Here is a 60,948-nt window from a genome sequence, read left to right as displayed (position 1 = left end):
ACTGAATAAATACAGTCAGGAAGACAAACTAAGGAACCTTTTGTTAGGGTTCAATGTTGAGAGAGGAATCCAAAAATAACCACAGATCCAGGCGTGTGCAATTTAGACGGCATTTTAATGAATACACACCTGCTTACATGTGATAAAAACTTAAATCTTAACTCTAAAGGATATAAGTAATAAAAGATAAAATCACTCCAGGCGTATGGCATGTAAGCAGGTGTGTTGCCATTCCTTTCAGAGCTCCTGTCCCCCCTCAGCTTGTATTGGCTGATCATTAACGCCCGCCAAGAGTTTCTGACCTTCACCTGACCAGGAGCCACAGCTCTTCAATAAGCTCAAATGCAATCATATATAAAAGATTAAAATCATTTTCATAACACAGGTTTTTTCCTTTTCAGATCTGCTAATATGTTTGCTCCTCCTAATATAGTCTAAAAGCCACCCCAAGCAAAACAATTTGAACTTTCCCCTATCAGTGATCCCTCTAACTAAGTGTGTGTGTTAATCAACGATACATGCATAATAACACCCTGCTCTTAACTTGCAGTTAAACTCTGGTTTCAGTTTCACTTCTGCAGAAGCCTGCAACTTCAAACACATGTAACTTCCTGTCCCTGCAGTCTACACAGAAACCTTTAAGATTATCGAAGCATTAGCAAAGCATTTAAAATTATATATTCAACTCAACAGTTTAAAGTGGTTCTTCTTGGACCTGTAATAAAGACTATAACCATATATTTGAACATCTGAATGCATCTGTGAAAGCAACATCACTATTAACATGAAACGGTAATGATGATTATAAAAATAGCAGCAAATAATAGCAGTAAAATATTTTCCCCCTTCACACTTTCCAAAGCAACTAATCAGCTGCTGATTGCACATGGAATCGAATTTTCAGGTATTATTGAAGTTACCTGTCCTAAATGTGAATGTTCAGTTAACTTACAGCTAAAATATTAACTATTCAGTCATATTCAGTTTTAAAACAGCTCAAAAACCTCAATATTTTCAACCTTTATTTGAAGTAATAAATGATTTGGTATTCCAAGAAACTGAATATGCATTCATTTTTTGGGGGGTTTTGTGTTCACAGAGGTTTTGTGTTTTGTGTTTGGCTTCTTTCCATCGCTGGCTGCAGTCTGGCTTGATATTGTTTCACTATCTCATTTTCATGCTCAAAGAACATCTGCAGCTATAAGAAGAAGGTAGGGAACAGGCTGTTATGTTGATCATTTCCTGCTGCTCTAGCTCTTTGTCAGTAACTGATCTGTGAGTTTACCTTGTTCAGCTGCGTCTCTGTGTCATTCATATCAACTCCTTCCTTCTCTCCTATGGCACCTGCTGTCATTTCATAGAGGTTTAGGATTGCCATCTTAATCTTTCCCAGTTCTAGTGTCTTCTTTGCAGCTGTTTCCTGAATGTGGTTCCACTTTTGTTCCTGTATGAAGACAGCAACACATAACACCATTCACAGTGTATATTTGACCTAGCCTTAGTTCTGCTGCAGGACTGTGATCCAGGATTGTGTCCGGTACCCATGTGAGAGCTTCGGCCTGAGTCTTCTCTAACTCGGTCTGGAGCTGAGACAGCAGACTGTTTTTCTGCATTACCACCAAGTTGTGCTGGTCCTGCAGGGTTAACAGTGCTTTCTTCTGCTGGTCGACCTCATCCTGCAACGTCATCTCCTTCTGGTAGAACTGACCTCGAAAATGGAGTAGACTCTCTGCGTAGTCTGCGAGAGCCTCAGCATCCTCAAACTGTAACACACAGACATGCACACAGCTTTTTCTTCAGTGTTTTTTGGTGGAGGAATCACTGTTTAACATCATCATTACTGATACAATACTTGTGGATGGTGCTCTGTGCTCTCTGTGCTGGAGTTTGACACACGTTTTCATACAAAAAGCAACCACATTTCCTTTGATTGGCTCCGTTTTATCCTCGTTTTATTTCGGTATTCCCTGTTCTGCATGGTTACTGTTCAGTTTTACTTTTCCCAGTCTCATTTTCCCCTTTGACTTTCAGCTGTTCCCCTGGTGTTTCCTTCACTCACCCTTCTGTCTTCCCCTTTGTTTTCATCTCATTGTCTGTGTTACAGGCCCCACTATGATGGGCGCGTAGCCAGATTACAATCCTGTAAAACAGGAGAGAAAGTGAACACAGGAGACACGCTGCCGTTCGCCTGGTCAGTCTTGCCAGAATTTATTCATACAACACGAGCATATCTGCTCCACTCTTTTGGTAACTCAATTGCACTATAACTGCTCATTCCCTCACATGGCTTGTTTTCCACCAGTACATTTCAATATTAATCCACACCACTGGCATAAAACAACAAAGGGTTTAAATGAATGAAACAAATGAAAACTACACCTCTTTTCCCATAAAACAGATAAACAAAATAATTCACATCATCATGGTAGTGTCTTATCATAGAAAGGAAACTCTACTTTCAACATTACTGCACTACTGTCCTTGCCAGCATTTTTGTTGGCCGTACTCTTATTAGCTCTCTCGCTTCATATGTCTTTTTTCAGACCAGTTAGATTCTAACACTGAAACAGCAAGTTTACACATGACTTCAGGCGGGCTCAGAACACTTTACACACACGTTATACAAAACATTTGTCATGAACACAAAGCTACAAGTTTATCAGGAACTGTAAACCCAACCGGGTTGGTGCTTCTTATTATTATATGGAGTATTATACGCATTTGCAACAGCTCGCTAGCGTTACCCAGGCATACAGCCTAGCTATAACATCCTACAGAGCTAAAGTAGCTCACATAGCGACAGTGTAATACATCACATATCACAGACCCGTCTTATGTCATGAAAGTCTAAGTATCACAGTGTCCAGCTGTGTATTTCTTTATGTTTTTGACCACATTACTGACCTGTAAAACAGGAGAGAAAGTGAACACAGGAGACACGCTGCCGTTCGCCTGGTCAGTCTTGCCAGAATGGAAAACTTACGGCAGCTATGCACCCGACTCTGTTCCCAAAGCACGCTGCTGCCCCCTACTGTCCAAAGTGTTATACACTCTCCTGGCAACAGGGAACTTACATGACATTGTGGATTTAGATTACACCAATACACCAGCAAAATAAAACATGCATAATAATCTCCATATATCACGACACTTAACTCACAATTGTGACCACATATCTGTGTGGATCACATCTGTTTTTGCTTCCTGTTCCTGTTCCTCGTTAGTTTCCAGTGTTCCCCTTTTTGTATTTTGTTTAGCTCTTGGGTTCTGCTATTAGACTGATAATAGTTCACCTGTGCTTGTCTCAACACAGCACTGGGACTACATTTTCCTGAAGACTCTAACTGCATGCTTTTTAATACTGTAAAGCTGGTATTTTAACATGGGAGTCACGAACGGATGGATGGATAAATAGTCAAATATTTAAGCTGAGATATTTCTGAAACAGTGTTTGGTACTGTAGTGATAACTGCTGTGTATATTCCACCAGATGCTGATGCTAACTTGGCTCTTGTTCATCTGCATCACACAGTCAGCGTATGTATCCTAAGGCTGTTCACATCATAGCAGGGACTTCAGCCATGCTGATTTAATAGCAGAGATTCCTAAATGTCATCAGCCACAAGGAGAGCAAATACACTGGACAACGTCTACCCCAGCATCAGGGCTAAACAACTACCACACCTGCTGATCCTCTGAAAGAACCAAGTCAACCAAAAAACAACTGGTGTCCTTCTCTTGCTGTTCCATAAAATGCAGATTGACGTATTTAATCTGTATAAGATTTGACAGCTGCACAGCATCAGAGAAGAAAGTGCTCTAAAGGGTCCTCTCTCCATATATATATATATATATAATATGCATGTGCACTAACAATAAAGACATTATTTAAATGAACTGATTACTGTTAGCATGGAATAAAAATGCTGTACCTTTGTTATTTTGAGCACACGCTCCATGAAGTGTTTGTACACTGAGTGCCTCTGAACTTGATGCTGTAGCTCCTCTCTCCTCTCCATCAGTTCAGCGTACTCCTTTAACGTGTCTAACTCTGCCTCCTTTTGACTGAACTCTTTGCTGTCTGCCTTTGCTTCCTCCAGAGCATCATCAGCATCTTCATCCTACACAGTTTCAGGTCCAATTTGAGTTTCGTTCCAACCATAAAACTGAAATTCAGCTTGTGTGAAATGGTCTTCTACAGTACCTCAACAAAAGCTTCATGAAAGCGCTCCTGTATTTTCATAATGTCCTCCTGCAGCTCCTTTGTGTGGTCCTTCAAACTTTTTAGCACCTACAGAAATGCACACAAAGTAGAAAAGGTTTACATTACTTGTGATGATATTCAGGACAGGTTGCCTCAAGGGTACTTATGGTGAAACCATGTGTTTGAAAAGAGCTTAAAACTGAGGACATAAAGCTATCAACAGAATCTCAAGAAACAACTGCTTCATATCCAAAACATCTGTGTTGAAGGGATATCAAGCGAAGCTGAACTAGGGCCAGGCCACACAGGCAGGTAAACAGTACAAGGCAACAACAAACAAATGCAAACAGAGGTTTAATTACACATTGGGGTAATTGGGGGAAATGAAAAACACTGGGGAAAACAGCTGAAACTAACCAGGAGAAAACAAGACGGAGAAAGACTAACAAAATAAAACAGGAAGTAACAAAACATGTGAAAACCAGACAAGAAGGCCCGGGGAACACAGGGGAAGCATGATAACTAAAATAAAGGAATTAAATACGAATAAACCACAACCAAGAACAGAACCCAGACAACTGGCCTAAGAATAGAAATATTAAACACAAACGACAAGAACAAAGGACTAAAGACAAAGACATTAAAACTGTAACGTGAAACCAGAGCATTAAAGATTAATGAAAACAGCAAAACTCAAATTGTAACCAATAATCTGAACTAATATCTCAGACACCTAAATACTGAGTAAACATGAGTTCAAAAATCCAATACACAAAACGCCACATTAGCTTCACTTTGCTATGTCTTTTATATAGTATCTATGAATGTACCATCAACACTGGCTACCTGATAAACCTTCAGCTGCCAGAAATGCCAGTGACAAATTCACACCTGTGTGCCTTCCTCATCCTTGGCTTTAAGCTCTGCCAGCTGTCTTTCTCCCTTCAATATTTCACACAGGACAACACTCTGATCATGGGTTTTCTTCTTTTCCCCCAAACCACACGTGTTCCTGCAAGAACAGTAAAAAGTAATTAGCATACATCACATTTACCGAATCAGGCTTCACATAGAAAAACAGTAGAAACACTCCACAGAAACTCACTGTGAAAACTGCTTCTGGCTTCTGGGCCTCGAAGACATGGCTGTCTGTTGAAGATTTTTCAAAAAGAGTTATTGGTTCACTCTTCTTATGTTATCTTTTTCCCCTGCTTATTATGTTTTCAAACTTTCTAAAAGTGTGCATCTCCAGGCTCTAACAACCTTGTTTCTATGGCAACCAGAACTTGTAAAGCCACAACTCACAGCATTTCAGTTTGAAGAAACACATCTCGACCAAATTTGAAAAGAGCATTTTTATTTTGAGTACATCTGTAAGACTGAAAAGATGAAATGATGAATGTTTGCAAAAAGGTCTTTCACAGCTGATATTCGAAAATAAATTCAGAGCAGCAAAAAACAGTTAACTGGCTTGTTCAGCTGTATCAGAAAACAACTGGAAATTTGCTTACAACACTGCCTCCATGTTAACTCCTGAAGTGATTTTAATAAAATCTGAATATCTCAAAGAAATCCTAACACCATATTATCCCAACGGAGGACTTCCCAGAGTCCTCCTACAGATAGAGACTCCTCAGCAATCAGAATTCCCTGCTACAGAAACATCTCCTATGTCTGTTTCAGTGTTCAGACACTAACTTTAAAATTAGGCCTAAAACTTTCTCTTTTAATGAACTTATAGTGGGAGAAGATTATTAAATGTTGTCACAACTGGCTTAAGAACGGTGCCACAAAACACCAGAAGAGTGTGGAAGTCAGAAAGATCACAGGAGGAGTTTTAAGTGATTCACATTTCTTTGAAGCTGGTGGTTGGTTGCTTGGACAATTTAGGCTCTGGTTGTTTAGTTAACCCTCTAAATTATTTACTGCCAGGTCATCAACAGAGTCTCTCATTAGCAGTCACTTCAATCACTCACCTGGAAGTAAAGTTTCTACTAGTAGTTGCTTGAAGTTGCTGAACGTCATTCACATTCTGTAGCCTCTGCCCACATAGAAAACAGGTCTGGCCCAGATCCGGCATCAAGCTGGCACTTCTGACTGACTGGTGTCATGGCAGGGTGTATGTCAACCAGATGTGGGCCAGGTCTGGCAATGATGGCGCTGTTTATGTTCCTATTTTCCTATTTTAGTTAGGAGACCCAAATGCCATGTTGCAATACTATACTGCTATGGTAGCCAACGTTTCAAATGCAGGTTTGACAGGTTTGTGAGTGTACACTTTATCAAAAACCTAGTGAGGGTTTACTCATCTTTGCCACTGGGTGGCTGTAGCTCAGGAGGTAGAGCAGGTCACCTACTGATCGGAAGGTTAGCGGTTCGATCCCTGGCTCCTCCAGTCTGCATGTCAAGAGAGTGAATGTGTATGAATGTAGTGAGGAAACACTCGGTTTAGAGAAAGTGTGTGAATGTGTCATGTTGTATAGAGCACTTTGAGTAATCTGTGAGAATAGAAAAGTGCCATATAAGAATCAGTCCATTCACTGTCTGAACAGAGTTTCGTCATGTTACTTTTGCACTATTATGTTCCGGCACATGTTGTTATTACATGGCTTGATTAAGGTACACATTAGGCTGACATCTGGGGCCAGAGCTGAAACTGTTCTGGGCCAGCAGTGTGTCTGCAACTGTCTTTGTGCTGGCCCATGTGTGGGCCTCCTCTGGCAAACCAGATCTGGGCCACCAAAGGGCCGTCATTCTTTGCGGTATGTGGACCATGTGTAAGCACATTGTGTGGGCCAGATCCGGGCCATACCAATTTTGCTAAGTGGGTAGTTGCCTTGCTGCAAATCACTTCCAGTGTGGACAATGATGGTAAATGGTAAATGGACTGGTTCTTATATAGCACTTTTCTACTCTTTCTGAGCACTCAAAGCGCTTTATACAACTAATAATGGTGCCCTATATTAAGCTGAAAACAAAAGGAGACCGAGGCCGCATGTTCTCCTTAAATTGCTGGCTGTCTGAGTGGTGTCCCAGAAACGATGTGGGCTTCATAGATAATTGGCAAACCTTCTGGAGGAAACCTGGTCTTGTTAGGAGAGACGGCATCCATCCCACTTTGGATGGAGCAGCTCTCATTTCTAGAAATATGGACCAATTTATTAAACCCCCAAAATATGACTATCCAGAGTTGGGACCAGGAAGCAGAGTTGCAGTCTTACACGCCTCTCTGCAGCTTCTCTCCTCCTACCCCCCCAAAACCCATCTCCATAGAGACTGTGTCAGCTCCCAAACAGACAAAAACAAACTAAAACCAGCAATAAACAACTTAAACATAAAAAATCACAAAGAAAGAACAATACAGTATCCACATCTGAACCAAAGAGTAAAACAGTGAAATGTGGATTATTAAATATTAGGTCTCTCTCCTCCAAGTCTCTGTTAGTACATGACTTAATAATTGATCAACAAATCGATTTACTCTGCCTTACAGAAACCTGGTTGCAGCAGGATGATTATGTTAGTTTAAATGAATCAACACCCCGAGTCATTCTAACTACCAGAAACCTCGAAGCACAGGCCGAGGGGCGGTGTGGCAGCAATTTTTCACACCAGCCTATTAATTAACGAAAGACCAAGACAGACTTTTAATTCATTTGAAAGCCTGATGCTTAGCCTCGTCCACCCCAGCTGTAAAACTCAGAAACCAGTCTTACTTGTTATCATCTATCGTCCACCTGGGCCTTACACAGAGTTTCTCTCTGATTTCTCAGACTTTTATCTGATTTAGTGCTCAGCTCAGATAAAATAATTATTGTGGGTGATTTTAACATCCATGTAGATGCTAAAAATGACAGCCTCAACATGGCATTTAATCTGTTATTAGACTCAATTGGCTTCTCTCAAAATGTAAAAGAACCCACCCACCACTTTAATCACACTCTAGATCTTGTTTTAACATATGGCATAGAAACTGAACATTTAACAGTGTTTCCTGAAAACCCTCTGCTGTCTGATCATTTCCTGATAACATTTACATTTACAATAATTGATTACACAGCAGTGGAGAGTAGACTTTATCAAAGTAGATGTCTTTCTGAAAATGCTGTAACTAAGTTTAAGAATATAATCCACCCACTTGTGTTATCATCTTCAATGCCCTGTACCAACATAGAGCAGAGCAGCTATCTGAACGCTACTCCAACAGAGGTCGATTATCTTGTTAATAATTTTACCTCCTCACTACGTACGACTCTGGATACTGTAGCTCCTGTGAAAACTAAGGCCTCAAATCCGAGTACCTGACTCCGTGGTATAATTCTCAAACACGTAGCCTAAAGCAGATAACTCGTAAGCTGGAGAGGAAATGGCGTGTCACAAATTTAGAGGATCATCATTTAGCCTGGAGAAATAGTTTGCTACTTTATAAGAAAGCCCTCCATAAAGCCAGAACATCTTACTATTCGTCACTGATTGAAGAAAATAAGAACAACCCCAGGTTTCTCTTCAGCACTGCAGCCAGGCTGACAAACAGTCAGAGCTCTACTGAGCCAACAATCCCTTTAACGTTAACTAGTAATGACTTCATGAACTTCTTCACAAATAAAATTTTTATCATTAGAGAAAAAATTACCAATAATCATCCCACAGATGTAATATTATCTACAGCTACTTTTAGTACCATCGATGTTAAGTTAGACTCTTTTTCTCCAATTGATCTTTCTGAGTTAACTTCAATAATTAATTCCTCCAAACCATCAACGTGTCTTTTAGACCCCATTCCTACAAAACTGCTCAAAGAAGTCCTGCCATTAATTAATTCTTCGATCTTAAATATGATCAACCTATCTCTAATAATCGGCTATGTACCACAGGCCTTCAAGCTGGCTGTAGTTAAACCTTTACTTAAAAAGCCATCTCTAGACCCAGCTGTCTTAGCTAATTATAGGCCAATCTCCAACCTTCCTTTCATATCAAACATCCTTGAAAGAGTAGTTGTCAAACAGCTAACTGATCATCTGCAGAGGAATGGCTTATTTGAAGCGTTTCAGTCAGGTTTCAGAGCTCATCACAGCACAGAAACAGCTTTAGTGAAGGTTACAAATGATCTTCTTATGGCCTCTGACAGTGGACTCATCTCTGTGCTTGTCCTGCTAGACCTCAGTGCTGCGTTCGATACTGTTGACCATAATATCCTATTAGAGCGATTAGAACATGCTGTAGGTATTACAGGTACTGCGCTGCAGTGGTTTGTGTCATATCTATCTAATAGACTCCAATTTGTACATGTAAATGGAGAGTCCTCTTCACACACTAAGGTCAATTATGGTGTTCCACAGGGTTCAGTGCTAGGACCAATTCTATTTACATTATACATGCTTCCTTAGGCAGCATCATTAGAAGACATAGCATAAATTTTCACTGCTATGCAGATGACACGCAGCTCTATCTATCCATGAAGCCAGGTAACACACACCAATTAGTTAAACTGCAGGAATGTCTTAAAGACATAAAGACCTGGATGGCCGCTAACTTTCTGCTTCTTAATTCAGATAAAACTGAGGTTATTGTACTCGGCCCTGAGAATCTTAGAAATATGGTATCTAAGCAGATTCTTACTCTGGATGGCATTACCTTGGCCTCCAGTAATGCTGTGAGGAACCTTGAGTCATTTTTGACCAGGACATGTCCTTCAATGCACATATTAAACAAATATGTAAGACTGCTTTCTTCCATTTGCGCAACATCTCTAAAATTAGAAATATCCTGTCTCAGAGTGATGCTGAAAAACTAGTTCATGCATTTATTACTTCCAGGCTGGACTACTGTAATTCTTTATTATCAGGATGTCCTAAAAACTCACTGAAAAGCCTTCAGTTAATCCAAAATGCTGCAGCAAGAGTCCTGACAGGGACTAGAAAGAGAGACAGATTTCTCCTGTTTTGGCTTCCTTCATTGGCTTCCTGTTAAATCCAGAATTGAATTCAAAATCCTGCTCCTCACATACAAGGTCTTAAATAATCAGGCCCCATCTTATCTTAATGACCTTGTAGTACCATATCACCCTATTAGAGCACTTCGCTCTCACACTGCAGGCCTACTTGTTGTTCCTAGAGTATTTAAAAGTAGAATGGGAGGCAGAGCCTTCAGTTTTCAGGCCCTCTTCTGTGGAACCAACTTCCAGTTTGGATTCGGGAGACAGACACTATCTCTACTTTCAAGATTAGGCTTAAAACTTTCCTTTTGCTAAAGCATATAGTTAGGGCTGGACCAGGTGACCCTGAATCCTCCCTTAGTTATGCTGCAATAGACGTGAGGCTGCGGGGATTCCCATGATGCATTGAGTTTTTCCTTTCCAGTCACCTTTCTCACTCACTATGTGTTAATAGACCTCTCTGCATCGAATCATATCTGTTATTAATCTCTGTCTCTCTTCCACAGCATGTCTTTATCCTGTTTTTCTTCTTTCACCCCAACCGGTCGCAGCAGATGGCCCGCCCTCCCTGAGCCTGGTTCTGCGGGAGGTTTCTTCCTGTTAAAGGGAGTTTTTCCTTCCCACTGTCGCCAAAGTGCTTGCTCATAGGGGTCATATGATTGTTGGGTTTTTCTCTGTATTTATTATTGTGCTATCTACTGTACAATATAAAGCACCTTGAGGCGACTTTTGTTGTGATTTGGCGCTATATAAATAAAATAGAATTGAATTGAATTGAATTGAGGCTACTGTTGAGTCTCCTCAGAATGGAACTCTCTTCCTTTGGACACACACACACACACACACACACACACACACACACACACACACATCGTTATAGTAATAACTTTATATTCATTTCTATTATGGTATAACTTTGACTTTACTTAGTCTTTACCATGGATGACCACTGTCTCTGCCTCACTTTCCTGAATAGCACAGTAGAATATAATACCACAAATATAATAACAATCAAGAACTTCCACTCTCAAGACTTTTTTGGGGGGGATTTTTTGGGAGCACTCACTCACCTACAGCCAGGATGTAAATTTCATATGGTCATCATATTTTAGATCGAGTACAGTTCTATATGTATATAAACCCAACTTTAATAAAGTTGGGAAACTGTGTTAAATGTAGGTAAAAATTCAATGACTTGCAAATCTTATTAACTTTTATTTTATTCACAACACAATACAGAAAAACATACAAAAATCAAAATGATTAACTGAAAAAGTGCCATTTTGAGACAAATATTAGCTCATTTTGAATTATATGGAAGGAACATGTTTAAAAAAATGGGACAGGACCTCTCTCCATGGAGAAGGAGGCTGGAAGCCAACATCAGAGAAGCACAGAATAGGCCAGTTCTCCAATTCCTGATGGAAGACACCACCAAAAGTGGTTGAGAAGAACAGGGCTAAGGTCCTGTGGGACTTTAAGTTCCAGTCAGACATACTGGCCAACCAGCCAGACATAATGGTGGTTGAGAAGAAGCAGAAGATTGCAGCTGTGATAGATATGGCAATCTCAGTGGACAATATCAGAGTTCTCTTTCCAGAAGAATGCAGTCCCAGGGATTGCTCAGATACTATCGCTCCTATAGCTCTTTGCTGATTCCAAAGGTCAGTCAGCTGACTTTTCATAGTGAATGATGGGTTTCAAGTTTTTCAGGCTTTTTTTTTTTTCAGGCACATTTATAGCTTTTCCTCACAGAGAGATAAGCCCACAATGGAAACCTCCGCAGATTGTTTCAGCAGTGCACAGAGCATGCACCTTTCATTTCTTAATATTTTTCTAGGGGAATGGAAATGAGATGCAGCACTTTACTGAAACATGGAAGCATGAATGGAAATACTAAATGAGATTTTTTGTATGGCTACATCCATTCTTCATTGCAGCCTGAACTCTCTTAGAACTCTGTTGCAATTTATTTAAGTAGTCTTCAGGAATAGTTCTGCAGGGTTCCTGAAGGACATTCAATGCTCTTCTTTGGACATTGGTTGCCTTTTGATCCATTCTCTGTCCAGATTATCCCACACTGCCTTAGTAATGTTCAGGTCTGGGCTTTGGAGAGAACAATCCGTGATTGATACTGTTCCAGTGTTTGTTTTTCTACCCAGGTATGCTTTGATTGCACTGGCAAAGTGTTTGGCATCATTATCATGCTGAAAAATGGGGTTGCTGCCAAGGAGGTAGAGCAGGTCATCTACTAATCGGTGGGTTTGATCCCTGGCTGCTCCAGTCTGCATGTCAAGTATCTTTGGGCAAGAGACTAACTCCAAGTTGCTCTGTGATGCATCTATTGGAGCAGGAATGTTAGATAGAAAGCACTCAGATAAAACACATAACGTGTTTTGAATGCTCAGGTAGAGTAGAAAAGCACTATATAGGAACCAATCCATTTACCACACAGCCATTCTTGAGCATTTTTGTTGGTGCAAAAATGTTATTTTATGCCTTTCAGACTTTTTTTTTTTATCTTTCATTTATTTTTACATAGATTCAACTGAAGATAGAAAAGTCTGAGGGGGAAACTATCCTGGGAAACCAATGAAATATGAACAAAATATCTGTTTTTGTGACAGACTGCCAGTAACAAAATAGTAAAGATACTATTTGAAATGGTTCTTCGCTGTTGTGTGTTATAAGTTCTGTGTAAACACAACACTGCTTTATTGAGTTGTCTCTTTTAGCTTCAAAGATGCATAGGTCAATGTTAAGTGGCTTAAAAGGTAACAATAAGAGGTTACTAACGGGACTGACATCTGAAGAGCAAATGAGTAATGTGCACAGTGAAAGTATCTTCCTTAACACTGCGGCGGGGTAGCAACCTGTCGGTAAGTAATGTGTTGTGTGAACCCCCACAATACTGTGGGACCTGATGGAGTTCCTCCCACAGTTTTGAAGGCCTGTGGGGAACAACTAGCTGTGTACACTGATATCTTCAACCTGTCACTAACCCAGGCAGTAGTCCCACATATTTTTAAATCCTCCATCATTATACCAGTTCCCAAAGACTGGACAGATCCACCCTGAATGACTTCAGGCCAGTGGCACTCACACCAGTCATTATGAAGTGTCTAGAAAAACTGGTTCTCACACACATCAACCACATGGTCCTGGACACTATAGACCCCCGTCCAGTTTGCATACCGTCCCAATCGATCAGTGGATGATGCAAAGGCAATAGCCACTCTGCAACACCTGGAGCAGCAGAACGTGTGTCAGGAGGCTCTTCCTGGACTACAGCTCTGCTTTCAACACCATCCACCCGGGCAAGCTGATGGAGATGCTGACAGACCTCGGCATCCCGACTCCCACCTGCAACTGGATTCTGGCCTTTTTGACAGACAGACCACAGGTGGTGAGAATGGGAGGACGCGTGTCTGCTGAGCTCACCATCAGCACTGGATCTGGGTACAGGACTTTGGTAGACAGTGTTCTTGCCTACGGAGAGGAAAATGACCTCATGGTCTGGTGGTGGTCAGAGGGCCCGGTGGCGCCAGTGTTCGGCAGCCTCGCCTCTGTCAGTGCGCCCCAGGGCGGCTGTGGCTACAATGTAGCTTGCCATCACCAGTGTGTGAATGTCTGTGTGAATGGGTGGATGTCTGGATATGTAAAGCGCTTTGGGGTCCTTAGGGACTAGTAAAAGCGCTATATAAATACAGGCCATTTACCATTCATCCTAAACACGGACAAGACTAAGGAAGTAATACTGGATTTCAGGAAGAACCCCCCCTCCCCTGCAGCCTCTTATCATCAAAGGGACAGAGGTGGAGAGGGCCAACGGCCACAGATTCCTGGGACTGCAGGTTACATCAGACCAGAGCTGAACTCTGAACACCACAGCAACAGTGAAAAATGGCCAGCAAAGGCTTTATTTCATTCGGCTGCTCAGGAAAGCCGGCATGAACCATCGCAGTCTCACCCAGGCCTACAGAGGACTGATAGAGAGCATCCTCACCGCAGGCATCACTGTCTGGTACGGGAACACAGGCAGAGAGGAAGGCTCTGCAAAGGGTCATAAAGTCTGCAGAGAGGATCACAGGCACAGAACTTCCTTCCATGGACTCTGTACACAACAACGCTGCTGAAAAAGAGCAGAGAGAATTATCAGGGACTCACACCATCCAGCTCAGCCTCTGCTCAGACACAACAGAGCAGACAGCATCATCACACACAGAACGACAACAGCTTCTTCACCGCAACTGTCAGATGGATGGCAAGCAAAAAACACTTAACACTTAAAATAACACAGCACTACTTTACCTCCTTTCAAATGTACAATGATTAATGTGCAATACTTTTTATGTGAAATGTGCAATATTATGTGTGAAATCCTATTACACTATTGATATATACTATTTGAACTCTCACCAGCATGTATCGTATCACCAGCCTGTACAGTGGGTTTTTTTTTCGTCTTTTATATTGTAAATACTACTAGAAGATTGCTCCACCCTTTGCTTGATCTGTACTTTCCTTTAATTGCTGTTTTTACTTTTTAAAAATGTGACTGGACCTACAGAGCTCTGCACAAGTCCAGTGTGCATGGACTGGAGGATTAATACAGGAAATTCATTAAACTGTACAACAAACAAACAAACAAACAAACAAACAAACAAAACTTTTACATCCTTTCAACCAAGAGAACGATACTAATTTTAGCTAAAAATCCTCAAGTTTAGCAGGTTAACAACAGTCAGCATGATGCAGTTTTATTGAACATACAAAAGTGAACATCAACACACGAACACACACAGCCAAATATAATCATCAAAGTACTGTTTGCAAACCATTACAGAAACACCATGCGAACCGATGGCAATGATTAGTGTCGTTTGATTAAAATGGAAATGTGGTACATCTTTACATACAATACATAAGGTCTGCTGATTGGATTCACATAACAATGCAACAAATGAGGAGCAAAAGAAAGCGAGCATTTAAAACCAATCAAAACAAATTAAATCAAATATACAAAGAACAAAACGTGTTCACATGTTCGCAGTGGCCAAGCTTGAAATCAGTGCAAACAGCAGAATGTGACAAAATTCAAAAACTAACGTCCTGTGACTCAACAGCACATTCACAGTTGACAATAACACGGACACATTTTTCTTGAAATTATAAAGCAAAAATCCTCCGATTTTTAAATTCCCTTCACACCTTAATATTTCCTCTGTGAATACAAACAAAGAGTCCGTGTGAAAATGACCTGGGTTTACTTACATACTTTTACTTTGTGTAGTTTATTTAAATGAAAGACTACAGAGACATTCCTCCTGCTTCATAAAGTTTAGTAAAGTCGCAATCCTCTAAAAGCCTTTTAGTCATCAAGACTGGATGTGTCCTGGCAAACCCCCGAAATTCCAGGCTGACAGAAGTGATAGTGAAATAAAAATCCATTTATTCTCCAATAAATTTAACAAGACTAGTCTAAAGACTTTGCACATCTTTAGAAAACAAATGATCTGAAGAACCCTCGCAGTTCTTTAAAAAAAAAATAGAAGCAGTTAAAGGCTTTAGCAGCAACAATCTGCAAAGATGAGAGACAGACTGAGCCTTCGTTAAGGTTAATATTGCTTTATATCAGCTGGAGAAGAAAAGTTCTGGCCTATGAAAAAGAAGAAGTCAAATGCGTCTCCTTGTACGCCTGACCTGCCTTCAGAGCAGCTGGTACTTTTTGAAAGATCCAGTCCCCACTTACACTTATTCATCTGCAGAGTGTACTGGATTCTCTTCAGTTTCTAAAAACCTTGAAAGACACTTCACTTTGATTTTCATTTTTGTGAGTGGATGAAGATGCAGGAAGGCAAATCTTTCAGTTAGCGCAGCTGATAAGAGGAGATTGTGTTGGCGTGGCCAAAGTGTGTTTCCTCTGTTTTCAATTTGGTCTCGCTTCATGTCCGTCTTGGCTGACATGGCTGCTCAGTTTCAGCTGCAGACCTGCTCTCATCCCAGTGATGACCATTCAAAGGTCAGTCTGAAACAGAAGCTGCGGCGCAGCGTGAGCGGTCAAACGAGGACTTCTGCTTAGAGATTCTAGGTTTAGAAATGTTTCATCATATTACATATAAAGAGGAGGAAAACAGCATTCCTGACTTTATCCAAATGTTTTACCTTTTCAAAGCTTAATTTGAGGAAAGAAAAACTTTCTTTTGTATATTTCCAAAACTGCTCCGAAGAGCCAGACTTGAAGAACTTTCCCTCAGTCGTGTGGATTGCATGAGCTTTTTGAAGACGTGCCAGGGTGCTAACTTGTTTTTGAGCTATAAAACTTTTCAGCGGATCAGCGAAGTTTAACTTTGTGTGTGTTTTAAACTGATGTAACATGACTGCACCCAGATAAAGGGTACTTCATATCATGTTTTAGACTGATTTGGCACAAACATGTTTTCTTTAAAACCCACAGCAAGTTCACTGCAGCTCCCCTTGGTTTGCTTAGTTAATGCCTAGTTTAATGTACAGTTACTTTATGCAGACCCAGTGTCTGTTAAGTTTTGATTCACCCAAGTTACAACACCAAAAGTCTTTCTCACCGCCCTCTAATGCAAACACGTTAAGCTTCCTTGAATATAAAGCTGTTAGCTTTAAAACGGTCCATAGCGACATGCGGATCCGCCAGAATTCCCTTCACCTCAAATTGAAATGTGGCTGAAAAAAAATGTACAAACTTAAACTAGGAATGAAGTGAGAAAGTGTGCATTATTTAAAACACAAATATGGCTCGTTGCTGGACTTAAAAATAATAGAATTAAGATTGAGTAATCAAATGCTGCCTCAAACAAACGTTTCATCTCTGTTGAGGATTCAAACTAACAGCGGCTGCTGCAGGATTTGAGCTGGATGAGAGACAAAGCAGAGGAACTACAAAGTGACTTCCAGCTGCCGTCTGTGCTCAGTTCATCCAGGCGTAGGCATACAGGCCGTTCTTCCTCCACAGATCACACTGAGGAGAGGTGTAGTTCCTGACCACCTTAAGGCTCTCGGACAAGAAAGCGATGGCTGATGGGTACTCGGGCCACTTTGTCTCCAGCTTACCTGCAAGAAGTAAAGAGAAACAGAGTGTAACTTTAAGGCACAACAGCATCAAGGCAACAGGAGGACGAGGTCAAATCCCCTCGTTTTCCACCACAGAGTCTAATGTACAGTATGTTTTCCTTTTTAAATCTTCATCTGGCCAGTTCCTTATCCTTTTTGGCTGCCTCTGAAAGTGATATCCAAAAAGGAAATCAGTGGAGTCAACATGTGTCCTGCTTCCTTTGTAGCCATCTGTCACCACTGTTGTATCAGCCACACCTGTGAGGGTGTGCTTGGTTCTGAGTAGTGGACATTATATCCATCAAAATTTCAGATGAACCCACATCTCTGTGTGTCCGACCATTTACTGTCCACCAGTGTGCTAAACTCTGAATTGCAAAGAAACTAAGTGTGCACACACTCGCACTCAACATGAGCTAGAAAAGAGCATCATTACAAAACTACAGTCTGCAGCAGGGGTGAGCGATATAACCTCAAAATCATATCAATATCTGGAGAAAACTTGTGATAACAACTGATGATATAGAAAAAGAAATTACTTAAAGCTCTCCTTTACCATCATATAACTGGATCCGTTATTTCAACCCAGCATTTGCTCTTCGTGTCATATGGAGTGCGACTAGTTTGAGTCATTTTTTAACTTTTCAGTCACCACCTGCTTGTATCTCCCACCTTTGGTGAGAACAGTTTTCATGCATATTTTTCAAAGCGTTGTGCTTGGCTGGAGGTTGTTGGGGTAGCTTCGTTTTTATTAAATAATCATTGGACACGTGGTATGACACGCCTGGGTTTTTCTTGTTGTAGTCCACACTGAAAAATATAAACACATGGTGTGCAATGATATGACAATATGACACCTTCATGTAAAATTGTGCACAATATGATACGGCACAGTCTGCAGCACAAGCACACAGCCGATGGGTAAAAGCCATCGGCTTTCGGCTGCAGCTTGTTGTGCAGGCAATCAGCCACAAACAGGCTTTAACCCTTCAAAGCAAGCAAGTGGATTAGCTGCACAAAATCTCACCCACCATACATTTGTTACAAAACGGCAAACTATCAACAGAGACCAAAATCTATTGGAGCCAGCCTCAAATTGCCATAATGCTGTTTCATTTTCAGCACTGGAGGCTGCTGCTTAATAAAGACACATAGTGATGACATGAATTTCAATGTACAAAGGCAAAGAAAAAAACCAAAAGATGTCACACTAACACACTGAGTCATCAAATGAAAAATCCAAGGTAGTTCCTCACGAGCCCTTGATAAGGCTAAAAGTCTTTTACATCACATTTTTCGATGGATCAGGATTGTTTCTGTTGAATTTGTTCAAAGTACCTCCTGAGCTATAAGTTAACTCACAGATACTCTGAACGAATGAACACCAGCAAGCTCTGAGCACTGCTTAACAAAAGGTGAAGCTTTGAAGAGAAAAGTGAAAGAAGGAAAAGAAACAAACTGAATCAGAATGAGCACAGAGGTCAGCTGATAGAGATGTGCAGAAGCAGAAACACAAGTTAGGAACCTGCTTTTATCTCGGATGCCAAGAGCAACCATATTCTCTTATTGTTCTCTTCTGCTCCTTAGAGGAATTTTAGGGGTCATTTTCTGGTCCTGAGTAGCAGCAGTGAGGTGGGCGAGCAGCACAAACACTGATGTGTAATACAAATACAAAAAGATGGGTTCTTACCATCATCACATGACACCTGATGGAAAGTAGGGTTTGCTCACTTTGATTTTTTTTTTTTTTTAAACACAAAGTGTAGCACCTCAGTTCATCCAGACTGTTTCCATTCCTCTTCCTTAAGCCTACTTTCCTCTGACTGGCTGCACCTCGCAAACAGAAGGTTTAGGCAGGTGGCATTTTGTTCATTCTCAAGCACAGAGATATCTGAACTTGTCTATTAGCCTGAAGTTTTGGCTCACAGGAATTACCTGCAAAGACGAGGGTCTTATTTGAAGCCCTGAATCCACTATTTTAACTCCACACACATAATAACTTCTCTTACCTATGATTTACAAACAGCCCTCACCTGTTTTGGCAAAGCTGACGAGATTGCGTGTGATGAGATCCTGAAAGCGCCGGTCTCCATCTGAGAGAGGTTTCCCTAAAATGAACTCCAGCCCTCCAAAGAACGCCACGGCATCCAGACAGTGGAAGGAGAAGCGGCTGGGGAATGGCAGCAGGTCGCTGGACGTGTTGACAGGTCCGGATGGCGTGTGCGTCACCACGTAGCGATACACAGGACTGTCGAGAGCAGCTGAGAAATGGTTACAAAAGAGCTTATTAGTCTGTCAAAAATGACAAAACCCCAAATGTATCCTGCTGGAAATGTTCCACTTTCTATCTTCATAAACATAAAAGAAAACAAATCCTGCAGTTGCAGCATCAATGCCTTTTTATTAATTGTTGTTATTAAAATTACTCTTCAGCAAATTGTCAAATGTGAAAAACACGTTTGACAATTTGTTTCAAACATTTACGACAAAAGACAATTTGAATTATGCAAACATTACTGACATTACACAGGTGGAAGCGTGTGACTTTACCTCTTTTTTATGATTTCTTTGCTTCTAAAGTGTCAGAAAACTGAAAATGTCTGCAATAGTTTCTTGAAGCCCAAGGCGAAGTCACCACATTCTTTTTACCATCATTCCTCAATATAATGAAAATAAATGTACCAACACACTAAAGCGAATACGAGTGGAATGTTTGAATCGTGGACTTTAAAAGTAACTTAAATGGAAAAATAGTTTTAGATTATCCATCCGTCCTCTGGCTTATTAATTAATCGGGCCTTTGTTGAAGCGACCCTAGTTTGGATTTATATTTTAATGCTTGACATTCACGAATACGATCAAACGTTTAGCGCACAAGTTTGGGAGGGAGTTTTCACTGGAGTGTTCAAATTACACATTTTTTTGGAGATTATTTTAGCAGCAAGTCGATGTGTCTGCAAAACCTCCGGTGCAAGTCAGCGAGGATGGAAGACCAGCTGGATAGAAGTTCCCTCCAGATATCTGAACTCTATGCAGAAAAAGGTGATCTTTGACATCCAGTGACATCACATTCTTTTTGTTCTTTCCCGACACTCATGACAGGATGAAATAAAAAGCTTAGCTACACTGTTGCTGATCCCTCACTTTCCTGAAAAGTAGCAAAGATTCAAAACAGCTGGAACTGTGAAATATTCATGTTTTTATAGCTTAAACTTCAAACTGCCTGCATGTGACACATTCAGGGGCTAAAGTTAAGTTCCTGTACTCCAGTTTCCTCCCTTAATCCAAAGACGTGCATGTTAGCTTAACTAGTGATTCCAACAAGGCTGTGAGAATGAACGGCCATCTGTGAAGGACCCAGCTTCTCACCCTGTGACATCATAGACAGAAGTGTCATTCATCACTTCAGAGATCATGTCTCCACTGCTCTACAGTCCAGTGGCGTTACATCTTGTGACGTAAGGCTTAGACGCAGTTGCTCAGCATAGGAACCCATTCCACGAACTGTTCTTGGGCTAATTTGAAGAGCACATGAAGTTTGGAGGTCTGTAGTGATTGGCTCTGCAGAAAGTTAGCAACCTCTGCACATCCGCTGATCCCACTCCATGATTTCATGTGGTCTTCCACTTTGTTATAATACCACTAAAAGTTAACTGGAAATGTCCTGACTGTTGTTGCACAGGTGGCGTCTTATCATGGTACCATGCAGGAGTGTACGCACCTGTGGCCATGGAGGTGATTGGAACACCTGAACCTTCAGGGATTTGGTTGGGCGAGTGAATACTTTTGGCAAATTACGGCGTGTGAAAATTGTTGGAAAGTATTTAGCAACATAAAATGTTAATATGCAATGAAAGTGTAATGTGAATACATACAGTCGGTATATTTCTGTTCTAAGAAACAGAAAACCTAGCTAACTGTGTTTTTTTGGTGTTACGTACATTTTTAGAGTCAAATGTTATTTGAAAAGCTTTTTTCTATTATTCAAGCCACAAGCAATATTTCATTTCTTGCTGAAACCAACATGTATGATCCTTTTGAATCTCCCATTTATCAGTCAGTTCGAGCCCAGATTGACTGGGACTCAGCGAGAGACGGAAAAAAAAAGACAGAAAAACAAACAAACAAATAAAAAACAAACAAGCTGCACAAGATAAAAAACCCAGTGAAGCATGTAGAAGAAAAATCACCCAGGATGCCCTGCAGTCGCCTCACACAACAGCTAAATGTCACTTTACTCAGAGTTTCACCGCTGACTGAGTTCAACAAGCCCCGAGGACACCAAACCTACACGAAGCACAATCGTGCCAGACTGCAAAGGAATGAAGGGGGCTTGATGACTTGTTACTCTGAAAAGAAAACAACTTGTAACATAAATTTATGTTCCATTATACTAATGTGTCGGAGGAGATCACTTCACTTTTGGTATCAGCAGAGAAAAACACTCAGCTTTTGTCGCTCTCACTTAGAACCAATAAATATATCAGAAAGTATTATAAAGTAAAATGAAAGAGGCGGCCATGAAAAAATGGTTAGAACATGAAGCAGAAAAGCAAGCAAAGAAACAAAGAAAGCAAGAAGTTTGTCTTTGTGTTAAAGAACTTCTGTTCTCAGATACTTTTACTGTAATATTTAGATTTTCTTCTTCTCAACTACATGTCGGAGTAGGGTTGCTCTGGATGATGGATCAATATTATCAATATGAGGTATATGTTACACTTAAAGTTTAATATAGCCACATCTTTGCTTCTAAATGAATGTGTGTGGGGATCCATCATCATCATCTCCAAACTAGAATAAATGAAAGGACAGTGTGCTGCAAGAGGGCAGCTACCAGGGCCATGGCCAAGACTAAAGCTGAGCACTGGAGCCAAGGAAAGGTAGACAGCTTTTACTTTCTCTGCCTCTTAGAATATGGGTATAAGCCAGTATGCTGACTAAGCGTGCTGACTCTGAATCTTGACTGATGTGGTGATTGGTTAGAGAGACTCAACTCTAATCCCCCACACATATTCGTTAGAGACTAAGTCAAGCCCAAGATGGAAATTGGGTGTAATGAAATAACAATTCAGTCAGAAATTGGTCAAACTTTATTCAACCAGTCGCCTATTTTTCACAGAGAGATACATCAGTAACTATGGTGAGGTATCCACTTCAAAACACTTAGATGGTCCACCCTGCTGGTTTTCCAGCTGCCACTTAATCATCACTGAGCACTGCACATCCCATCTTATTATGGGAGAACCTATTATCAATATTATTTTTATAATCATGATATTATTCAGTGATCCATGAGTTTACCTGCAGCCCTCTGGGCCAGGTCGTTGTTGGGACAGGTGACCCTGATGTCAGACACCATGGTGGTATAGGACCTCTCTGGGCAGCGGTCTTTGGTTGGACACGGGGCCGAAGATTGATACAGCTGCAACGCCTCCTTGACGAGACCGTCGCCGAATGACTTAAGTTTAGCTGAGAGGAAAACGACACAGACAGATACAGTCCACACATAATATTTAGTATAATAGAAATGTTATCATGTGAAGTGCTTACACAGATTTTCCTGTTTAAACTCAGTTTCAGTCCCTGGCGTCATACATCAGTGAGCGGGATGCAATCAAACAGAACAGTGGCCCGAACTATGAAACTGGATTTGGGCTTAGTGAGGTAAAGCCTAGTTTTCAGTGTCAAGAGCGTGGTTGACTTCTTAATGGGCTATACTGTCTACACTGTCATGGTACTTTATAGAGCACACCTAACCTTGATTTTTAAAAATCTTTTTCCTCCACGCTAATAATTTGACCTGATCAGGTAAAAAATATACAGTAAAAAAACCTTGAATGTTAAGCACTTGGCAACAGTAGGGAGGAAGAACTCCCTTTCAACAAGCAGAGACAGTAGAAAGCCAGGGTCTGCTTCAAGGCCCAATATCTTACCAATATTTTAGGAAATTTCTTTCAGTCTGTTTGTTCTTTGCCTATCCTGACAACCTTTCATGTGATCATGTGATTCACATCTGTTAGATGTGTTGCTAGGAAACCCAGAGTATAAGTGAGACTGACCTTGTTTGAATGAATGATTCTCATATTTAGGATAAAGGTTCTGTTACCAGCGTTTCCCTGAAGCCCCAGTCACACAGACCTAGAGAGGGGGCGTGGCTAATCACTACACAAAATTCTGTATTCCATGAGTAGCTGCTGGAGACGGCCAGCAGTTGCAAGGTGAAAAGGATTCCTGATAAGTATACGATGCTCAAAATTTCTTTGGTTGCATGTTGTAGCCATAGGGTACTCTATGGCAGCGGGCAACAACCTTTTTTGCACCGATTTAATGTCAGACAATATTTTCACAGACCGGCCATTAAGGTGCAGCAAAATACAACAAAATAAAATGATACGAACAAGACAAAAACTGTGGTATTTTGTAAATATAATAATAAACGCGAATTCACTGTGTAATTGTGTAACTTTATTAGCAGCGTCCTCCTGAAATGCGCCAACAACAATGAGAGTAACATGCTCCTCTCTGCACCTTAATGCTCTCTGGTTGCTATGGTAACGCGTAAATATTTCTTTCAAAATAAGACACACACACACACACACACACACACACACGCCCACACACACACACACAGGGAAAGACCCTGAAAACCATAAATTTCACACCCGAGCCTCAACTCTCACGGCCCAGTACCGAACGACTCACGGACTGGTGCAACCAATACACACACACAGGCATGTTTATTGGGCCATGTTTGTAAAGATATTGATTCATTAATGATTCAAATATTCTCAATCAAATTCCCAAGCCTCCTGTGACTACATTCAACCATCACTACAAAGCACTAACCCTGATCTCGGTCTAATTCCCTGAAGCTAAGTGGCTACAATCTTACAATGTTACGCAGCCATATTTTGAACAGACACAATCACATACACACACTGAGAGAATCCTTATAGCAGTCATTTCTTCCAGCACAGTGGCTCCATGGTTGCTTGCATGCGATGCATTTAGAAGACGTCTACAGAAAAAAAACTGGGTTACACCCTCTTTAAAGCCGTTACCTGTTACGAACCACGTGTAGTCCCCCCAGGTCCACTGGGAGATGTTTGTAGATGGAGGACTGTGGAGGAAACACAGCACTGAAGTGGAGACTCATCTCAGCACAAGCTGAATGTGGAGAAACTGAATCAGGTGAACTCACGCGAAGTCAGCCTCTTGCTCTGTTGTTCCAACAAGGAAAGGGACGTCACTGTGCTCTCCTTTCTTCTCCCACAGCTCAAAAGGGGGCGCTTTGAGGACGTAGCCGTCCACTACTGCAACCGGGCCGATGAATTGCCCTTTGGTGGGGAGGTCAGTCATCTCATCTGCTGCCCAGGAGGGGTACTCCTGCCATGGGATGGCCTAGGAACACATGCTTATTATTTTTAGCATAAGATTCAAGAAGAAGGAAACAAACTTATATTCATCTTAATGGTTCTTTTGGACAGGAGGGGAGCACAATGCATGTAAAGACGACCGGTCCACAGTGAGTTTAGGTTTCGCTTTCATAAAACACGACTATTTTTTAATTTGTATCTAACAGAATTACGGGATAAAATAAGATGGAAACTGCTCTTTTTCCAGGCTCCTGAGTGGCATCTTGAATCACTTACTTTGACATTTTAAAAACCTAATAACAGTGACCTGCAGTCTGATGACTGTCACAGTTTTAAAAGTTCAGCTGTCATCATCATTTCATGACATACATTATTCATAATTCCTCCCGGGGTCATCGTCATGTTGAAATGAAGCTCTTCATGTACCTACAGGTTCTCTTCTCATCAGAGGATCCTCAATTTAATAAACCTCAGTGGTGTTTCTATTTGAGGGAAAGCTGCCTGTAATCGTGGCTGCAAATTATATTTAGTGTCCCATTTATTCATCAGCTGCATAGTAAAATTAGAGATGTCCAGGTCTTTTGATACCTGGATGTGACATTATAAGCCATCAAAATGAAAAACTTAATTTTAATTTTGATCAAAATGTCAGAAGCGTTTGGAAAGATGAGCTACGAATGAGATATTTCCTGATATCTTTAGACATTAAGGAGAATATTACAGAAATTAACGTTTTTCTGTTATTAGATTTTTTATTACTGTCATAGCTTCGTTGCCTTTCACAGATTTTTTACAGCAAGGCTCTCCAGTTAGGATGGATTGTCTGCCTCCTCCTTCTCCTACCTGCAGGACCTGTCCGATAGAGAGGCGCCTCAGGCAGGCCAGATCTCTGCAGCCCGTCTTATTCAGGAATGCCAGGTTGTCCACCTCGGCTTTTTCCAGGGTCGTGTTGTAGACGTACGAGCCACTCATGTCCACTGCTGCATGAAAGAGACCCTTGGCTAATGGTGACATCATCAGGGTCCACACTGACGTTCCACCTTCAGGAGACCAAAGTATAAAAATGGGAGAAGCAGCTGGTTGCAGGTGATGGAGCGGTTCAACTGGTTTGCCTTATTATTAAATACATAGATAACATAGCAAGCACCTGCACATTCAAACTCTCCCAAAAGATGTGAAGTGTACACTTATGTTTTTAGGACTTTTAGGAGCAAGTAATTATCTTTCATGTGGTTGTGGAAGAATTTTGGCCCACTCTTCATTACAGATGGCTTCAGTTCATTAAGGTTTGTGGCATTCTGCAGTTCTTATTAGGTTCTGTGATAGAATTTCCATCAGGCTGCACTGCAAAAGGGATTTTGAAATTTCTGGTATGAACATAGTCATAAATTGCTGTTTTGTGCATCTGCACCATTTACACACAGATTGGTGCATATACCGTATTTTTCAGACCATAAGGTGCACCGGATTATAAATGGTAAATGGTAAATGGCCTGTATTTGTATAGCGCTTTACTAGTCCCTAAGGACCCCAAAAGCGCTTTACACAACCAGTCATCCACCCATTCACACACTGGTGATGGCAAGCTACATTGTAGCCACAGCCACCCTGGGGCGCACTGACAGAGGCGAGGCTGCCGGACACTGGCGCCACCGGGCCCTCTGACCACCACCAGTAGGCAACGGGTGAAGTGTCTTGCCCAAGGACACAACGACCGAGACTGTCCGAGCCGGGGCTCGAACCGGCAACCTTCCGATTACAATGATCAGTTAATCAAGGGCATTTCATTAGCAGCACCTAGCCTCTTCAATCAAATTAAGCAGTGACCATGTACTTCCACAGGACTGTAATGTCTACCACTGCAGAAGGTTTGCTTATCGCCCTGTTTAAATGATATGGTCATAAATTAGACAAAGTATTTTCTACCTTGCTACTGCCACTGATACAATATAATAATGTGGAAAACGCTGACACCACACCCATCTCTTTTTATCAGTTTATTTGTTTTTACTTCTAATGACAGTTTTCGTTATGTCAGTATATACTGTGTTCATTCGCAGTACAGTGCTGACCAAAATACTACCAGCACATCTGTGATAGCTTAACAAATATTCACACTAACACATGATTTCTCTTTTAAATAACTGTTATACAACTCTGGCAGTGTCTTTAATGCTTCTGTAGATTTGATCAAATCGCTATAACTGCTTTGGGCATTCACTATAAATAACCTTAATGTGCACATTCCCTACTAACAAGTGAGTTACTACTGTAACTTCAAAATATAAGTGAGTGTTAATTTGACTGCCTATAATCACAACACCACGACAGATCTAATCTGTGTTGCTGTTATTATTTTATCTCTTCTTTTAATTAGATCGAATCTTTTCTAGGACACAGAATTCGTCATAAAACATTCAATCCTTTAGGGTAAGTTTGAGACTGCATGTGTCACAGCATGTCCCGATGACACTTTTAATGATTATTTTTAATACGGTTTATACCTGAGCTCTGTCCAAATATGGTAACTTTGCCAGGATCTCCTCCAAACACACGGATGTTCTTCTGAACCCACTTCAGAGCTGCGATCTGATCCAGGAAGCCATAATTCCCTGCAGAGGAGGGAAGGGGAGAGTTGAGAAGAGATCGATTAGTCAGGTTTTGATGCAGCCTTTTTCTCAATCAGAAACCAGCTTTCTGTGGTGTTCTGGCAGCATTAACTAAATTTAACTCATCTCAAGCTGAGGGAGCGAGGAAATGGGGCAGGGGACTATTACAACTATTAAAAAAGAGCAGTGATAGTGAAGAGGATAGAGAGGAGGCTCTGGAATGCCGAAAAGGAGTGGTGTGCCCCGCCATCACACCATTGTGTCACGCGAGGCTCTGTCGCATCAAGGTCACAGTGGGCTTATTCGGGTTGCGTAACAGAAATGACCCACTTGACTCACAGCGCAAAAATGCAAACAAGCAGGAGGAAGCCTCGGAAAGAGCTCCATTTATAAAGATCGCATTAACATTCATTAAGTATACACGTCTTAATGGAAGGCTATGGACTTCTCAGCATTCCCTCTAACTGGGAGCACAATGTAAACACCATAATTATTAAAAGGGTCGGTTTAAGTGGTAAATGGCTTGTAAGAAAACAGGCACTACAGCCATTAGAACTTCTTTAACTCCACACGGTTCACTGCAGCGACCTAACAGAAGCCGTTAAAAGCTCCCTGCAAGTGTCACTACTTCTGAAACTCCACGACGGTAATTAGGGTCTTTAACTGAGCATGTAAAAAGGTTTGTTTGTTCAAACTCGGCTGCATTTTATTCCACTTTATTTGTTTAGTAAATGGCTCACGGTTCACCTCTGAGGGAACCAAACAATAATGAGAACGGGCCTGAAGACGGAGCTCAAGCTGTGTCTCGGTTCCACATCGCATGCCAGCTGCGTACGCTAACTGTGCGGTCGATGGTGACGGGGAAAGGCTTTGTAGTTTACAGGCTGTTAGCCAGACTGTGTGAGCGATGGAGTGGTTTTAAAACCTCATTAGTAAGCACAGACAGCGGAGTGAATGAGGTGAAACTACCACTCTGACCAAGTGGACAAACTCCGTCTCTTTGTGTTCTCATCAGTCTGCTGTCCGAAATGATCCGATCCAGCTTTCCAAGTCAGGATCGGGCAGATATCCGATTTAAATATGTTGATGCATGATTCATATAATCTATCACGCATCATATTTCAGTGTTACCTCAAAATTCTAATATTCAGGTTACAAATACATGTTACAAATACCCAACGTTTGGTCATCTCACTGCAGGCTTTTCAATTCAGTTTCATTTATATAGCGCCAAATCACAACAGTTGCTTCAAGGTGCTTTACATTGTGAGGTAAAGATAGTAGAATGACACAGGTTCCATTTTTAGTTTATAGTTTCAGATTATATTTAAACTAGATGAATAATTATCAGCTACACCTCTATATTCTACTCTTGGTGTCTCCTTAAGTTACTTTGACAGGTCAAATAATTCTTACTCATCTTAAACTGGAGATTTGTGCATTTTGAAAATACTGGAATAAGTTCGTATTTTCGGACTTTTCCTCAAATGGGCTCATTTATGGGCTCATTTATCAAATATGGAATTTTGGGGTGTGAAAAGAAAAAAACATGACCACTTATACCTAGAACCGCAGAGGATGTCATTTTTACCCCACAGAAATTATTGCAAAACCATTACTATGGCATGCTGGGTTGCCTAGCAACACGCCTGTTTACACAACAACACAAGGCGGCTATAACATGAGTCACAGCTACAGCTGATTGATAAATGAATTTAAAGCAGTGTAGTTAGGTAAAATATGAATAATTGATGCCGGGCTGAGGATGCTGAGCGGAGCGGGGCAGTGTGTGACCAACATTGTGGAGAACTGATATGATGCTTAAAAACGAAGTGAAATCCAGAACACGGTAGCCAAGGTTTCTGGACTGTGCAGAGCGCTGAGGCAGAGGTGGACAAGATAATGAACTTGGACTGATCAACTATTACAATATTTTTTTAAATGCATTTCTATGATTTTGTATCGAGCTGAAAGGTCGAGTTTAAAATTTAGGCAATAGCTGCTCAGTCTATTTCACAGCGCTCTGTTTTTATACAGTCTATATTTCAGTGCAAATAATGCCAAACTTAACTTTTAACTTTTCATAAAGTTCTTCTTCTGTAAGAATTACATTTTTTCAGAAGTGTTAGCTGTTGTGTTATTCGTTGTACCCTTTGTCACTTTATTCTAATGTCACTGTACTGGGCTGCAACCCGGTACTTGTATTTCTGACTTTATAGTTTGATATATTGTTCATAGTTTTGGTTTTCTTTAGTTCTTAGTGATTATAGTCCTTCCTCCCTTTGTGTTTATCTTAGCCTGTGTTAGTCTCTGTTCCCGTGTCCCACGGCTGCGTATCGTGTCGCGTTTCCTGTTTTACTTTGAAGGTCTGTGTCTTATGTCAGTGTATTCTGTTTTGCTTCCTCCCTGTCTCGTAATGTTTAAGGAGGTTCAGCTGTGTCTCCCTCCTGTACACCGTTTCTTCGTTTCTCTCTGTGTATATATAGTTTGTGTCATCCCTGGATTACCTCTGCTCTCCGTCCCGGTTCCAGGTTTCTTGTTTCAGGTATTATTTCATGCTTAGTTTTTCCCAGTTTAGGTTTTCTTAGCTTTCCCTGTTCCACCTGTTTGTAGTTTGGTAGCAGCTCAAATAAAAGCTCGCTTTTCGTTATTATCCGTTCTGGTCTCCGCTGGCCTGCACTTGGGGCCACGCTCCACTCATATCCCGACGATTTGCCTCGCAGATCGTGACATCTAATTTGTATTGTAGCTTCATTTTAGGTCATTGATATTATAGATCATTGACAAAACTAATAAAGGTATGAAGAGCCAGTGGGCGGGGCTTGTGCGCTGACATAACTGTGGTGCTGAGATCTCCTCTGTCACTGACAACATACAGAGGCAAACGTAGGAAAAGCTTGTTCAGTGTGAAGCATTTAGGCTCACAGGGGTGACTTGTATACACAGTGACCTCATTATTTGAAACATTAACCATGTTAAAATCCATTGCAACAGGTTATATAAGGATCAAAAAATTGGAAGAGTTGAACAGGTCTCCTTTAACCTTTCCTGATATCTAACAAAGTCTTACACAACATGTATTTTCATTAGCTTGTTTCAGCTAAGGCTTCAGGCTACAAATATCATGCAGCCAGTTGTTTGCTGGCTGCAATAAAACACTCCACATTCGTCCTGCTGTGCATCACCGACTAACCTGAGGTGTTTCTTGGAGAACCTTCTCTCAGAATCTGTAGAGCGAGAAAGCCAAAGGCATTGAGTCTATAGTTGAAGCTGACGTAAACCATTTTTGTGTCGGCGGCGAGCTTCTCCGTAGGCGAGTATCCCTTCTCTCCTCCGCTGAGCATGTGCAGGTATCCTCCGTGGATCCACACCATGACGGGAAGCTTGGCGTCAGGCTGCAGGGTGGGGGTCCACACGTTGATGAACAGGCAGTCCTCCTGGCCCATCACCTTCCCCGTGCTCGACAAGGGCCTCACCTGAGGGCAAATGCTGCGAAAGTGGCCCGCGTCGGTAACCCCGCTCTTGCATACCGGTTCAGCTGGAGGAGCCCAGCGCAGGCCACCAACAGGTGGAGCAGCGTAGGGCATGCCCTTAAAGGAGTAGGCTCCATTTTTCTACAAAGAAAAGATTACAAATGTCAGAGCATATTTGTTGTACTTTCCTGAAGATCTGAGTTTTGGAGGAGGCTCCCAGGACCCACTGCACCAGTGTAGGGTCTGAGACCCTGTTCTGGACTTCATCCCGATACTCAAAGCTGGTCCAGGTGCTGTTGTCTAGCATGTAGACCTCTGTGTGTCACTGACCCACCACCAAACAGTCAGGCTGGCGTTCCTTTACTGCTTTTGAGCAGTTTATTAACCAAACTTCTTCTTTTTTTTAAGAAACATGAAAAAAATACTCAGTGTGTGAAAATGATAATTAAAAATAAATGTGGTAAATAAACTGAGCTGAGCACTGACTGCATGAAACCCATCCTGCAGCAGCCAGCTCGTGTTCACAGAAAAAAAGTGTAGAGACAAATTCGATCACGAGCTCTACTTTATTATTTCTGCAGATGAAGCACAAATCTTGTGTGTTGCAGCATCCTGGGGAAGTGAAAGCAAGGCTAAGCGAGGTTAACGATTACATTTAGTACAGGATTACAGTTACAGACTTCAGGACATGAGGCCTAAATGAATTAAAAAGTAGCTTTTGAAAAAGTGGTTGCAATGCATCTTAGATCTGATATTATGAAGAGTACAAACTCACATATCTTCCTCTAAAGTCGCCACAGTCAGTCGACACCTGGGCGAGTCCCGGTGGCAGCGTCTGGGCTACGTAACCCAGGTAGGCTGCAAGAGCGAGCAGAGCGAGCACGCCGAGGCAGATGAGGAAGATGCAGCGTTTGGACAGGACCAGGAAGGGGCTGATGTAGTGTCTGTGACGCACATACTGCACCTCCTCCTCATCCTCCTCCTGTACCAAGTAGCGGTACTCAGTCCTCTCTGGAACCTCGAACGCATCCTCATTCATCTTCACTCTGGGTCAGGAAACGGAAAATTCAAACGACTCCACCTCAGACCAGATCAGATCTCGCCTGCATGAGGGGGACACGGGAATTATGGTCCGTCCAAAAATGCACGTTTACAGGTTAGACGGCACTGAAACACACTCCTTTCACACATCAGGAAGATTTCTATCTGATGCTTCCTGCACCACAGTCACTGGGATGATATCAGTCATGTAATGAGCAGTGCCTGCTGTATAACAAATATGTGCTTTGGTTCTCCACAAAAAATAAAAAATAAAGAGCTGCTTGCTCAGAGGCCTGTTCAATCCATTGCTGTCACATATCTTTTATATAAAGTAGCTCCTGTCCAGCTGACCCAACATCTCTGCAGAGAACTTCTGAAACACTCTTCCAGGCTTTTGTCAAGCTCTTGATTGAGAACCTGATTACCAAGTTAACCTATCGGGGTGGATGATATTCTTAGCTTTAAAAACCATTTCTAAACTTTTTGCTTATACCCTCACTCTCACTGCCTCATAAACAAGCTGAAGCCTCCATTTATGGCTCTAAAAATGAGACTCCCATGTAAAAATACCCGACTATAAAGCACTACAGAGAAAGTTTACAGCCTGCTACAAAAATAAAAACTGTTTATTCTGTTCACAGCAGCTGAAAACGAGGTCATTGAAGTGGAACTCGCTGTTTGTGCTGCTGGTGCCCGTTGGAGCATTTTAATGTAATTATCAGACTGATCTGCTGTGTGGTACAGACAACCCAAGACATCTGTACTTCGGTTGTGGTCAGTGTTTTATTAGTCTGTCACTTAGCACTTACAGTATTAAAGTACAGTTTATGGCTGACGCTTGCTAATCAGGGTAGTTAACATGAATCGATAACTTGGCAGTCCATGCCAAGTCCATGAAGGGTGAAGCTTAAAACGTGGAAGCCAGAAACAAATGAGTGATGTCACAGTGGCTACAACCTTCTTTTACGTACAGTCTATGCGTACATCAGGCTCAGCGGCTGTGTGTGCCGAGCTGATTTTACTGATATGCAGTGTGAACTGTGGCACCTTTTGTATTGTTTTTTGTGTCCCGCTACAAATTCTATCCAATCTGTTCAGTTTACCTGAGGACCAACGTTTCCTCGACATTCCCCATTTGTTCCCACCAGTTTACAAAAATAACAAGAAATATGTGAATCAGAAAGAAATGTGCCAATAAACAGAACTACTTCTAGACAAACTCCAAAATGTCGAACAGACAGAACAGACAGCAGCTGAAGTTGACTGAAATGCAGAATACAGACTGCTCAAATCAAGTCAAAAATAAGATTTTATATCCATCAAAACTTTGTTATCGCTGGTATTTTTCAGAACAACTTCTATTTTGTGACAGGCTTCTAGTAACATCAGTGTAGTAAGTGCCTAAAGACACAACTGAATGTGATAACAACTGGTTGTCAACACTGAAGTGAAAATGAGTGAAAAAGCAGCCAATGCCCAAAGAAACTCGTGAAAGCCTCGAGAACTATTGCTCAACACAAAAAACAAAGACGAAAATCTGCCTCCCTGGAAGAAGAATATGAAGACATGAGGAGCGGCTGTACAACACAGCACGCAGACGTGCACCTAAACTACAAACACACAAAGGGAAAACGGAAAAAACTGTGCGGGAACAATAACCGGACGAGCCAACAATAAATCAGAGGTGTCAACATGTTACAGCGACAACATGGTGGCTCCGTGTGTCACCTGCTCGGGTCACTGTGCCGCAGCTTTCTCTCACAATTAACCCCAAAAGAAGACGAGAAGCTAAAACAGCAAAATCCTGTTTTTACAGCTGACATTAGCGTTAATATGCTGTCAGCGCTTTTCGCCACAATGCACTTTCCCCCCGCTGCCAACAAGTTGTTCAAATGTTATAAACAACTTGTTGGGCTGAAATCTGTCAAACTTGTTTCTCAGGATTAAGCCTCAAAGAACATTCGTGTCACAGGTTAGAACCTGCAATCAGCTTTCAGCAGTGACTTTTATACATCATTTAAAAAATAAATAAATCCGGGTACAAACTGTCACAGTGACATAAATAACGCATAAAAACAAATCCCTTTATGGCAGTCGATGACTTTTTAACACCGTTCCTGCCCTCAATCTAAACTTCCTCTCGCTCGACAGGTTTATTACTTAAGCGTCAGATAACTGCAGAAGAAATTAACATTGCAGTGTCTAAACTTACCATGTGCTAAAAACTGCCAAAGAACGCAAGACAGCACAAACTCTCCAAAAACCTCAAACGTTGACGCATTTAGTTCTCCAGTGGGCGGAGCGCGCATATTCATGGACCTTCCTGTTTAGGACATTTAAAGGGACACGAAACTTAAAATATACGGGAAAACAAACAAACAAACAAATAAATAAAAGGATTTAAAAAATCGCTCCTGATTAGCTAACCACAATTGTTAAACAAAAATACTCCTTAAACTCCGTTTAAGGAGTTTGTTGTTTGTTAATAGGATCGTTTCTGATTACCAGTGCGGGCCAGCAATGCCATGTGTAACTATATTAAATGCAGTAATATATTACAGTAACATACCAGGTATAGAAGGAAAACAGTCAAACCAGGCTTTTTTCTTCTGCCTGACTCGTGCTACAACCAGCCCATTTCAGTTTCTGTGCAGGGAGGATGAAAATGGATATTACATTTATTTTTATTGCAAAATGGATCCAGTGCATCACAAAGATTAGTGTCTGAAAAAGAATAATTTATACAGTATCACGAGCCTCTGTGAGCTTTAAATAAAGTGGCAGAACTGTATGTGGTTATTAGCAGTTATATGATAATAAAAACGTCCAAGCAGAGAACAGCAGCTGTCTGTGCACAGCAGCCAGTGATACAAGGAAAGAATTTTCTTAACTTCCCACTGCAGGTGCTGAATGTGCAACAGTGCATGAATGCTTAGTTGAGCATGTGGAATATTACATTAAAAAAAATAAAATCATTAGAAATTAGAGCAGTCCCATTTTAAGGCAATTTGTTATCCACTGGATGGCAGCATATTTCACGTAAGGACAAACAAGAATACTCAACCAGAATTCCCTCAATGAATTTTTCCAGGTAAAGGCTCTTTCAGCTGTCTCAAGTGGTATAGCTGTATGTGGGAGCCATCGTTAGTATAATGTAGTTATACATAATGTAGTTACCCTGATGTAGCCCACTGGTCCCATTTATGAAATCTCATGATGAGGATTTCTGCTGTTGTTGTTTTGGTGTTTTAAAGCCAGATTTTAACCACAGAGGTGTGAATCTGATAAGATAAGATACAGTGGACAGTTTTCCCCACTGACTTCTATAAGACTGGAAGACAACCACAGGATTCGCCCCTTTATTAGAAAGAATGCACATTCAGAGCACTTTTCATACTTGATCCATGTCTCGTGCTCCTCCTGGTCCATTTTGGGAGCTTGGTTTGTTATTGGAATTCACTGATTTAACCACTAACCCTTCAAGATCCACCAGGTCACCAGTAAACCACTCGGGCAGGTTTAGGGTTAGGTTAAAGTAAAACAAGCATCGTTTCAGAAAATAGAAGATGTTACCCTTTAAACAAAATTAATTTGCATTTCAGTATCTGTGTGGAAAGAGGTTAATATCTGACTATACAGCTACTCTGTCCAATTAAGCATTTGTTAACTCTATTCTATTATAGCACTGTTGATACGCTGCTCAGTCCAAAGGGATCAGCTGTTTTCTTCAGGTGGTTTCAAGTCTAATTAGAAAGAAACAACAACCTTCCCCAGATCTTTGCTCAGCTTTCTGCCTTTGAGGTGGTTATTTACTACAGTCAGTATATATCACAGATACAAACACAGAGGCCTAAAGCTGGCTCTGCAACAACAAATAGAACAGAAGCCACATTAGTCAAATCAATATGGATCGATGCAGCGGACCGCCTACAAGCATTCGCTAATAGTTCAATCTGTGTTGGGATCAATAGGGAAGCAAAAGCAGGAAAACTGTGTAAAGATAAGAAATTTTGTTTGCTGGCAGGGAAGCAAAGTAAACCAAAAGTAGAGGCAAACTCCAAGAAAGTCCACACAAAAAAATAAATCCACAAAGGGCTTAAGGAAAACAAGTAAAGCAAAGAGCCAGGGAAGAATGGAACAGGATAGCCAGCATAACCAACAAGGAGAAGAAATGACATGTTTGAACATGTGATGACGGACTGGAAATGTACAAATGGGGACAGAATCATTAGTCCCCAAATGAAAATTTCAAATTTTTAAAGTATTTAAAATTTCCCAAAAGCTTTGTTTCACAGCACTGCCAGCTGCCAGTACTCCGGTTTTAATATAAAGCTGTAACAGGGACAAAGCAGAGAGAGTAACCATTAAAAAAGACACTCAAACTTCAAGAATTAAGAATTACAGCAACAAACAGTAACTATCAGGAAGGCCATGGCAAATACAGATGAGGACAAACGTATTAGCTACATTTACCAAATTTAAAGTTTTTTTTACTAAATCTTTCCAACTGTATTTTTTAAACAGAGCAGAAGATTTTCAATAGTTTTCTTAAAAAAATAAAAATATTTTCTATTTGCAAACGATAACAGAACCATTTTAGAAAAAACAAAGATTACCAGGGTCAATATTTCAAGCCCTCAGAAACTCAGTTTTGCATTTATAGTTTGTATAGTTTTATATATTTTATATCTGTATTTTATAAAGTGCCTATCTAATTAAACCTTTCTGTTTTTTTCTACAAAGAGAGCAAAGTGAACCTGAGCCAAATTCCTTGTTTGTGTGCAAATATTGGCCAAATGAAAACGATTGTGATCCTGGCCTCTGTATTGAGCCACAAAATCACTGCTGTGCAATGCTGTGGTTTAACTCTGTAATGCTCAAAGTTTGTAAAATCACTGGTGGCCTGCAGGCCAAGTAAATACAGGATCTGTTTTTGTGTGTCTTTATACACATTTGCATGTATAAAGAGTGGCAGCTTTAAGTTTTGTGAGAAATATTAATGTAAAATCTGCAGGGCATCAAATGTGAGATGTAGTGCTTAACATTTAAGTGCTATATCTAAAAGTGTATATTTTATAAGGTTATAAACACCAACATTTAACTGAATAGTCCAGTTTCAGCCACAGTGGATAAAATGTGTAACATAACCAAAACAGAGCTGATTCAAATGGTAAAATAAGTGAATCTGTGTTTAGTCAGCAGAACATCAGCTTAATGAATGAAGATGCAACATAGCCAACGTCCATCCCAGGAGTACAAACACTCAACAGTGTGTCCTTTACTTTATTAAACTCTTGAGTTCTGACAGGGAATCATAATCAGAAGATTTTATTGTTATTTTGTAAACCAGGGACTTGGAAGAAACCAAACACCAGCACAGGGATGAAAATAATCCATTGTAGTAGGAAATTATGGGAGCTTGATGACTGCACCATTCTTGTATAAATGTTGTCTCCAAGGATCCATCATTAGATACAGCATATAAAATGGTACACACCCAGTGTAATATCACTTTGAAATGCATTTTTAGCAGAACAACTACAAAGACACCAGTGAGTGACTTAATCAAGACATCGTAGTCTCCAAGAAGACAGTCGGTGCTTGCAGAGGCTAAGCCTACGCTTGAAGCCACTGAGGTGTTCGATGGGTTGATGCGATGCCACTGTTATGAATGAAACCTATAGTAGCTATTGATGAATTCCAATAACTCCAGCTGTACTTATCTTGTCCAATTTGCATCCAGTAAACAAAAGAAAAAAAGGCTCCTACAGTGTTTCTGGATCTTTGGATTTCATCGAGGTGGAAAGAATCACGACGAAAGAAGAATACGTGAAAATTCTGAAAGAAAACCTCGAGCAGGTTTCAGTCTGTCAGTCTGAGTCACTGCATGAAGGAACAAAACATACATCATTCCTGCTGAAGAACTATGTCCAGAAGACCAGAGTGAATTTACTGACTTGAATAACACTGAAAATCTGTGGGGTGAACTGAAGACCATCAAATCTGGAGGACCTTGAGCGATTCACCAAAGAAGAATATGCTGGGACTGCACATGGGGAGGTGTTGTTGTTGTTGTTGTTGATGTTGTTGTTGTTGTTGTTGAAAACTGCAACAATGACTGCAGGGTATTATCTAGCAAAAAACCCACAACTGACTATTAGCATCAGGGGGAGTAATCATTTTGCAGCACTTCCAGCTGCCAGTGCGGATAAACAGAACAAGTTATTTTTTTAACACAGCAAACATCGTGGTTTTATTTTTTTTTAATTGTTGTTACTATTTTATTCTATAAAATATGTAAAAATAATCATTATTAATAATAACTATCTTTTACAACATCCATCCATCCATCCATCCTCATCCGCTTTATCCGAAGTCGGGTCGCGGGGGCAGCAGCCTAAGCAGAGAAGCCCAGACCTCCCTCTCCCCAGCCACCTCCTCCAGCTCATCCGGGGGAACACCAAGGCGTTCCCAGGCCAGCCGAGAGATATAATCTCTCCAGCGCGCCCTGGGTCTGCCCTGGGCCTCCTCCCGGTGGGACATGCCCGGAACACCTCACCCAGGAGGCGCCCAGGAGGCATCCTTGTCAGATGCCCGAACCACCTCAACTGGCTCCTTTCGATGTGGAGGAGCCCAGTTCCAGAGCCCAAGCCATGCGTAGAGGTGAGCCCGACTATATCTAGCCGGTACTTCTCAACCTCACGCACTAACTCAGGCTCCTTCCCCACCAGAGAGGTGACATTCCATGTCCCTATTGCCAGTCTTGGCAGCCGGGGATCGGTCCGCCAGGGCCTCCGCTCCTGGCCGCCGCCCGACACACATTGCACCCGACCCCTATGGCGCCTCCTGCGGGTGGTGGGCCTGCGGGAGGATGGGCCCATGTCTCCTCTTCGGGCTGTGCCCGGCCGGGCCCCATGGACTAAGGCCCGGCCACCAGACGTCCACATCGAACATTATTTTGCAAAAGCTACCAGCTTCTTTGTATACTGTGAGTGTGTTTGACGTCTCCCTGGCCAACAGAAACTTCAAATATCTACAGTAGCATTCAGATAAACCTCAGTGTCACTGTTCCTATGACAAATGATTTCAGCTTCTCCATTCATGTGTATGGGGTTCATTCAGTTGCAGGTGATCTTACTGTGATTTACAGATATCTGCAACTAAAATTCTAACTGGAAACACTTCCAGCTGGTGCAGTTTGACCTCTTGGTGACTTTTGTTTGTTCCTCTGCTTCAGTTTCATGTCTATCACCTGACAAAGCTCAGCTCACCCTCCAGCCTCCAACAGACCAGCTCTACCATTTCCCAGCCACAATTCAGTCCCTGCCAGCTGCTCCTCTACATCTGTGTACAATAGATCAGATACAGTATGTACAGTCCCTGACAAAGATACTTTATAATGGGATGAACATAAATATAAGATATACAATAAATAATAGTTCTAGAAATAATTAGCTTGAAGTTGAACATGATTGTTTAATTCTTCAAAAGTCTTGATCCAGTGTGTTCAATTCTAAAAAGATTAGAATTCAATATTTGGTACGACTACCTTTATTCTTAAACACAGCCCGAACTCTTAGTCAAGCTTTCTTATAATTCATCTAAGCAGTCTTCAGTAAGTCTCGGGCTGGATCTGTGACCCAGCATTTTGTGTTCATTTTGTATTGTTGACTTCTTATATTATTTAATATTTAATATTATTAAAGATATGTTTAGTTCTTGTTGTTGCTATTATTAGTTAGGATTTGAGTTTCCTTGTATTTTGACATGTATTTGTTGTATTTGTATTTTAAAGCTCCTAAGTTGCTCAGTCTTTACTCCTTTGTTCATTAGGTCCTTTGTGTTTTAGTCTCCCTTGTTGGTTAATGTTGTCAAGTTGGTGTCATGTGTGCGTCCCGTCATGTTTCCTGTTTATTTTGAAAATCTTGTTTCCATGTTCTGTGTGCTTACACTTCCCCTGTGTTGTTACTGGTCTATTGTGTCAGCTGTTTCCTCTTCCCCTAATCTCCCCTGTGTGTATTTAGTCTGTGTGTTCTTTCAGTCAGTTATCATAGTATGATAGTTGTTGTCTTAGTCAAGTCATAGTTTCTCAGTTTACTCTTAGTTTAGTTTTCCTAGTATATGTTTTGGTTTTCCCATCAGCCCCAAAATAAATGCTCGTCTTTGGTTCAAGTTTAATTCTGCCGCCTTGTCTGCCTCAAACTATGACGGAGCCACCAGCTGTAGACAACCTCTCCAATGACCTCCTCAGTAAATACTGATTTAAATAACAATCTGAACAAAAAGATTTTCTCAAATTTGAATTTCCTCACTCCATAAGACCTGTTGCCACTGATTCTTTAGTCCAGTTCTTGTGAAATTTTGAGCTGTTTTTCCTTCCTTAAGAACGGCCTTTTGACAGTCACGTCAGTATTGAGACCATTTCTGGTAGGGCTGCAGTGAAGAGCAGATGGATCGTGTCAGAGGCCATATGTTTCTTAAAGACATGACTTTAAGATAATATTTGCCATGATCTCTGGTGGTGGAAATGTGAACTCAAACGCAGATGAGGAGAGTGGATAAAACAAAAACTGACTGTTATTTGATGTTTCATAAGAGTTTAACAGACGACAACGTCCACAAATCAAAACTGAAGGTGGTACAGGGACAAGCTCGGGCAGACAAACAGAGGACACAAGAAACAACACATGCAAACTAATGCTTTCAATACAAAAGGGATTCATTGTTGGAACACAATATAGCTGAAGAAAAACAGAATTCCCAGAAAATCCAAGTAATCAGAGCGGAGAAGCCAAACACAAGACAAGCTGCTAGCAAAATAAAACAGGAAGCAGCTAAACACCCAACATGTTCTCACTCCCAAAGCGTAACATTTTACGCTAGGTGACAAATCGTCGGTATATTACTGGTTAGGGTTAGGGCGGGAATACAGGAGCCTCATTCTACTGGATTTTATCCATAACCCGGTGCGTAGCATAAGAACGCGGAAGGTCACCTTTTGCGTTCCTCAGGAACGCCTTGGGACTTAAAGTCGTCACTATATCACGCCTCTGGACGGAGACTTGGCAAGACACAGACCAGGCAGGAGAAACAACAACCAATTAGATATAAACTATAACCAAGAGCAGAATTCAGCTAACTATAAATAAGCCTGAGAAAATAAATATTAAACACAAACAGAAAACCAAATATAAGGCATCAAGGCATTTGGAGCTGAGTGAGCAATGAAAACAACAAAACTCAAACCGTAACCAAAACCTGGAACTAGTCACTCAGACACCAAAATATTAAACAACATGAATTCAAAGCACAAAATGCTGGGACAGCAGCATGTTGTTTTTAGGCCTGACACTTTCTTCTTTTGTCCTCAATTTGTCCAGTTTACTCAGATGTTTTTAAGCACTCACTGCACACCACGCCAAGATGTACCAAATTTCTACCCAGTTTTCACCTAATAGCTCTTTGTTGGTGCAAGAAAGCCATTTTATTTCATGTGAAACACACACAGGGAGTGTGATATTAGGAAGCTAAAACGAACGCAGGCACACACACTAATCTCAGAAGTGCACTATCCCAGACTTGACAGAAATGTCATCCCGAAACATTCCAAAAGTGCACCAGAAGGGACTAAAAATAGTGCCGAGTCAGACTGCACAGGGGCGATTAGTGCTGGGTGTGTATCTCAGTTAGCAAGGTGCATGCATAATTCACTGTGACATAAAATATGATGCTAAAATTGGGTTCTGTATATGGTTTCACCTAGCATTAGAAACCAAACCCACTGTTTATAGCAAGCTGTAATCATGTTTGTTTCTGATGTAACTTTGGTGAGTTTGGAGTCTGTAGACTTTGTTATGAATCCAAGCCGTAAGCGCCCATTACAGGAATCGTTTGTTTTGGGTAGTTCTGTTTCATTTTGCTGCCCTCGAGGCTGCTGCTTTTCTGTATATTTCATTTTTTGGTGTTTAATAAACACGAGTGCTACTGCATCTATGCAGATATTTGGCCTCGTTTGCCTTCTATTCCTCAAATACTATTTACTGGTAGTATTGTTTCCCTTGACAGTGTGGTGGCACAGGAAGGCTGCAGACTGGGAGAAAGAGGGATGATTGGTTTCAGTTTCACTCAGCTGGGTAATATTAACATGGTTTCAGAATCTTGTTTGCTTTCTGGGTAGAAACATTCATCTAAAGCAGCGAGCCAGGAGGCCAGAATTACACTGTGACTTATGAATGGCAGTGAACCATTTCTGTGTGTGTGTAGTGACTTGGTTGGTTGATGTGTGCCTCGCTGGCAGGAGCTTCAAGTCCACGTAAATAAAGCCCAACCAAATTAGATGTTTTTGCCTTTTTCCTTCGGTCTGGGGTAATCTTAGAATAACGGAGCCTTTTTCCTCTTCTAAACATTTTTTCCTGCTTAAGGACATAATTAGGCGGCATGAAAAGGTGAGGATGGTGTGGTGAGCGAGGCTTTCTTTTGTGTAGTGTCAGCTTCAATACAGGTCACAAAAAAATAATACAACCTAAATATTTACTATTGATTTACAGCTTCTCAGATTTTCAAAAAATATTGATTTTATAAGTGTGTAAAAATGTGTTTTTTTTAATCTTTACCACTTTATCATAGGGCCACACTTGTACACAGACAATAAGGTGATCAGTAACCGCTCTTCAAGGTAATAAAATAGAGTTGGTTCACACGTATAAATATCTGGGTATCTTGATTGAGGACTCGCTGAAGTTAAAACTGAGGTTTTATTTTCAAAATAAGTTTTTCTTTTAAAACAAAGAAGCAGTTTGTTGCTGCAACATTTTTCCCTGTGCTGGATTATGGAGATATTTTATATATCAACGCTTCTGCTCAACGTCTTCGAACGGTCGATTCTGTGTGTCGTGCTTCTCTCATCACTAACCGTAAATCTCAGACTCACCACTGTGAGTTATACTCTCAGGTAGGACGGCCTGCTTTGGCCAGTCGGACGAACTCTCATTTATACAGTTTTACATATAAGGCAATAGTCGGATTGCTGCCTTCTTATGTTCCCTGCTTGCAATGAAACATGCTGGTTGTTATTCTCTTCGTCTGCATGGTTACTTGTTGCTTTCTGTTTCATTGGCCTGAACCTGAGCTTTTGTCCATTTAGCTCCCTCGGCTTAACAAACTGCAGAACGACTGGAAAACGACTGAACTCATTTCATTAAGTACTTTTAAATCTAAACTAAGAATCCTTGAGGCCAAGTCCATAACATGCAACTGTTTCAATTAAATTGACTGACATTTTGATTTAACTTTTGAATTTTGATTTGAATTTTATTGAACTTTATCTGTATTTTTTATTTTATTTATTTATTTTTTGCATGTGTGTTGTTGCTGCCTGTGTTTAATTGAGTAACTTCTGTAACTGCGACACACCTGCTGCTGCCTATCTTGGCCAGGTCTCCCTTGAAAAAGAGGTTTTTAATCTCAATGGGCTCTTCCTGGTTAAATAAAGGTTAAATAAATAAATAAAAAGGTGTCATTGATACCTGCAATTCATTTTGGAATCACCAGTTAACCGCACATACATGTCTGTGGACTGTGGAAGGAGGCTGGAGCACGCAGACTCCAGGGAGGGCCAGCAAATTTGAATCAGTTAGCACTGTGCCTCACAGCTAACCACTGCATCAGCCTGCTGCTCGTCTTTTCCGTAGAGGACTGGTGGTCAGACGCCCTGAAAGTTCAAAATGTGAGCAAAATGTCAACATGTCTGCTTTAACTTGTCCACGCCTGAGTCTGTTCCTGACTTGGCAAGTGCTTCTCTTGTTCTTACTCACTGATGAACACCACCTCTGCTCGGGGGAGGCCATTACAAGTCATTTACAGAGCGTAAACCAATTTTTTTCCCCTTGATGTTTCACAGCAATCTCTCACAAGCCACTCACTACATTACTGACTTATGAAGCTGATCAATGCAAGTGCCTGCAGAGTAAACAAGTCACACCACCATGTGTAGAACACCAGAGATCAGACCCACATAAAGATTTTTTGAATAAACTCTTTTAAAACAGAACTTTCAAACCTCTGATGCAAACTGCTGAAATTGCTCCCAAATCAAATGAGAAAAGAAACCCAGCACAGTGCCGACATTAAAGTCTTTCTTTTCTTTGGTGGACTTAAAGTGAAACTCTCACAGTACCATCAGAATCATTACACTGATTTAAGAGCCAAATATTACGCACAGCTGCTTCAGGTGCATACAGTGTGTCACCTGGGAGGAAAGGAAAGACAAGACAGCATTAAGTGACTAAGAGGTCTGTGATTTGCCAAAGGACACATCATTGTCCAAAACTGGATAAAAATGTAATTCTCAGTTTAATTATTCAAAAACATCCATGTTAAAATGCCCAGTGTGCACAGTTAGAAAGCATTTTTACAACAGTTTTGGCCTCTGTGGATTGTTTTCTTTATCAACTCCAAGTGGGGCTGATTTATGTTAACCTTGATGCTGGAGTTAGGGGCGTGGCTGCTTTTATTGACGGGTGTCCTGTCGATACCTGGAGTCTTTGAACTCCATGCTACCATGTTTGTGCTGTTGTTGACTTTAATGGAATTATTTGAATGTTATTATGGCTTGTTGTGCAGTACAGCCAGTCCAGTAAGGATGTGCTTCAGTTTTGGTGAGTGAAAATCTGGTATTGTATTAGTTTTATGACTTTACTGAAGCTTCAGATCTGGACCTCAAAGACCGATGAGTGCTATCACAGTAGTTACATCCATCTTTTTTCTGCGTGTTTATAAGCTGATGGCAATGGCCGAGATGGCTGATACCAAGTTTTGGAATCAAATGCAGCCACAGATTATTTAGAGCGAAGACTTTGTTAAACAGAGGAGACTTGGTCAAGAGAGTGGATTTACCGAAAGCGAGGATAACGGGGTTAATCCGCTAGCTCTGTATTGATAAGTTTGGAGGAAGAGGTTGAATATCTTACTTGGGAAGTAGTCTAACGTTTTAAATCTGGAGAATGGCGGTGAGTAGGAGAGCAAGCGGTGAGTGTCCGATATGAACCGTGAAGCAGAAAAGGCCAGCACTGAGGAACCAGGTGAGTAAACAGGTAATTTGCAGATACCCAGGGAATGGATAAGTGAAGACACAGAGTTTACAAGTTTAACTTGAGGAGATGCTAAATAACATGGTAGCAACATGAGAGCAGATTTATCACAGAGAGGTAGCAGACGGTCTGAATGAGGGCTCAAGCTGGTCCTTAATGCTGGCTCGTGATTGGAGATGATGACTTGCAGGTGAGATGGACTGAGAGCTGGAAACCAGAACTTGTCTCAGGAGGGAGGAAGCTGGATTCAGGAGCAGACATGCAGATTAGGGGAGCCAGGGATTGAACTGCCAACCTTCCTACAGATATATGACCCACTTTAGCTTCTGAGTAACAGGACTGTAGCTGACTGAGGATGTAGTTAGGTGGTGGAAGAACTATTTGAATGATTTCCTCAGTCCCACTGACACGACTTCCTTAGAGGAATAAAGTAAACTAGGAAGGATGTCACATGGGTAGTTAAACAACTCTTGTGCAGCAGATCCCAGAGCTGGATGAGATTTACCCGGCGTTCCTAAAGACTCTGGATGTTGTGAAGCTGTCTTGGTAACACCACTGCTGTTACAGAGACATTCTTGAAAGTGGACTGGCAGACTGGGGTACTGATTTCACTTTTAAGAAGAGCAGCTGGAGGGTTGGTCCCAATCACAGGGGGATCACACTCCTCAGACTCATTGGGGAAAGTCTGTGCCAAGATACTGAAGAGTAGTGTCTTGGTGTAGCCAAGTGGAGGAAGGTTTCCACTTTGGTGGCCTCAGAGTCTCACCTCTCACTTGCAGTGAGGGTGTTTCCAACTGATTGTGAAGTACTGGAAATGAAAATGAGCAGCTTCAATTTTAAGGCCATGGCTCTCTGCTGGAAAATCAGTGGAGTGCCCACTCTGGGTCATGAGGGGCTCAGAACAGAGCCACGACTCTTTAACATAATCCTAGGTTGTAGGTGGTGATGCCTCTTGGGAACCTCGTAGGTGAAGAGTTCTGGGCATATGCTCCCAGGAAGGGGACTCGAGTAGCAGAAGGTGGATGCGGAGAGGGAAGTCTGGTCTTTTCTGCTTAATCTACACTTTAACACTTTAAGTCAACTGAATCAGCTTTGGACTTAGTCTTATATTTAGTCAACTAACAATAGAATAAAACTAAATGAAGTTTTAGTCAAAAGACTATGAATAAAACACAATCTATATTTTCTGCCAAAATTAACACCAGCAGTTTGTTGCATTTCTCTTAAACCTGATATAAGAACAAAGGGCTGCGGTGGTTTTTGCACATTTTTCTGCCAGAAATGTTGTTCGTCAACAGGGAGAGGGGTATGCTCCAAAAGGAGTAAGACTGAAATCTAAATCCCACCGTAGGTAGAAAGATTCAACAACACTCTAGAAACAGTATTGCTCAACAGTTATGCTGCAGTGTTATGAAAACTCTTCAGTCTAGAGATGATAACAGAGCCGAGATTCTGAATGAGGGCTCAGTTTGTGTCGGGTTGTGTGAGGATTACAAGGAAGGGGAGCACAGCTGCTGCCCTGTTTGTCTGTAGCAGCTGATTGCTAAAAGATACAAAACTACAAAAGTGTATCTTCGGTTGCCCGGGGGTGCACAGCCATGGTTTGTTCCATGCAGAGGTCAGCCTGGGTTCTGACTGTCAGCAGGGCGGTGAAAACGACAACAGGATCAGCCGACTCTGAAGAGGACACGCAGACGTTCTGTCGTGTTGATTCATTTCTCGAAGCAGACACATGCACAGCTGGAGCCCCACGTAGTATCTGGATTTTTATTCTTATCCTTGTTTCTGTGTCACTATATACAAACAGAAGCTGACCACAGAACACATTTGGATAATAAGATGTTAGTAAGATTATTTCTAAGATCCTAAAACTCAAAATAACTACATACCAAACATTCTTACACAGAAAAGAAGTAAAAATCCTACTTGGATATTGTCTAAGTGCTGAGGTTAGTTATATGCTACCACTGGATACAAACAGTTCCCCTGTTTTCAGTCTTTGAGTTAAGGTACCCGATGCCTGTACCCTGGATAATTCTCCACTGTGACACTTTAAATAAGCAAATATGAAATGGATTTTGTGCCTTATGTCATATGAGCTGAAATAAATGACTGAGGCCATGTCCACACTAATACGTTTTCATTTCATTTGGCCTCCCGTCCACACTGAGACGGCGTTTTCAGTCAAGCAAAACGCAGCGTTTTGAAAACGCTCTCCAAAGCGGATACATTTGAAAACGCCATTTCTGTGTCGCGGTGTGGCAGAGGGCATTACACAGCAGTTGTTTTGTTTGCTCTCAGGTTTGACAGCCTATTAAAGATTAATATCAGTCTGTACAGGCTCCAGATAGCTTTTCTTCAAATTCTTTAATTCTGACTCGCTTTGGCAACTTTGTACTTTTGTGTTACTCGCAGCAGCAACTCCACCTCATTGTTAGTCCATTTAAAAAACTCGGTGCTTTTCCTCCACATTTTGCCGCGACGTTTCAAAGAGCCGGAAAGTAAATAAGCGGCAGACAGAAATGAGGCAGGTCGAATCGTCTTGCGTTTCACGCATGCGCAGGACTGGAAGCGTTTTCGGCCGTTTCAATGTGGACGCACAACTCTGTGAAAACGACTGAAAACAATAGTGTGGACGCGGAGCGTTTTCACACGTATACACCGTTTTCACATTTATCCACGCTAGTGTGGACAAAGCCTGAGCCCATAAATTCATCAGAAAGTGTTTAGTGACCTCAGGGCTGAAGGTTGTTCGACCGTAGAAAAACAAAAGTCTTTTTGCCATCACTAGTGTCGCCCTTAAAGGCACTAAAATTCATCAGACCTGGATGCAACAGCCTTTTTTATTTTTTCAGTATCTTGCTTCCACTGTTTGTATTTGCGTCTCCATTTTTCATCTTTTAAATTTTCTTTCTGTCAGACTAGGATAACAGTATCTCCAACTTTGGGTTTTTATGCTGTTAGACAGCAGTCATGATGTAAGTTTCCTTCTGTTTCTAGTTTTTCACACAGGTATGAGACAAACTTTCTAAGATAAGGATTGTTTAAATAACAGTAACAACTCATTGTTTTAACCTAACTCCTACACAGACACAGGGAGATGGTGATGGTGGAGAATACACTCACTGAACCTCCCGAGTCTGCGTTTTGAGTCTGTTTGCATCGGTTATGACAAAAAGTTGTCAGTGAGGAAACACCAGCTCACCACTTTTGTGATTACTTCTCCGCTTTAGGTCAGTGTTTATTGCTAAGATGAGTTGCAGAAAAGATTGTATATTAATTATTAATACTAACAATTTGTTTTTATTTTGGGTTAATCGGTAAGTAAGTGATCAAACAAAACGCAAAACAGTGAGAAATCCTTTAACAAACCAGTGTGCCATGGGTCCTGCTAGTAGTGACAAACCAACATATAATGCCAGGGATACTTTTCTATAAATGAACATCATAGAAAACAAACACATATATATGTTTTGAGTGAATATGCTTTGGCTTTCAAGCTATACTAATTTCAAGGTGCTGGCCTTTTTTGGGGCTTGCTGTCAACCTGCAGAATGAATGTAACTCATTAGATGTATCCCCGATGGTGCTGTGTGATGGATGAGAACCTAAAGGTGTTTCACAGGACTGTATATACCTTTGGTTGTCCATTTTTCAGAGGATGCATGCGTCTTATAGATTAGGGTTTGTGTACGATGTCTTTCTGGCCTCACCCAGGCCTCTGACTTTATTACTGAAGATAAAAAAGACATCAGTGCTTCTAAAGTGGTTGAAGCGAGAAGGAGGAGACAGATTTATCCCTCATAAGAAAACAATAAAGGCCTATCTCTCACAGCAGAAGGAGCAGCAAAGACAGCTACTGGCAGATTTGGTCAATTATAGAAGAAAGAGAGGGGGGCGCGAGGAGGCCTGGCACTGCTTTTCAGCACAACAACATAAACATGTTTGTGTGCACTGAGCCCTCCCGTACAGTTCAGGGGGAGAAAGACAGGGGCATCAGGCATACAGTACAGACATGAGCTCCCCAGAGTCTCCTCCTGTCTGTTTCTGGGTTTCCAGGCTCAACTCAAGTGGAAGAATGTGGTTCAGGTTCATGCTGCATCGTTTCAGGTCTGATAAACAGACTGAGAGCATGCTGGATTCACACACTTTCCTTCAAATCCCCCACCGTGGAGACAGATGTGGTGATGGTGCAATGCTTCACTGCCATCTTTCATTTAGTCTGCGGGTTTTTGCACAGTCCACCACCCGGGACAGAAACTTTCAGGAAATGCTCTTGTCCAATCGCAGTGGCCGTATTTATTTTTACAGGTGGGTGTCATAAGAGGATTTCATTTAAAGACAGGGTGGGCGTAATCCCAGTGTTAACTGTAAAGAGTTTGTATTGGAAGCAATTTCACCCTTAATCTTTCTAAATCTTTCAGATTAAACTAGAAGTGGGATTTAGAGGTCATCAGGTCACACCTGTCTGTGACTGACTAAATCTTAAACAGTTCAATGAACAGAAGGAAGATTTACAACTTGATTAATAATGTTTGAGTTAAACGTACAGAAGCCAATCACCACACACTGGTAAGAGATTTTTTTGTTAATTGTGGAGCAATTATTTTTCAGTTTCTTATTTTAAATGCTGCCTTGAGTGCTTACCTTCAATCTCTCATTCATCATTTCTTTCATTAAACTTGGAAAACTAAAGTATGCCCCTGGGTGCTCTCTGTATTTTTAGGATCCATACACACTGGATGCTACGCTCTAACTCCCTCTGGCTTTTTATCAGCACTGTTTATGAGCAGCATGTCTCTAAGCTAAGTTTTGGAAAACTCCTGGTTGTTATTTAATTCGATTATGCTGATGCCAAGTGACTCAAAAATGCAATACTTTAACTCCTCAGAGACACTGATATTTGGTGAGTACAAGCTAAAGACCTGCATGGTGCTAAATTGCAAAGCTGTGTGTGTGTGTGTGTGTGTGTGTGTGTGTGTGTGTGTGTGTGTGTGTGTGTGTGTGTGTGTGGCACTGCTGTTGGTGCAAACAGTATATGTTCACATGTGTAATACAAATCTACATGCTAATATTTAATGAGAGCCACAGTGCCACCTACTGACATAAATGACATGACATGAAATGACAATACTTTGATATATTGCTCCCAGCTGACTGACCTGTGCCAACCTCGTTAGGAAAGTCTGAACGCGAGAACTGTGAGCTTTTGTCAAATGGCAACAACCTGATAGCACGGTGAATCACCACAAAGAGGAAGTTGTTGTTATGAAAATGGATAAAACTTGGTGAATACATCAGTAATGGTTAAACTGTTCATATTTTGGGAGTAACACATGTAGGTGAAGTAAAATGGCTCTGCATCACCACCTGCAATAAATCAATTCAATTTTATTTACACAGCGCCAAATCACAACAACAGTCGCCTCAAGCGACTTTATACTGTAAGGTAGACCCTACAGTAATACATACAGAGAAAAACCCAACAATCATATGACCCCCTATGAGCAAGCACTTTGGCGACTGTGGGAAGGAAAAACTCCCTTTTAACAGGAAGAAACCTCCGGCAGAACCAGGCTCAGGGAGGGGCGGGGCCATCTGCTGCGACCGGTTGGGGTGAGAGAAGGAAGACAGGATAAAGACATTCAGCATTCAACAAAGTAGTCCCGACACTAAACAACATTTTACCCATGAAAGTGTGAAACTTTCTATTTTTCTATTTATTTATTTTTTAAGGCCGTGGCATGGCAATCTCTGTGTTTCACCATTAAATCTGAAGTTGGTGTAATTCACATATAAAGCACGATGGCAGTTTGCAATTGGAATATGTGTATAAACTAACTTGGGACTTGAGTTGGGTGACTAGTAAGTCGTGGTTGTTATTCTTATTTGAACTGTGGATCTGAAGGAGGTTAGGAATCTGGAGACCTGGTGCCAGAGGAACAACCTCCTTCTAAACGTCAGTAAAACAAAGGAGTTGATAGTGGACTTCAGTACTAAGCAGGAGAGGAACTACCAGACCCCCGTCATCAACGAGTGCCCAGTGGAGAGAGTGGACAGCTTCAAATACCTCGGAGTTCACATCACGCAGGACCTGTCATGGTCCTGTCACATCAACACCATAGTGAAAAAGGCCCGACAGCGTCTCTACCACCTCAGACGCTTGAGAGACTTCCGACTGCCCTCCAAGGTGCTCAGGAACTTCTACACGTGCACCATAGAGAGCATCCTGACGGGAAACATCTTAACCTGGTTCGGGAACAGCACCATGCAGGACAGACGAGCTCTACAGAGGGTTGTGCGATCAGCTGAGTGCACCATCCGCTCCGAGCTCCCTGACCTGCACTCAATCTACAGCAGGCGGTGCTGGACCAAGGCCAGGAAGATCGTGAAGGACCTCAGCCATCCCAACAACGGACTGTTCTCTCTGTTGAGGTCAGGAAAGCGATTCCGCTCCCTGAAGACCAACACAGAGAGACTGAGGAGGAGCTTCTTCCCGCAGGCGATACGGTCTCTCAATCATCACACCACCACATAGAACGGACCCACATATATGGTTCTTACACACACACACTGGACAGTCTGGACTTTGTTTACACTTAATCACTTTAAGCATATTTGCACTGCACAAGACACCTACAATGTGGTTTGCACAACACTGGACATTATATTTCTCCATTTCCATTTAATACTTGTAAAATGCTGCTGTTATTGTATATATATTTATATTTCTTCATACATTCTTATATAATTCTATACTGTGTATTGTGTATTTTGCTGTACAGTTATTTTATTTTAAACTTTAATTCATATATATTTTATCTTATTCCTTCCCAGCTAAATTTACCCTTCATTCTAATTTGTGTTGTACAGTTATTTTATTTTCAACAAATTCATATATATATTTTATTTTATTCCTTCCTAGTTAAATTTACCCTTTTTAATTTTTATTTCCTATCTTATTCATAGCCTTTTCTTTTTTCCTTAGGTCACGAGCAGTTGTGTAAGCATTTCACTGCATATCGTACTGTGTATGACTGTGTATGTGACAAATAAAAATTTGAATTTGATTTGAATTTGTGGAAAAGTCTGAACGTGACTTTTAAATTTGCCTTTTCAGTGTGTCTGCTTTGAGTCTCTGAGAAATTCATACATGACAGCTGAGAGTTAGGTGCATAATTCTGTTTAGAAAAGCAATAAAACAAAAAAAAAGAGGAGATGTTCTTCTGGGACTGAAAAAACTAAGAGAGTTATAAGGAGACCAGAGGACAACTGTTAACTTTAAAGCTGAATAACTAAATGGTGCTACTCCAGCCTTAAATGTCGGGGTGATACACCTGAATGATGAAACTTCCACCAGGATCGCATCATTTCCTTTGTTTACTTTGATGTCAAACAGTGGAAAGGATGCAGGAGAGCAGGGGCAAGATTTGCAGTAAATGCCCTCGGGGTGGGTTTAAATCCAAGCCTCACTTTGATGTTTAAACCATTTCTAGGATAATGTTTCACCTCTTTTAAAGGACTGTAGATGGTGGTGTCAGATTATTTAAAACATAATATTAATGTCATAATGAGCACTGGTCTTAGGGGGTCTCCTGTAAGGTTTTGCTCAGGGCCCCAACAGTACTCTAGGATCACCAGTGAAACTGCCATAACTGAGCAGGTAGTTTATTATATTACACTGACGGGATGTGTTCCACTGGTGTGTTACTTATTTTTATTATTTTAACTGCTTCTAATTTAAATGCAAAGAACAAACCAGAAACTGTTTTTCTTTTAAGAAAAAGTCTAACTGTCCCTCTAACTTCCTTGATAACAGGAGTACAAACTGAAAGAGACGTACAGTGTTGAGAAAACATCAGTGGGAGTCTGTTGTTTTCAGAGCAGCTCCCAGGTTTTTCTCAGCAGGCTGACTTTGGATCTGAGGGTTTTCTGTGAATGTGCCTGTTTGGCTCCTCCATCAGATATCAGCTCTGCTGTGTTTCTGTGTGGATCAGTGCCCAGACACCTGATCTCTTTTATTTATTCTACCCATTTCTCACACTATTACACAGCACAAAATGGTTGAACCGTCCAGAATAACTCACGTATGTGTCTGCCTGTGTGTCAAAAAGCAGCTTTTAACTAATTGTGTGAATTTCAGATTTACGATGGAGGCAATTGGCGTAGTTTTGAAAATGCTCATTTTATTGGTCATCATTCTGTTGGTGTCTTTTTGCTGAGCAATAAAATATTGACTTATTTTGAAGAGGCTGAATATGTTTTCTGCAGGTAAACAAAGAACTCATAAAGCTTACATTATAATTTGGTGTCTGTTACCCAGCTGTGACATAATGTTTTAGTATTTTTTCCACAGTAAGTGAGCTCGTTAATGACTCGTGTCAAATGAATTGTTTTCCCGCAAAAACACTTCAGCTCTGCTAAACGCGTTGAGTAATGTAATAATGATTACTGTGTGTGTGTGTGTGTGTGTGTGTGTGTGTGTGTGTGTGCGGAGGGGGAGGGGGTGGAATGATTTATCATAACTGCAGGTTATGATTCAGAGTGAGAGTCACTTTCAGTCAGCTGATAAAAGTTTTAAAGGCATTAATTATTTTATTTTATTTTTTTAATTTCGCAGCCCTACATCACTTCCACTATGGTTGACATCAGTCAGTCATGTAACTGTAGTGATTTAACCCTTTAAACACAGAACTGTGAAATAAATGCCAGAAAATTAAAATATTTTGAAAATGGAGTGTTTGGTGAACCTTGTGAAAGAAGACAGTTGATGGTAGTATCTTCTGTCTTTGCATTTTGAACCATGGTAGGATTCATATTAGAGCAGAGACAGACTGCCAATAAGGAGCAAAATGACCTCAGGTTGCATAGAATCATTTTCTGATGAGTGCACTGGCTTATTCGCTGGCTGGATGGATATATGCATTTGTTGATGAGCCATCACAGTTTGTTCAGCAGGTTCAAACACCACTGCTAGAACATGCAGTAGCTTCTCAGCTGAGTAGGTGCTGGTATGGACTCAAGTCATAGATTCAAGTTAAGTTTCTAACTAGTTAGTAAAATACATTGTTGCAGATTTAATAAAAATTACCCCAATATCATATTTGTCAGTGAGCGCAACATAAACCACACTGTCTCTCTGTCTGTGAGAGGCTGACATTTTTAGCCAGTTTATTTTTTCTTTCTTGCAGTTTGAACCAATTCATCTTGGCCAGCTAAGCCGTCCTTTTCCACCAAACTTCAACTGTAGCTCAAACTGTAACTTCAAGGTGTGCGCCTGACCTGAACCTAAATCGTGTTTTGACGACCTCTGTGCTGCGCACAGTTTGTTCATAACTAACATTATGTTAGAACATAAGGAACATAAGTGACTGTGGCACCAGGACAGCCTGACCATGATCCATGTTTGATGTGGTAACTGTATCGTGAGATCTGAGGCATCTGACCTGCAGAGCTTAAAGGACGTTCCAAGGGAGGCTGGGGACATTGAACCTGATCATGTTCCTTATTTCCTGTGCAGAGCTGGGGCAGCATGATGGTTGGAGCTTCTTTTGGCAGAAATCCCCAAACTAGATGGTGGACAATGGAGGTGAAGAGAACTGGAGGCAGCTGATGTCTATATAGACTAATGGTGTTCTATAAGTTTTAGTCTATGAGGGTGTGATGGTAAGCTCCTCACCTCAACACTTGCTTCACTTTAGTTTAAATGGCCTGTCCTGTATTTGTATAGCGCTTTACTTAATCCCTATGCACCCCCTTGTCTGTCATTTGGTTTAGCTAAGCCAGTATTTAAGTTCCCTCATGTTGAGTTTAGTTTATTGAGCTGACCTCTTTTATTGGTCTGTGTGTTTGAGTTTTAGCCTTTGTTAATTATCTTTCATATTTTTGGGTCAATAAAAACCCCATTTTTTAATTAAACACCTGTGTCCTCTATGCCTTACTGCTTGGTCCCTGACAGAGCGCAATGTTGTCTCATTTATTGTTTAATTTTCCAGTATATGCAGAGCTAAACAAATTTATCAGACCACCGAGAAACAAGACAACACAAATATTTCAGAAATCTTAAAAAACTGAACTCAGGCACTTTTGCGTCTGATCAGAAAATAACATATGCTTTGCCATTTTTTCTTCTGTTTTTAAAAAAGTACATTTTACCAGTAACAACAAAAATTATATATTAGCATTAAAAATATAATTTTGGTTAAAGAGCTTGAGCACAGTGGTGGATGACTTAGAGAAATAAGGAAGGATTTTCTAATTACCAATATTGTTATTTTAGATCAGCTGTGGCTGTCTGTAGACCCCAGTCTGTGTTTGCATGCTTCAGTGTGTGTGTGTGTGTGTGTGTCTACACATGGCTGTATTAAATCATGACACAGTATTAGAGTCTGTGTCGTCTTGAATGATGTTTCAGCTGCTTTGATATCTCGATCCTACAGGAAACAATCTTCATGCTGCAGCTTTGTTCTGCTTCCATATGCTTCATTTGTACAGACATCCCCTCTTTTAACAAGAGCCATGAAACAAGTTAATGCCTCCTGTACTCATGGATCCTCTTTTCAAATCTCTTCTCTGTGGTCAGTGAGCAGATTTACCATGACGCCTGGGTCCCACGTTGCTCCACTGATTGGCAGGGTCCTTAATTGGGACCACCTCTATGTGAATAATATATCCTCGCCTAGCTAAGTGGAGTGTTTAAATATTAAGAGGCCAAGAACATGCCATGCAAGTCGAATCTGAAAGAGAATGAATCCAGGAAAAAAACTGGATGAGCAGGAAAATCAGAGAACCTCCCCTTTCAGTCGGGGTCTTGTGCTGTTCACACTTTGCTCCAGGCTGTCAGATTAATATGCTTTTCCCATGCAAGAAATCCCTACTTGGCAACATCTTGGTAAAATGTGGCGGCCTTCTCACCTATTTCCAGACCTGAAGGGACACTTTTACCACTTTTTAGGGAAGCATTCACACAAACTGCAAGTACACATCCATTGAGATGAGCCATCCAGTTAACCTGTGACAATATTAATCACTGTTTGATAAATCACCCAGTAATGAGAAAGCATCAGTGCTATCATGTCCACACGATTAACTCAAACATGAGTTCCATTAGGACCAGGACACTGCAGTAATTTAGTTTAGTATAACTCTGTTGTAGGGGCTCCGTGCATATAACAAACAGAACAGGCTTCAGTGACATTTTTAATGGCAGACACATAATGAAAGTGAGACCTGGAGTAGAAAAAGATTGAAAAGTGGATTACAGATGTGCCGTGGAAATCAGCTAAAATGCAAGAGTACCGTGCCATGCAGTCTGCCTTTAAAAACATCTGTGACCGAGCTCACTAACGGTAAATGGACTGGTTCATATATATATATTTCTGCTCTATCCGAGCACTCAAACCGCTTTATACAACTTGTGTTTTCTATCTGACATTCGCACACATTCATACCTCGATGGATGTATTTTCCAAGGATATTTGGCATGCAGATTTTTCTTCTGATTCTGAGACTTTTTAATTGGATGCCACCATTACAACAAGCCAGTTTGTAAACTTCTAGATATTTCATGATCAACCGTGTATGCATTATTGTAAAGTTAGGATCTACAGCTGGAGTTCATAACCTCCTCTGGTATTAACAACAGCACAACAATTGTTCACCTGGAGTTTCATGGTAAGGACTGTTGTGTCTGAGCAGTTCCACAGGTGTATGCGTAGGTGTCACGGTAGTTTTGTTGACATACTGTAACATGTCCTGTATGAGATTTGTCAGGTGGATCTGTAGAAGGGTATCAGCTGTTATTAGTTAATGTAGGCTGGCACTGCGATCAGCTGATGAGCCATGACTGAGGCTGACTTCCTGGGTTGCCTGAACTGCGTGTGGAGGTGTGAAGTAATGAAGTACAAATACTTTCTTACTGTACTTAAGTACAATTTTCAGGTATCTGTACTTTACTTGAGTAGTTTTTTTCTGACTAATTTTTACTTTCACTTCCTACATTTAAAAAAAAAATATCTGTACTTTCTTCTTCTTACATTTTCAAAACAGGCTCGTTACTTTTGATTTTAGCGTTTGGGTCGAGTTATTACTTCGTGACTGGGAAGCTCCAAACATCAAACAGATGAAAGGCAGTCCTTTTTGTTTATTCATCGATGTCGCAAAAAAAGACACGACGTGTGCCAAATAAAAGGGTTAAAGTGGACCGGTGAGTTTTGGTTTTTTTGCCACAACACCGGAACGACTGCAGATCACCATAAGTTACGCTTCAGCATCTAGCTAACCCTGCTGAAGAGGAGTGAACATAAAGGGCGTGACTTAAAAAAAAAAGTTTCTATCAGCTCAACAAACATCAGCAAACACACAAAAGTTTGTCTCACAGTGTGTTGCAGCTAAAGGTCCAGCTGCTGTATTTCACAGGGAGAGAAAAGAAAGAGAGCTAACGTCACCCAGAGATGGAGAAAGATAAGAAAGGTTAGGGTAGATGTAGCAGAGATTCAAATGAATTTTAGTTGATGATGCTGATGATCCACTGACTGAATTCCACCTTCATAGCAACTTTATACCATCTAGAAAACAGACAGCATAAACAGGGTACTGTCAGTAGAGGATGGAAATCAGCCAGGACAACTCATGAAACATCTGCCCACATCTGCTTTAATTAAGTTATGTACATCCACAGAGAGCAGCAGGTCAGCTGATCACAGCCTGCACACTAAGATGATCTACTGGAGCTCACATTAGAGATGATTGTGAGTTATGAGTTATTTTCCTCACACTGAGCCATTACGAACAATTTCAGGCTTCGTCCACCTGCTGAATCCACTTTAACCTCTGACTGTACTGATTTAACTGTTTGGAGGCAAAGTCACCCTCTACAATGTAGGCAACAGGAAATATATTTTTATTTTCCTTCTTTTCTTCAGATTCAAGCTGAGTACGATTACAATTTAAAAACATTAGACTACAGTTTGTATTCCTATCTAGTGAATTTTATCATTATGTTTATATAGCAAACGGTTCAGTCAGCTTTGCACAAAAATAGAAACTTCCTCCAAAAAGCTACTTTTTACTTTCTTACTTTGAGCAAAGAAGTTGAATCAGTACTTCAACTTTTACTGGAGCAGTTTTTAACAGCAGTATTGGTACTACTACTTAAGTACAGAATGTCTGTACTTTTGCCAACTCTGCTTAACTGCCTGTTATTTCTAATCCAGGCTCCACTGTTGCCAGAGGAAAGAGAAGCGCGATGCTTATTAACCTTCTGAGATCTAAGTCATCGTAGATGCCAAACCAACCTTTCATCAAGAAGAAAGGAAAAACAGACTCACAGAGATAATGTAACTACTTTTGGTGGGTGTCTGATAGCCAAGACTTGGGAGAAAAAATAAATAATTCTGATTACCTAGCATTAGACTTAGAGGTATAGTGATAGGGCATCACTTAGACCTATGAGGGTTAAGCCTTAAATCCTGCATTCAGATCTGAAAAGGTTTCCTGCAAAGAGTCATAGGGCAAAGACTCTTGCCTCCTCTTAGAGCTCAAGAACTATTCCACTGAAATACAAACTTTTTAATATTTTTTGGTATTTTTTCATTATCATGTTAAAAGGCTGATGGGTTATTGCCGTCACCATGCTGGGAGGGCATATGGCGTGGACACCCAATTATCGAATGCACCATAACTCGACAAGAAAGTAACGTCAGTGCATCTACTTAAAACCTCAGAAGAGTTAGACTCTCAGTGAGCTCAACCTCAAGGTCAGAAGTCAGGCTTTTAAAAAGTCTTGCAAATGTCTTACCTGACGAATGCTGCCACCTTGGATTTTCAAATTCATACCATATGTGCATCTACTGAAAATCTAGGTTGAGTTCAAATCTCCCGCTCGATAAGTGGAGGATGGATGGATGGAGTTCAAATCTCTGTGATTTTGAACTCAAGGTCAGAGGTCAACTTTTCTGAAAATCACCTCGTACTGGAGGCTGCAGGTATTTTTTCAAACCTATGTTTGCTTAAATGGGGCTACAATTAAATTTAACCCTGAGTTGGTTTTCAACAACTTGGTGGTTGTCAAGAAATTAACAAGTCTCATAGAAACTGTAGAAACTGAAAGAATAATTAAACTTTTTAGATGTCAAGAATAGCTACATTGTAACCCAAGCATAAAGAACTAAATATGTGTGCTTGGGTAATAAAAAAGCACTGCTGGCAGGCAGAGAACACATTAACAAATTAATTAACAAATGAAATGTGAAAGTCTTGAGGTTATAACGTGCTCGGAATCAGAAAGTATGTCCTTAAGCCCATGTGGGATTACTTGCATGTATGGATGCATGCATGTATGATTAGCCATTTCAGGATAATGAAAGCGAGGAGATTGTTCTCAGCTCCCACACACCTGGTACAGGACAGAAATAGAGGCCATAGCGACAACTACACTGAGTACATGTGACAGCTGTGTTCAGACTAGCTGCACTGTGTGTGTGTGTGTGTGTGTGTGTGTGTGTGTAGTACAGAGTGTTGTAGACCGGTAGTGAGTATGTAGGCCACTGTAGCTCTGCCTAATTCACTGCAAACTAAATTGGCTCTGGGAGTGGATGTGATAGTTTTAGCTGGACCTGTCAGCAGAGCTTAAGAAAGAAAAACAGCAGCTTGTAATGAAATTATTCCTCAGATTGGTAATTTTTTCCCCTGTACACATGGCAAGGCTTTGTGTAGTGGCAGGTGGTCTCAATTTTACTTCATCTCAATGAAAATTTGCCTCTAAAATGAACTGCTGCAGGAGATCTGCTATTGTGGTCTGCATCCGTAATGAGTCCCATTGCATGAAAAACATGGATATTTGGGAAGAATAATGTTAACCCATTTACATTTTCTCCACCAAAACACAGAAAGTGGAACACTCTGATTCCTTGTAGGAGGGTTATTTGAAAAAATAAGTCATTCTACCTCCAGAAGTCTAAATGAAACATTAGTATGCTCACGATGATGTTTGAGACTTCTGTGATATTCGTACACAAGTCCTATTACAGCAAAACCTGCTCTGCACTTGTGAACCAGAAGGACGTGACACTCACTGGAACAAGCTGGAGCCAAATAGCTTGAGTCCAGCAGCCCTCTTTATAGTTGGTGGTGTATCGGTGGAGATGAAACAAAAAGCATACCAACATTTCATATCCTCAGGAACAAAAGGAATCATGTGTGCACAGTGTGTCTCTGGAGTTTTCAAAGCTGAAAATCTATCAGAAACACGTAATTTAAAATAAAAATAAGAATGTTCCGTCTTCCTGTCAAGTTGTGTTTAGACCAAATACTGTGTGATGGACAAAAGTACTGGGCCACCTACACATTACACCTGCAGGAGTTGCTTGGCTATGGAAACCCATGTCACGAAGCTCCTGGCACACAGTTGGTGTGCTGATGTTAATGTTTGACCCTTGGAACTCTGCAGGTATTGAATCAACAAAGCATTGGTGACTTTTCCACAGCACTGGCTGGTGGCACTCTGGAACTTTATGTGGTCTGCCACTTTGTGGTTGAACTGCTGTGGTTTCACTTTGCAGTAATACATGTGCAGTTGATCATGAAATATCTAGGAAGGAAAAAACTGACTTCTTGCAGTAGTGGCATGCAATTACAATATGATGCTTGAATTAAGTGATGACGTGATGAACCCTGCTTCCGGGTACAAACTACTCTGCGTTTAATAAGGTTGCTGTGTTTTTAACATGTTTTAATGTTTTGTATCTTGTTCTATTTAATCTGAACAAGACCTATAAAGTTGTCAGTGATCACTGTCACCGCTCTCAGTTTTTATTACCGCTAATCATTTTATAGCTCAGTTTTTAAACCCTTCCGATGTAACTACAGCCCAGCCCATGCAGCAGTATATTAATGACTAACCTCGTATTGTGGATGGATTATCTCAGTTGTTCTCCTGACTGAAGTTTGGCCCGTTTACAGCATCCTGCCATGTGATTGCATTTGTCCCTAACCATCAGGAACCCTCACGTTAACTTTTATCGAGTGGAAAAAAGTTAGCATTCATCCTCCAGCTTCACTGTGTTTATGTAATGCTAACATAGCTATGTCGCTAGCGATCACATAGCACATCATTATATACCAGCTAGCCCAACTTC

General features: G+C 41.0%; 2 protein-coding genes across 3 annotated transcripts; both read right to left on the bottom strand.

The window, feature by feature from the left end:
- Nucleotides 1-515: 515 nt before the first annotated feature.
- On the bottom strand, nucleotides 516-5,443 carry LOC116329725 (coiled-coil domain-containing protein 42 homolog). Its single transcript, XM_031751798.2, has 7 exons — nucleotides 5,310-5,443; nucleotides 5,096-5,216; nucleotides 4,205-4,291; nucleotides 3,933-4,121; nucleotides 1,542-1,763; nucleotides 1,286-1,444; nucleotides 516-1,198 (listed from the first exon to the last, which is right to left on the bottom strand). Exons 1-7 carry the CDS (start codon nucleotides 5,345-5,347, stop codon nucleotides 1,094-1,096), a joined length of 921 nt encoding a protein of 306 aa, XP_031607658.2. The 5' UTR covers nucleotides 5,348-5,443; the 3' UTR covers nucleotides 516-1,093.
- Nucleotides 5,444-14,873: 9,430 nt separating this feature from the next.
- Nucleotides 14,874-34,038, bottom strand: si:ch211-71n6.4 (para-nitrobenzyl esterase). 2 transcript variants are annotated; one of them, XM_031751774.2, is made up of 10 exons: nucleotides 33,937-34,038; nucleotides 31,459-31,786; nucleotides 30,404-30,824; nucleotides 27,106-27,213; nucleotides 25,445-25,641; nucleotides 24,427-24,626; nucleotides 24,287-24,345; nucleotides 22,527-22,694; nucleotides 19,259-19,486; nucleotides 14,874-17,225 (listed from the first exon to the last, which is right to left on the bottom strand). In XM_031751774.2, exons 2-10 carry the CDS (start codon nucleotides 31,720-31,722, stop codon nucleotides 17,083-17,085), a joined length of 1,788 nt encoding a protein of 595 aa, XP_031607634.1. In that variant the 5' UTR covers nucleotides 31,723-31,786; nucleotides 33,937-34,038; the 3' UTR covers nucleotides 14,874-17,082. The 2 variants fall into 2 exon arrangements, with proteins under 2 accessions (XP_031607634.1, XP_039475027.1); XM_039619093.1 differs by having other exon boundaries at nucleotides 31,459-31,729; nucleotides 33,937-34,010.
- Nucleotides 34,039-60,948: the final 26,910 nt, after the last annotated feature.

The sequence above is a fragment of the Oreochromis aureus genome, linkage group 1, assembly GCF_013358895.1.
Source record: "Oreochromis aureus strain Israel breed Guangdong linkage group 1, ZZ_aureus, whole genome shotgun sequence".
Lineage (NCBI taxonomy): Eukaryota > Metazoa > Chordata > Actinopteri > Cichliformes > Cichlidae > Oreochromis > Oreochromis aureus.
The sequence above is the reverse complement of the archived record's forward strand: the minus strand, read 5'-3'. Positions and strand labels throughout refer to the sequence as shown.

Coding starts and splice junctions, on each gene's coding strand:
- LOC116329725 (XM_031751798.2), bottom strand. CDS start 5,347: ATGTCTTCGAGGCCCAGAAGCCAGAAGCAGTTTTCACA. Junction 5,217..5,309: donor AGCCAGAAGCAGTTTTCACA/GTGAGTTTCTGT, acceptor CTGTTCTTGCAG/GAACACGTGTGGTTTGGGGG. Junction 1,199..1,285: donor CAGAGACGCAGCTGAACAAG/GTAAACTCACAG, acceptor TTCTTCTTATAG/CTGCAGATGTTCTTTGAGCA.
- si:ch211-71n6.4 (XM_031751774.2), bottom strand. CDS start 31,722: ATGAATGAGGATGCGTTCGAGGTTCCAGAGAGGACTGAGTACCGCTAC. Junction 30,825..31,458: donor GCGACTTTAGAGGAAGATAT/GTGAGTTTGTAC, acceptor TTTTCTTTGTAG/AAAAATGGAGCCTACTCCTT. Junction 24,346..24,426: donor GAGCAAGAGGCTGACTTCGC/GTGAGTTCACCT, acceptor TTTCCTCCACAG/TCCTCCATCTACAAACATCT.